Genomic DNA, 71,061 nt, shown 5'->3' on the forward strand with positions numbered 1-71,061 from the left:
AAACGCTGTTGTGCCTTATTGGAAATAGTTTTCCGCACCAAGCATGAAAAGACCTTTTTGCCTTGACCTGAAGGTAAGTAAGTTTAGAGTGCAAACACTGTTGTTCCGCTGTTTGCACTCTGAATTTGGACAGGGCTAACCCAATTCTAAGAACTGAGTTAAACTGTGTGTAGTTTTTCTTGATTTTTATCAAGCTACTCCTGTAGGCTGTACCTAGATGATAAACCTCCACAGAACAGTGTGGTAGCTTTTTAAGTATTAAGTATTTGCATAATACTTAACTAGGCAAATCTTGCCGTCAACTGGTTGTAAATGTAATAAAACAATACACACGAATATGTTTCTTTGTTTATATACTGTATCACTGCACATGTGGATCTATGTACAAATAGAGGTTGCAACACAACAAGGTGCACACGCACGCAGACGCTTACACACAGCCTAAAGACACGAAGAAGAACAAGTTTTACTGCTGACATGGGGGAGGATGAATCCTTTATTTAACTCTTCAAGGTGAGGTAAAAGCACTGCATGTGCGTGTTTGGATTGCGACATCACATATGGTTCAGTCCTGACCAATTGCCCCTGCAGTCATACAACAGGCGGTGGCTCATCGTTGCCCCAGGTTTCTTCTACTATCAGTGATCAGGACAGCTCTCATGTCCACTGGTACAGTTTAGTATTCTGCTGCCCGGCTGCACAGACTCCCTGGCTAGCTGGTTGTCCTCACTCTGCACAGAGAGGCTGGCTAATAATTTGTCAGCCCCTGTGGGGTATGAGGCCAACATGTCAACAACGGGCCCAGTGTTTCTCAAGCCAGCAATGAAGATTAGAGAGTGAGGCTGATCCGGCCACTCTGCAGGCAAAGAGGAGGGGGAACAGCGAGGGAAGGAGGGACAAAGGAAGCGAGGGAGAGCAAGTCATTTTCCTGACTTTCACTAAGAGAGGGAGTGCAGCTCAGACAGTGTTTTGCAACAGTCACAGTCACTTGGGACAGACACAATGGCACTATTGGCATATTATCACTGCCAGCCACAGTGCATTAATGCTGGCACAAGGGCAGAAAATGTGTTCAGAAGTATCTATTTCTTCACATCAGCATGTACATGGTGTTCCCCTGATGCAAAGAACACCTTATAGATTGTTTCTCAGAAGTGTTGTGCAAGAGTGTTCCCTTCTTTGTAGTGCACCCGTGGAAATGTACAGACAAACAGGAAATGTAGCATCAGACTTCCAGGACAAAACATTTTTCTGCTTAGATTCAACATTTAAACAGGTTGACTCCCATCTGTTATCAGTTGTTCAAACAGCAGCTTGCTACACAGTGTACCTGCTGCCCACACAGCTGCTGACACCTTCTAGACTTCATGGCCAACAAAGCGATGCATCTTAATCTGAATTTGATCAACTTAGACTTTTCTTTTTTCTTTTAATGCATAACTGTCCTCTGTTTATTAGACAGTGTCAGATCTCTGTCCACCTGACAAGGCAGACTTTGTGAGTGTGTGTGGTAAAGCCAGTAGAATACACACATCTGACATCTAGTGGCTGAGCTATGTAAATTCAGGTGTAGCATACACAAAACAAGATGCATACAAGAAGACACACTTTATAGTTTTTATATTTACATATATATATATTTGTATAGAGTGTTTAGCATCACGCAGATCTTTAGAGAGACAGTGCGGACCTCTAGTGGCATCTGGCCACAGAGAAAGTTTGTTCCTACTTTGTCACAAGAACATTGTTTCTTATAAACACAGAAGAACCATTAGCAAGTAAAAACAACTGAAAGTCATGAGATTGAGGCACTGCTTCTGAAGCCTTGTTGCTGTTAGACTTTTTATGTATTCTTTTTCCTCTTCCCCACTCACTTAGTACTGTGCTTGACATAAAACAGGGAACAGTTTGCATACGTGTGATGTTGGCCCACATCAACAGTAAAGGTTTTCCTTAGCTACAAAACACAACGAATTTATGCTTGAGGAAGAAAGCTGCTCAAACATAAACAAGATGTTAATCTGCATGCGCTTCTTGCAGAAACACTGAACCCGCCCTCACACAAGATCCAGTCAGAGACATGTAAGCATCTTTAAATGTTTCTGCAAATAAAGTGATCCTGACGATTTGCAGGAAGGATAAAAGTTTGAATGCCAGCTTGTGTTAAAAGAGTGAAGGTTAGCAGACAGGCGCAGACAGGCGCAGACAGGCTGCACTAAAGAAAACATTTCATCATTGCTCTTCTTACGTCAAGATGACAAACAAGATAGGCAGCAAAACTCCTCCTTTATGTTCTTGAACAATGACTTCCTGTAACTGAAACGTCTTTAAATCAGGCCTGTTCAGGTCAAAAGATAAGTGTACACAACAAAAAATGGTGACGTTTGATCTGCATATAATGCAAGAACCTAAGCAGTGGGCTGTAAATGTTTCAGTTTGTAATGCTGAAGAAATGCTTAATGTGTTATCCTGCAGAGCAAAATTACTACAGTTTTCTATAAGTGGCCAAAAACCAAATTTCACCTTATTCAATTTGAAATATTATTGCAGTGTCTCTATGTGGCTTTCTGCGCTGTTTAGTGACTAATCAAATGGGAATGTGATTTTGAAAAATGGTTTTAGTAGTAGGGCAAATTGGAAACCACTTCCTCCACTGCTTCTCTTGAGGATTTTTTCATAAAGTGAATATGCAGACATCAAAGAGAAAAAAACTAAACTCTTCCTTATAGTATTATACTACAAATCTGTTTCCCTTTCATTTTTGCCTTCTCTCACATTCTCAAATGCTTCCTTGTTTATAGTACAGACTTTACAGCAATGTAAAAAAGATAGTTGAGAATACACGAGGGGATTAACATTAAAATAAGATAAAAAGGATGTTGGAATATTTTCCTGTTAAAAATACTTCAGGACTTTTGTGACCAAACCCATAACAAACAGCAATTGAACAATTGGTTATTTTAAGATATTTGAAAGGGCAAATGATTACATGAGTAAATATTTGTTTGGTATATAGAAGAGAAAAAAAAAGGCTAACAGCAAACACACAGTCTACAGGCCTGAATCAGACAACCACAGGGTTAAATCTGACACAATGATCACTTCACAAGGTGTAAAAATAGAAGAGAAACTCAAAATTTCTATTAAGATTTTCAAAACAAATTGCTCAAATCAGATAGAATTCAAACTAACTATATGTGAAGGTTCACTCAAAAAAATGGAACGTTGACTTTAATTAAAATTATTTTGTCAACAGGTTCCACGAAATTGCATTGTGTTAGTTTAAAGCAAAAATCTTTAGTTCATCTAATTTTAAAAAACTACTTAAGATTAACAAGAGATATTTAAGACTACCTAAATCAAGTTATGTTGTATGAACATAGATGATATATTTACAGGTTAGATGGTTTAGATTAGTTACTTCAACACATTTCTTATTTGTGGCAGTAAAATGTTAAATTTAAGTTAGATTAATTCAAATATTATATTTTCAGCCACCTTGTGCTTTACTAATTAGTTTTACATAAATCTATTTTGTCAACAGGTTCCACACAAATGAATTAAGTACATCCAACTTATTTTTTTAAATTTCTTTTATTGCCAACACATTCAGTGAGCATTTGTGTAAAACCGGTCCGAAACAAAACACGACAGCTCATTAGGGTTAGTAACTAACAGTATGTAGACAGATGCAACATCACGACTTTAAATTAAATGTCTGTATCTGCCAGAAATAGAAGAAAAAAAACATTGAAGACCACATAACATGTTGATAAGATGACACTTGAGTTATGCACATGTGATGCTAGTAAGGTCTGTGGAGTGTTTTTTCTTTTAGTGTCTAAAATGGATAGCAAAGTTGCTATTTGCAATGATTGCTTAGGGTCAGTCCAGTAACACAACGCCAATGAAGTGCTTTTCTTTAACAATGCAAAGTGAAGTGTCCACCTCAACAGCCACAATTAAAAAAATTAATGTAATAATAATAATAATAATAATAATAATAATAATAATAATAATAATAATAATAATAAATAGTCCACTGATATTAGCAATCAAAGAAAATTATATCACCATCCCAAATAAAACTTTAATAAAACATGCCAACATTATGGTCTAACAATAAAACAGCTTGTCAGTGTTCAGTTTTTTTTGCAACAGCACAGCAGTAACCATTTAACACTTGCCACTGTCAACGTTTTTTTTACCAGTGTTTGGGCAAAAAGCTTGAGTTGTAAACATTTTAACATGGAAACAATTGTTCGTCTTTAAAAGTCCGCAAAATATACATTCATCCTGTATTCCTAACTTACCCTTATTCTTAGTATGTATTGCAATTACCTTTACAATGCACATAATGTAGCACAAACTGAATATGAACATATTTCCACCTCATAACAATATGCCTTGAACGCTAATATACACACCACCCTTCAACATTTCTGGTGCAGTATCATCTCTCAATTAAATCCTTTGAATCTCAATTAAATCCCCCCCCCCAAGAGTAAAATCTCTCAAATTGTAGTAGTTTACAAACTTTTCAAAATTTTCTAAATTTCTGTTAAATGTAATTTTCCCTTTATCTGTCATTTTCAACAAATTACCATTTTATTCCCATTCAGCCTCCGAAAAACTTCTGTCCATCTGACAGAACATTCATCATCCAAATTAAGGGTTGGCTTATTCATTCAGTTTATTCTTGAGCATCTGTACCTTGGTCAAGAGTCTGCTGACATACAGATGAAGGATGAAGGAAGAGCTTCTGAAGTACTTCAAACAAAGCTTTCAGTCTTGAGGTTAACTGAGATTCAGTGCATATATCCCACCCATTAAGAGTGCACATGCAGAGGCCAGGTCTTCCAGGTCATGCAGAACACCCGAGATGGTTATACCCACATCGGCTGGAGGAGTGCTGGCATCAACTCTTTCGATGGTGAAGATAGCAAGGGTAATTTGTTCCAGCTCCCTCTGAACAGCTGTAGCTGTAGCTTAGACACAAAAACATAGAAAAATGGCGTCCAGTTTAATGAAGTAAACACAATATTAGGAACATGCACCCCAGTGAGCCACTATTTTAGACTACAGATTCAACAATAAATATAAATAGTTTGGGTATACAAGAAGATTTCCCAAAACATTTAAACAGGTTCCATGCAAATTACAACAACAACAACAACATTACAACATGCAACAACATTAGTTATTCAAAATTTGGTTTAATACAGATAAAAAACTAAACTAAAATTACCAACCAATTATTCTTTGAAGAGGATGCTTGGGTCTTCATTCGGGTAAAAAGATAGTGCCCTGAGGACACACTCCCTCCCCTTTTCAATAGTTTCCTTCTGTAGAGAGTGGCAGAGATACAGGAAGAGAAAACAGAAATACTTTAGGATGACACAAACTCACATTATACGCAAAATGAATGACATATCCACTGCACAGATAGACATGTACACAAGACCAACTAATCATCACATGGACATGAATAGTTAACCTGTTGGGCAGGGTTTCCACCACATTATATATGTCTATAATGGAGGTAAAGACAAACTAATACATCATCTTTTTTGCATTCAAAAACTGATCTTTAACATAAAAACCATTCACTTATGGTTTAACCCGAAATTGAGGGATCAGATTTTACATATGTTTAGGTAATTTTAATTTTCCAAAGTTTTGAGTACCAAACTCTGTCTTGCTTAATATAAATGTAAGTGCAATGTGCAGCTACCATACACTAGCTGTTTAAATTTGAAAGTGATCTTATTAGCCATAATATTTTGCTGTATAACTGAATTTGCTGAATAACGCACCTTTGTGGCTGGGGCCAAAATTTGTCTAATTTTCTTCACTGCAGCGCCTCCTTTTTTCTTGAAGACTTTTATGAGCTGGTCAGTGTATTGGTCAAGTTGTGTAAAAATCCTTGGAACAAGTGGAGCAGTAGTAATCCTCACAAATTCTGCTTCCACCTGAAAACATGTCAACAAACACAACATACTGTACTGTAAATATACATACTATATGTACACATATACATACTTTATAACTAAAACTAATGTAGAAAGACCTCATTAAAGCTATAATTTTAACACAAACATTTACACAAAATGCTAATGGAGCCATTACAGCTTTTATTGTTATTTATCAAGTTCCAAAAATATTGATCACAGCTGATCTGAAAAGAATTTCATACCTCAGGCCCTTGAACTGCAACCTTTACAATGGTTCAGATCTGGAGAAGAAATAACACGGGCATGGGATGGGTCACTAAAGAAAACTTAACTTATAAAACAGTTTTGTTTTTAAAAGTATAACAGTTCACATACCACATACAAGCTCAGCAGTACCACATACACCACATCAGTATAGGAGGGAGCAGGTAAAGGCCCGGATCTGAAATTTATAAAGTAAAACAAGAAATTCATTACTTAATTTCAAGAAGCAAATTATTGATTGAATTACAACTAAATAAAATACTACTCAGAAGAAAAGCAAGAGATTGACACTGCCATGTGCTAATTTTCTATAGAAGCAATTATCACCAGGTCTGTCGACCTCCATTGTCTGTTCACTCATATGTCGTGAATAATTTTATTTAAAAAATTAAGTGTGTGATTTGACAAACTGTAATTTATAACTATGTTGATATGTATAACTCCGCTAGGAAACATGCTGTATTTACAGACCATTTTTACATAATACAGATTACTGATAGAGCATAACAATGGTGTCACAGTGGCTTTCGCCCTTGGCTTTTTGGATTTTAAATGTCACTTTATGCTATCCTTGCTATCCTATTCGATATTTATGACTCTCGGATTACAGTAAAGGAATCCCAAGAAAGCAAATGAAAAAATAACCCCTTGAAAAAATAACCCCATGAACCCCTGTAGCTAATCCCTTAATAAAACAAAAAACAATAAAAAATGTTTCTTACACAGTCCACAAAATAAGCATGTCCAGGACCCAGTAAAACTAATGTAGAACAAGCGCACGCAAACGATATAACATGTCTTGTAAGACAAACGCAAAATATAACCATGCTCGACATGTAGATACTACACAACATAGTCAAAGAAAAAAGTGGTCTTACCTCTCAAAGAAACAGCAGCTTGGCGCCAAAACAACGTTTCCAAGTTAAATTTGAAGTCTTGCGCATGAGCAGGCACAAGCCGTGAAACCTTGTTGTTCTTCGCGGTTTTATTACAACTGTTTTTGCATTACTGCCACCTTGTGGATATACAAAGTATATCGATCCTAATTGACTTAACTTAAATGTTATGCCATCAAGTAACACATTAGTATTATGTACGTTGAATAATAGACACAATTACGTAGACTTGATTAGAAAAACATATGTTAACTTAACAAAAACATATATTTTAAGTAAAATGAAAATAAATAATTAATATACACTGAACAATCCCCCTCATTCATTTTTTGAGTGTTTTGGGCTTTGATGTGTGCAATATAAAAGCACCCAGAACAACAGCAGATTTGTTGATTGTGGAATACTGCAGAAATATTAAAACAGACTTTTCATTATCAGCCAGTAAACTTAAATAGATGGTTCATTAAAAGTAATCATTTCACAAAATACAGAGCTGTCCAAAAGTCTCAAGCACAACTCACTGCTTTATATTTTGCTTCCAGGGAGCCAGAGTTTCTCATAATGTTTTAAATGGTCTTAAACAATAGTTCTCCAGGTTTTCTGAAGGCCTTTCAAAATTTTTCTTTGGAAATTTGCTGCCTCACTCGTTTTCAGTCCGGTCCTTGAACCTGACCATTTTCAGAGGGATCTTTTTTTTAACCAGTTTTGTGTCCACAAGTCAAAGATAAGCTAGAAAAGAGCCAATTTTAAATTGTATCTTCAGGTCCTTGGCTACTTCTGTTAATACGTGGCAAGAAAAAAAAGTTTCTATAGTAGATGAACAGTGTCTGTTCATTAGGAAAAAGAAAAAAAATTACAAAAACCTTCCACAGGATTAAAGAGGAGCATCTGCATCAGAAAAGCATTTTTAAGGGTGGAAAACAGGGAGAAAAGGCTGAACTATAAAATTTTATTTCAAATCGTCATCAGAGATTGTCCGGAGAGGTACAAGAGCTTGTCAAAATAGATGGAATTATAAACACAACAAAGCACAATCAGATTTTTAGCCCCCTCGTTCCATTGCCAACAGTTTCACTTTTCAGCATGACAATGATCCCAAACACTGGATGGAAAATGCACAATATCAGTTATGGATTGACCTCCCAATATCCTGGACCTCAACATTATTGAAGGAGTGTGGTATCTTTACAGAGGATGGAAAAAATGCAATGCCAATATTCAAAGAAGAGCTTTGAATAACTCATCCTCTATGAAGAATACAAACTGTGCTTTTGCCTTATATCCTGTATTTCTGTTTATGTTTGCAAATTTTTAATAAGTCACTGCACCTATTTCAACATAATGAAAAGAGGGATGGCTTTTTCATAGTACTGTACTTCTACTCGTTTACACTACAAGAAAGAGAAAGGACAGGAAATGCTTTCTTAAAGCCGATTATTATGGAAGGGTTTAACAGGTCTGGCTTACTTTAGCCTAACCTGAACTGTTTGTGGTCCATGAACACATTTGAGAACAATTCAAGGCCTTGTGTTAATAACTCCAGGAAAGAAAATAAACTTGAAGCAAGCCAAGTTTATTTATTTATTTATTTATTAATGTTGATTAGTTAATAATATAATTACCTAGTTGGGCTTGTTTTTAGCTCAGTGTCTTAATATTGATTCCAGTTTTACCAAATAACATGCACTCTAAAGAAAACAACACTTAGCCTGTCAGTTCACTTTGGCTTCATGTGAATCCACACCTCCTTTCTGTAGAAACTCAAGGATGCAAATCAAGTACACGGGCAGTTTTTATGCTGTTTGTTGGTACAAATACCAGTCAGCCAATTATCAACTGAAAATATGTCTGTGGTGTGTAAAACTTTTACTCAGGCTTGCAAGATGTCTCTTTACACATTTGCACCATTTCAGACTGTAGTTCATAGAAGTTACAGATCTTTTATGGGATACATGCACGTTAAAACAGGAATAGCCATATGTTTTTTTTTTTAAATATGTTACCAAATATTTTTAAAATACAGATAATTTGAACCTGTAATATTTTTTAAAGGCAACTGAATTATGAACAAAACCTTCAAAGTTTGTACAGGATATTTTTTAATGAACATTTAAAAGAGCTTACTTATATGTCTGCTGTAGGTTTATTCAAATATCTTTTGCATGAACCTGCTTTGTGCAACATTACATGCAAATACACATGCAAAGCCAACAGTGAGGTAAATTTAAAAAAAAAAAATGAACAAAAACAGATCATAATATAATGTTCAACATCACCACAACTTTAAACATGTGAGTAGTTTTTGTGGCCTCTTGGGTTTGTCACTATATATTTTCACGTAAATGACCAAAAGCAACCAACTTGCAAAACCATAACATTGGACATGCAAGGTGTTGCTGTGATAACATCTCAGTAAGTTGACACATAGGAGTTTACTGTGTGTGCTCATCTCATGAAAGACTGATACACCAAAAAAAAAAGGAAAAACCCACAAAGAAAAAAAGACAAATTCCAAACCACAAACAAATGTAATGAAAATGTCATGAAAGATGAACACCGCTGATGCAGCATACACGCTAACATAGAGTAATAACATAGTGTCTCTATGGTTTCATCTAGGAGCGTGACAATTAAATGCAATATCTTAACTGTGTGAAAATCATTAGAGTCTTTTTAACATCATCAAAAAAAATTCTAAAAAGATTGTACGAAAAGATTCATATCAGGTCATACTACACATGTATTTGTTTTTATTTGCGATTTGCTCTTCCTAAACTGTCAGGTTTGGTCAGACAGGCGAGGGAGGGCATATGGACTTATGGGTGAATTTGCATAAAACTATCTGTCATGATGCTCTGACAAGAAAATACACTAATGTCAGTACTGTGCCTTCAGTCTAACACTTATTGGGATCATGGCTTCACGTTTCACTCTGCTGGTTTTGTGCTGTTTCTTTACACTGAGCTGCAGTGAGAGTTTTCCTGAATGGGTCAGCAACATTTCTACCAACCTCTTCAGTTTGTCTGGGGACATTATGCTCGGAGGGCTCTTTCCCATTAACAATGTCACCAGCAGCCTCAGTGACATAACAGAGCCCAACCAGATAAGCTGTGAAAGGTAAGGATGGTTAAGAAAAATTCATCACATATATAAATGACAGTGTACACTAACCCTAACTTATCATGACTTCTACCGTTTTCTGCTTGTGGCTGAACAGTTTAAATGATCTTGTACTGGGACTTGCTATAGCCATGAAATACACAGTGGATGAAATCAACGGAAACCAGACTCTCCTCCCTGGCATCAAGTTAGGTTATGAAATCTATGACACATGCACACAAGCATCAGTCATTATAAAGCCCACTCTGTCTTTTCTTACTGCAAAATCCAACCAAGAACTACCTGTGCAGTGTAATTACACTGACTATGAGACCAGCGTAGCTGCAGTGATTGGTCCTTATGTCTCAGAAATGGTGTCAGTCATTGGAAAACTCCTGGGATTCTTTTTGATGCCACAGGTTTGAATACACATACATCTTAAGATTTAAAGCATAGTTTCTATTAATGCAAAGATCTGACAATAAATATTTCAAATGTAAAGGTAACTCTTACAGGTAGATCTAAGGATTTGTGCCAGGTTATATCACAGAAAATTAATTAATTTCCTGTTTAGTTAATTTAACATTTTTTACCATGATATATTAGGTATTATCCAATATGTCAACAGTGAGTACAGGTAAACAACGCTAATTTTTAGTTTTTTATACTTGCACCAGATTAGCTATGGAGCCACCAGTGACAAATTCAGTGATGATGTTTCCTACCCGTCATTCTTTCGTACGGTGCCCAGTGACAAATTGCAAGTGGATGTCATAATAAAGCTAATAGAGAAATTTGGCTGGAACTGGGTGGCAATTGTGGGCAGTGATGAGGAGTACGGGCAACAAGGTGTGCAGATGTTCACCAAACTGGCAGACAACACTTCTATCTGTGTGGCCTATCAGGGCCTGATTCCAGTGTACACTGACCCCAAACCAGCGATCGAAACCATTATAGGCAATATAAAAGAGACTAAAGTTGGAGTGGTGGTGGTGTTCACTCTTCCAGAGCAAAGTGAAATCTTTTTTAAAGAGGTTGGTGAAGCAGATATCTAAAGCAACTAAGAAATGTATTATTTTCTATTAGTGGTCAGAATTTGTTCAGTACCAGTCAATCATTTAATTTATTCCAGGTTATCAGGAGTAATTTAACAGCTGTATGGATTGCCAGCACAAGTTGGACCATCGATGCTCAAGTGACTTCTCTGCCCAACATTGAAACAATTGGAACAGTCGTCGGATTCCTTGACAAAATAGGCACGCTCAGCTTGTTCAGTCATTATGCAATGGAGCTCTTCAAGAAACTCAGTGCAGAGCGTGCAAAGACATCCACTCCAACTACAAATCTTAATCATCCAAACAATCGCTGCCCACACTGCTGGAAATTGTCACCAGACAACATTAGCATAGTGGAAGCACCTGCAGTGCAGACATCAGCTTTCAGTGTGTATGCTTCTGTTTACAGTGTAGCACAGGCACTGCATAACCTGCTGGAGTGCAATTCAACTGCCTGTAAGTGGGGATCTGGAAGCAAAATCTATCCCTGGAAGGTGATTTATTTTATTTTTTCTAGTATATGGGTGACTGCACAAAATTTGCAATCAAGTTTATCAATAACAACAATAATCAAATCATTAAAAAAAAAAATCATAATTTTGCAGCTGTTGGAGACTTTAAGGAACACTTCTGTTAACATAAATGGCATACGTATAGAGTTTGACGATAATGGCAACCCAAACATGGGTTACAATGTCATTCAGTGGGACTGGAAAGACCCATCGAAAGTGAATTTTAAAACTGTGGGAAATTATACCGAAGAGAAACTGTTCCTGAATGAGGCCCTCTTTAATTGGCCAGCTAACAAGGTAACTTTTTAAAAAAATAAATTGTGTAAAAGGTATTTCAACCAATTTAGTGAAATCATGACCCAGTTTGAATTCCTGAATTATTTACCACAACTTTTGCAGGTTCCTACATCAAACTGTTCAGCAAAATGTGACACAGGTCAGGTCCACAGAGTCAAAGGCTTCCATTCCTGCTGTTTTGACTGCATTGACTGTCTTGCTGGCACTTACCAGGCAAAAAATGGTAATGTATTTGTTCATTCTTGTCTCACATATCGGACCTTGCTTATTTGAATTCTTGTCGGAGATAGATACTCTCACGCATTTCTCATAAAATAAACCTGCAGGTTAATTTAGTATAACCTAAAAAATAACCATAATGAGAGTGCCTCTACCTGCCAGCACTGCTAAAGTTTTCAGAGTGATGCTATTATAATTGAATAATTGAATAGCCAGGAAAACAGGCAAAGGCAAAAACTTGGGACTCAGAATATTTAATCATAAATTAAACTCAGTATAAAATGCCACTGGGCACAATTTTCAGGCTGATGTTCAGGCCTGTCTCCCATCAAATGATAAATTGTGCTGTGTAATATTATCCAACACAAAGCTGTGTTGAGTGAGCAATTTTCTGTTATTTTTATATACATGTTATGTGAAATCATATAGATTGTGATACTTGGTCACTGAAGCTGTTGATTATTTTATTTACCTAAATATTACTGATAGATTCAATAACTGGCAGATCTTATAATGTATAATGTAATTTATCTGTAAAATAATAAGTTAAAATAAAATAAATGACCTAGTATGAAGTAGAAAGTGCAATATTTGTAAATAATAGTGGAGTAGAAGCAGAAGTAGCATAACATAAAAAGGCTTAAATAAAGTACAAGTACTTCAAATTAAGTACTTAAATGAAGTAATAATAAAGTATTCAACTAAACACATTAAGTTACATTCCTATGAGTCCTATCTATGCTCTTGATTAACAGAGGAGCTGTGTGTGTGTTTTTTGTGCTTTCTCACTCACAGACGACACCCAGTGTACTAAGTGTCCCAACCGTCAGTGGTCCCAGCATCGCAGCACAAACTGCACTGACCCCATCTTTAAGTTTTTTGAGTGGCACAGCCAGGATGCTGTGATAATGATGCTGGTTGGTACGCTGCTGGTGGTATGTCAGGGTGCAGTGGGTGTCATGTTCCTGATGCACCGAGGGACCCCCCTGGTAATGGCCTCGGGGGGTCCCTTGAGTTTTGTGGCTGTGCTTGGCCTGATGGGAGCATGCCTCAGTCTGCTGTTTTTCCTGGGGGCGCCAGGGGATGTGGTGTGTCGTCTTCAGCTGCCCTTCACCTCCTTTTTCCAGACTGTCAACCTCTCCATTATCCTTTTATTCTCACTACAGGTGAGTTAAGACTGGTGAAATGCCGCCTCCCGATGGCAGTATAGAGAAACTACAGAATCAGCTTTAGTGAGAGAAAAAAAATTGAAATTTCCCAGCTGGGATTGTAAAGCAGATTAACATCATTAAAAAAAATATAATTAACAACTTTGGTGTATTCAAAAATACTGCCAACAAATCACTTCAAATGCACTTAAGTAAAAACACGAAACGGCAGTTTCTGAGGTCTATAAAACTAGCCTTGTAATGACTGATATAGTTGCTTTCTTATTTAGTTTTGTAGAATATGAATTTCTAACCACCTAACTGTGACTTGATACAACCCCAAACGTTTGTGTAATTATTGCCTATGTGGGAGCGTGCATAATATACTGTGGAACCGATGTACACAGTACAAGACTAATGGTAACCTTTCTTTTCAAACAGATACTCTATGTGACAGAGTTCCCAGAGATGGCTGCCTCTCACCTGCATTTGTTAAGAGGCCCTGTGAGCTGGCTGTTTGTGCTGATCTGCTGCGCTGTGCAGGCTGGTCTCTGTGGCTGGTTTGTTCAAGAAGGACCTTTGTTGTCTGAATATGTGGCAAATATGACAATAGACTTTGTAGAATCATTCCTCTCGTGTCCTGTTTCACCTTTGATTGGATTTGCCTTAATGCAAGGTTTCAATGGTGCAATGGCCCTTGCATCGTTCATGTGCACCTTCATGGCAGTGAAGCCTGTTCATCAGTATAATCGAGCCAGAGACATCACCTTTTCCACCCTGATCTACTGTGTCATTTGGGTGATCTTTATTCCAATCTACACAGAAAACAACAGAGATAATAACAAGAACGGGTCAATTGTCCATGTTTATTTCAGCCTGGCAAGCAACTTTGGACTGTTGGCAGCCTACTACTTTCCAAAATGCTACTTGCTGTTAAGGAAGCCTGACTTAAACACACCAAAGTACTTCTGTACCTTCTTAGAGGGCGTCCCACCAACTCAAACAGAAGAGGAGCCACAGCCAAAAGCACAGGAAGGACAATAGACAATTAAACTGTTTATAAAGTAAATCAAATAATCGTATTCTAAAAACCAAACATTATATTATATTTATGGATGTGTAATATATAACAAAGGCTAGTAGACTATAAAATACACTAGATTAGGTTATAATAAGCATTTTATCCTAATACTCTGCAAGCATGTAATCCATACAGCAAATTACAAAGAGTGCATTGTGTTTGTTTAGTAACATGAAGTCTATGGGTTCACATTTGTCACTGATTATTTTCCAGGAACATTGTTTTGCTTGTATTAATGTCAGTCACAAAAGCATTAACTGAATAAAAATAATTGAGGAACTAAACTTAATGTACTGCAAAATGTTTTTGTTTTTTTTCAATATGCATGTTTGCAGTTTTGAAATACACTGTTAGAGATGCAAGTCATGCACGCAATAGAGTCGGCTTTCAAGTATTGTCTAGTTGAACAAAAATAAAATTGTCATGCAGACAGTTCTGCTTCTGAATAATACACTTTATGTTATTTGAATCACCGAGTTTGAGTTTAATCTTTTAGCTGCTAACACAGTGTTAGAACTTTGTTGTTGAATAACTGATAGTCTCTTTTTTCTCTTTATTGTATTACTGTAATGAAATGTAATGATGAAACAGGTAGCAAACTCAAATGTCATATGTGCCATGAGCTACAGGATTAGTTTCCATCATCTTGTATAGATGTTTCACACCACGAGAACACATGTGCTCCCACCACCACGGTCACGCAAATCAAAGGAACCTGAACACTAACACACGGAGGATGACGAGAACCCACACAAACCCAGAAACCCCAAGTGGCCCCAACCAACAGTGAATACCAGGACAGAGTGGATAATAAGGTGCTGAGCCAAAAACATGCAGGGAAGCCTCCACCAGTGCCCAAGGCCACACAACACATCCTGGTCTCACCCAAGCAGTATGGACTGCAAAGAAAAGGAACCATAGCACAGTAAGAGCTAAGGGAACCCTAACAGACCCAAAGCTCAGGAAATATACCAGCTGGCACAACCCCAGCAGCACAGGGTGCCCACATGACCCCCCCAACCTCTCTGCTACCTGAACACAGGTGCCCACCATGTCCCAGAGGGTCGAACACAGTGGTGGTCAAGGTCCAGGATTGCAGCAAGAACCTCATATCAAATGCACTGGCCAGCACAGTTCAGGGGGAAAGGGAAGAGAAGAGGTACTCACATATCCACGCCCCACACTGAAGCACACCAGTTAAGGCAGGGAGAGGCATGGTGCCCACATGAGGAGCTGAAAAGAAATGTCTTTCCATATTACAAAATTTAAGGAACACAGCCCAAATTCCCAAAAAGGTAATTTTTACGTGGTAGCTGATGGAGATAAGGTTCCATCAGCCCCCACCTCAAAATTATTAAGTGAAAAGTGTAGATTTGATTTAAAACAAACAAACAAACAAACAAACACGTTTCTTTGGTACAAAGAAACGTGTTTGTTGTATCCTGTTATTCTATTTATATTATTAATTTAGGTTTTACCTAATATTTATTGATTTTATTCTTATTCATTTTTTTATCTTCTTACTCTATTTATATTTATATTGTATCCCATTCTTATTTATTTTATTTTTTTATTCTGTATATACTCTTATTAGGTCATAGCTCCAGTGTTTCCTGATTGATTGACGTGTATTGGTCACATGATCAAAGTTTAGCCATGGCATTATGGATAAGAAAAATCATGGATGCAGAGGAAAGACACACAATGTACCTGCTGCCTACACAACTGCTTAGATCTTCTAGACTTCAAGCAAAGCAATGCATGTCATATCATGTTTTTGCAAATCAGGCTACTACTGTATTTATGGCAGATAGCATATCTCTACTGGTAGGTTTCTACTGAAAGTCCAACTGACAAAAAACAGACTGTGCGAGTGTTTCTGAGGTGACGTCAATAATATATACAAATCTGACATCTAGTGGCTGAGATATATAAATTCATATCCAGCATACAGTTGTAAAGAAAGCAGAAAAAAGACAACATATCCATGGTTAGTGAGCTTTTTTGAGTAAAAGCTATCCTTTCCTATTCCATTCAGGGAGTGCAAAAAACCTGCACTTCCTGAAGTGGCCACTTGGTTGGATTCAAAATAAATCAAAGTCCATAAACTGTAGGTGCTTTCAGCTGCTCCCTTACTTCCCAAGGGGTCACCACAACAGACAGATGTTACCTTTGCCACCAATTTTACACCAGATGCCTTTCGTAATTTGTGTCTTCTCCTGGTCTTGAAACCTTTAAAATTTCTTGTGTCAAGAACATTTTTGAACCACTACAGTGGATCCACTCCTTTTTCATTGTTGCACAGTGTGTGAAACAATTCCCATCCTAACCTCTAATGGCATCCAGCCAAGCAGAAAGATTTTGTGCTACTTTGTCAAGAAAAAACTGTTTACAGCATTCATAGGAATCATTATGAGAAGACAACTAACAGCTGTGGTTATAGGTTTTGCAGTCGTGTTAATATATGTATTTTACTTTTTCCTTTGTCTTAGTACCGCACTGATTTATCACTGTGTATGAAACAAAACAGGCAACTCTTTGCATGTGTGTGATGTAGGGCCACATTATCAATAAATGGTCTCCTTAGCTACAAAACACAAAAAAGTAGGAGGTGATTTCATGCTTGAGGAAGAAAGCTGCTCTGACATAAACAAGATGTTAATCTTGCATGCACTGTATGCACAAATACTGAACCCGCCCGCACACAAGATCCAGTCAGAGACATGTAAGCATCTTTAAATGTTTCTGCAAATAAAGAGATCCTGACCATTCACAGAGAGGATAAAACCTTGCATGCCAGCTTGTGTTCAAAGGGTGAGGGTAAGTAGACAGGAGCAGACAAGCTGTATTAAAGCAAACTAACACCGACCTTCAAGACAAGATAGCAGACTTCCTTTATTCCCACGGCAAACCCTTTGTCCTAAAGTCAAGCTTACTTATGTCAAAAGATACATTGAAAAAAATGATTGATGAAGTTTTATTCCCAAATAATGCAAGAACTTGCAGAAGTGTGCTCAACATGTTTTAATGCTAAACAAAAGTGAATTTTGCAAATTTCTATACTGTAGTTTCCGATCAGTCACAGGTAAACATCTTTTCAGAGGATTCTTACCTGAGAAGTATTTCCAACAGGCAGTGTATGTTTTTGTGGTTGAGCAAAAGCAGACTGGATCAGTGGGGGGCATATCTGAGCATTCAAAGTCTCTTACCGCTTTGATAGCTATAACGATCTGGTGATGAATCGAGAAGGAATGAGAAGCAGTTCTTTCATGTGCAGGAAATGATCTGATAAAATGCAGGTGTGCCAACATGTGATTCAGCAGGAAGAGGTGAGGGTACACTCCTGTGGGTTGTCCCTACAGGAAGGAAAGAGAGCAGCCAGAGGCAAGATGCTCTCAAAATATATATTGTAATATAAAGCACCCCTGAGGTGATTGTTGGGATTTGGTGCTGTATAAATAAAATTGAATTCAATTGAAATAAATTGAGATGACTGTTAAAACTACACATTTTCATAATCTGTTTGTAGCAGCTGCTTTGCACCTTGACTTTCTCTGCTGTTGCTGTGAGTATTTCTCAGTGAAATGTGATTCGTAAGAATGCCTTTAGTTATGTGGAGCAAACTGGAAACCACTTCCTGCTTGCATGCTCCAAATGCAATGCTAGAGAATCAGGACTAAAAAATGCAGCTCTTCTTTATAGTAACATTACTATGAATCGCTCCCCATTTCATTTCTGTCTTTAGGATCTTCCTCTATAGTATGTCGGTTAATGTGTTTTACAGTGATGCATATTGAATGTTTCCAACTTAAACCCTAGAAATGATTAATATAGTTTTCTTTTACTTGTGTTTCTCCTCTTATGTTTGTAGGCCATCACATTTTAGTGGTTTTAATTTACAATTTGTATACAAAAAATTGGACATGATGGTGAGTCTGTACCTGTGATCTGTTACAGATTTGGTACACAAAAAGTGGAGCTGCACACTGGGCTTTTTATGGATGTAAAATGTTTAACCATACTACAGTAACTTGATATTGTTTTAGTTGTATAATCAAAGTACCTAAAGTAAACACATTATGTAGAATCCCACTTTTCAGAATACTATGGAGAACTGGATTTGCTGGAATTACTGGATCATAATTATTGACCCAATGATGTGTATCTAAAGCTATTTGTTGGTGGGTGGTGGTATTTAAAAAAAAAAAAAAAGTTCATGAATGTAAAAATATTTGAAAGGGCAAATACAAGGCTTACAGGATCCAGATACACTACAGGCCAGATTCATTCAACCATAAGGTCAAATGCTATACAATGATTAACTTTGCAAATATAAAACTTAGTAGAATCACTGGCAATTCTAATTTTAAATAAGAAAACGATTTAACCACTTGCTCAGATCATAAAAAAAACTTCTTGTGTTTTTTTTTAATTACCAAGACAAACTTATCACCATGTGAAGATTTTGTGATTCTGAACTGCAAGAACAAATACAGATAACAGACTTATTAAATATGGAAAGACCCTGGCATATTGTGGAAAACAGGCTGTTCATCATCATGAGTGTTTTACAATATGCATGCACTTCTTGACACCAAAAGAAAGAGAAAAAACTGCTTTCTATAACATTTCAGATGAAACTGAGTACATGAAATAAAATCAGACACTCCTGGCTTAACATTTGAGAATAGTTCAAGAAAAGATAAACCTGTAGCAAGCCAAGTGTTTTTGCTCTCTTTTGATTCATTTTTTGTTTTGTTTTTTTGTTTGTTTGGCAATACATGATGACGCTGTTGTATCTCCCTGGATATTTGACCACTCTCCTTGGCAGAATTAGTTGAGTTCGTTTAAAATGCTTGGTTTCCTGGCATGGGCTTTATATTTTCCAAAACCAATTTTGATGTGTGCTTGGGATCATTTTCCTGTTGGAACATTAAACTGTGTCCAAGTTTCAGCCATTTAGCTATTGATTTGAGGAGGTCCTCCTTCTTCATTGTCCCATACATGTTCTGCAATGTACCAATACAAATGTCAGCAAAGCAGCCCAAGAGTATGATGCTACCACCAGCAGCTGTCAGAGTATTCTTAGGTTAGAGAGTATCACCTTTACTCCTCCAAGAATACAACTTCACATTGTGACTAAATAACTTAATCTTTGTCTCGTCTGACCAAAAACCTTTTCTCCAGAAGGCATTTGGCTTCTATGTGTATACACTTCATTTGAGAATGAAGATGTGAGTTTTGGAGCAGAGGTTTCCTTCTTGGTTGGCACCCTTACCATCCATGGTGTTGTAAAACCCATTTCACTGTGGACAGTTAAGCTGCTGTTCCAACAATTTCTAGTTCATGGCAGGCTTGAGTCTTGGTGGTTCCTGGGTTGTTCCTTAATACCCTAACCAATTTCCTCCCATCTGTGGCTGACAGTTTGAGCCTTCTTTCTGACGTTGGCAAAGTGGAACTGATAAATTTTGAAATCTGCATTTGTTTAGAAATGGCTCCAAGAGACCTTCCTAATTTGTGGAAATGTATAATTCTCCTTCTTAGATCCTTACTGAGTTCCTTTGTCATTAACATGTATGCTGTGCAATTATTCCACAAGAACAATTTAAAGAACACATTAAATTACCATGACATTACATATACTAATCATGGGTATTAAACTTTTCACCCAACTGTAGATAATACATATGCACTTCAGAATTATGTAGATGTCATGACAGCTAATATTTCAGTTGGTTTTAGCAACATTGGATGCAAAAACATGCAAAGCCAATAGTGTGGTGAGTACAAAGCTCCATGAAAACACATCTCAATATAAAGGTTATTATCAACCAATTTCAGGACAAACACCTATTAATGCTCTTCAGTGGCTCAGAATTGAAACAATAATAGGGTAAAATAAGTATAATTTATCACAAAAGTTATGTTATAAAGTCAGTGAAGTGAAAACCTTCCAAAAACTAACATTTGATATGCAAGGATTTCTCTGGGTAAGTAGGCGGAAAGGAATTGCTCGTCTCATGGCAGACACCAGAGAGAAGCAAATTTCAAGCCACAAACAAATGTTAGGAAAATTCTCCGGAAAGATGAACACAACTGACACAGCATACACACAAACATGCATAACATGTGCAAAGTATTTACCTCTAGGTACATGTTAATTAAATGCAGTGTCCTAATTATGTGAAAACCATTAAGGTCATTAAATGAGACTGTGCCATTCAATCTTCATACACCAGAGTTTGCATTTTTTTGTCTTTTCATTATGATGGAAAAGGTTTTATTCAATAATTTTAAAAAGTTCATATCTGTTCATACCACACATGTAAATTTTCTGTTTTGTTTACCATTTGCTCTAAAGTGTCAGGTTGGGTGGTCAGGAGAAGGTGGACATGAGGACTGAATTTGCATGAAACCATCTGGATAAAAACATGATGCACTGACATAAAAGCGCACTGAAACTTTCTGGGTTCAGTCTCCTGCTTATTGGCATCATGGCTTTATGTTTACCTCTACTGGCTTTGTGCTGTTTCTTTAGAGTGAGCTTTAGTGAGAGTTTTCCTGAATGGTTCAGCAACATTTCTGCCAACCTCTTCAGTTTATCTGGGGACATTATGCTTGGCGGGCTCTTTCCCATTAACGACCTCAACAGCAACGTCGGTGACATAACAGAGCCAAACCAGATAACCTGTGACAGGTAAGGATGGTTATGAAGGACTCTTTAAAAAACTGAGATTCTATCTTTATTTTTTAACAGGAGGGGAAAAGTAGAAGTATTTTCAAAGGAATCCATTTCAGTGAAGATCTTCCAACATCTTACCAGTCCTGTTTTAGCTAAAGAATTAAAGTATCAGAAGACAATATCTAAGATATCTGGTTATAAATCCGGGTGGAATTGCTTCTTTATTCATTATGTTATAAAATGTACAAATCCTTCTTCATGTTTTAAGTCAGCAAATGTTTTTCACTTAAATGGAATTTTCTTCTCAGCTTTATTTATGTATTGCTTTTGAGTGCATTTCCATTGAAATATATTTTCTCTTCTTAAATTGTCATGGTTATAAATTAATTATTTAAAAAACAGTAGCAAAGTGCTATGTTTTTCAATTTATTCATTAATACTGGTGAAGTTTTGTCTTTATGTATGCTCATAGCTGGACTGGCCATTGGGCATACCGGGCATTTGCCCAGTGGGCCGATGGTGATTTTTCGTTTTTATGGGCCGATGGGGTTTTTTTTCTTCGTTTCTTACCGGAACTGAACTTCCGGTAAGAAGTTATGACCTGCAGTCTATCTGGGTCAGATATAAACCAAGTTTAGGTGGAGTTTATTTTCGTTATGCTGACTTTTTACAGTCAGTTACAATAATTCGTTTCTATACTGCTGGGTGGGTGCTATGATATTATTGATGTTGAACTTGTTTTACCTTATTTATAAGGTTAGTTATTAGAGTTTCCAACTGTCCCGTAAAAAACGGAATCGTCTCGTATACAGAGAAAATATTGTTTTGTATTGAGGTGAAAAGGAACACAGTTTTTCCTGTATTTCAGCTACAATGAAAAAGACACAAAGCTGGAGTTATTCTGTGTCTTTGTCGCACAGCTGCCTCTTCTTCTCTCATTCTCTCCCCCTCCCTCTCCTGTTTCTACTTCAATCATGAAACTGATCAGTGATCAGCTGATCGGCTTTTCTCTCTTGTTTGTTTATCGCTCTGAATCTTACAACAAACGTTTTCATCTGATGTAAAATGTATAGAAATCATCATAGTACATAGCATTTTTTTAGGGTCCCATCATAATTTCTTCAGAAGTAGCTAAGTACTGTATGATGCCAGCATTTTCCCACATTTTTTAGATACTGTACCTGTACTGTGTGTAAAATGCCATCAAAAAGTCAATTAAGTTTTTCTTTCTCATCTGTCTTTCTATCTCCTTTCACTTTTTAAAGGTTGCCATGTTAGAAAAAATATTTTGCCCTGCCATGCTGTTTATTGATGTGGCAAATGAATGGTTTATGAAAATATATCTAAATCTGTCATCAGTAATCAGTAATGATCATGTCTCACCTCTAGTCTTCTCTGTCTTAATTTCAGGTTTTCACCATGTGTTGTAGATAGTTCAGGAGGTTAACTCGACCAAGCAGTCTACTTTTGGGTACTGTTTAGAATACCAGAATAGGGAGGATGGTGTAGGTTTAAGTGTATTAGACTGATACATATATACCAACAAGACAGTGTACATCACTGTGACAACAGCGTTTGTTTTCATTCAAAGGCTTTATGGTTTTTCCTATAATACCTGGTGGGCCAGTCTCTAGTCAAAATGCCCGGGCCGATTTTTTGTCCCAGTCCAGCCCTGTGTATGCTCAATAATCCAAGTAAGGAAATACCTGGATGCATTACATTGGGTGATGATACATTAGGATTCAGTTCAAAATGTTTTGCATGGGAGAAATGTTTCATTATCTGACTGCAGGTTTCCCCAGACTTATAAACAGCACAGGTACTTAATGATCACAACTAGTATCACGGTATATAATTTTATAAATGTGGGGTTATTTTTTTTAAATGTCTGCTATGATTGCTGTTCATTATTTGTGTTAAGTATATAAGAAATAGAAATAAGTACTGTACTCAATATGGTCCTTGTCTTGCTTTGGTATGACAAACATAATAATAATTTCATGTCAAGCATTCTTCTTTCCGAAAAATCAACTTAAAACTCTGGACATAAATTAACTTAAGATATCCTTAAAGGTGTTGTAAAAACATTCATTGCCGTATCCATCATTTCCCACAATCCTTGTTACTCTTTTGTATATCTAATTTAATTGCTTCCTCAGTTATGAGTTTTGTTAGTTGTGCATTATATGCAATAGATTAATTGTATTTATATACTTTTTAAATCCAAATTATTTTCTTTTCATTCAAGTATTTGATATTATCTCCAACGTATGTTTTTTCAGTGTAATAATTTCCCCTCGTACGTTACAGATAACAGCACACTCTTTTTGACTATGTTTTAACCAATGTAAAAATTGTTGTATTGTATAACTAATATTTTGCATTTATTTCCTTCTGTACTTTATTTAGTTACTTCCGACTGGATATAATATTACGTCTCATCAATGCATTTGCTGCCTCCTATAATAGATATTTTTTCTTCATTTTAATTGTTCCAAAGATCACAATTCTACTGTTATTGTTCTTATAACATGATCTCCCACCTCTATTACATTAATTTCACATTTCCTTATACTCATTATATCAAGTTTTTTTTTAAATCTAATATATATATTTTATATCTAACATTTCACATTCTAAATCACTGTGTATACTGACCCTGACTAAATTTTTTTATTATTTTTTTCTATTTGGGACTCAACAGAGTAAATGATCTTGGACTGGGACTTGCAATAGCCATGAAATATGCAGTGGATGAAATCAACGGAAACCAGACTCTCCTCCCTGGCATCAAGTTAGGTTATGAAATCTATGACACATGCAGCCAGTCGGCCATTATTGTAAAGCCCACTCTGTCCTTCCTCACTGAGAAATCCAGCAAAGAACTATCTGTGCAGTGTAATTACACCACCTATGAGACCAGCGTAGCTGCAGTGATTGGTCCTTATACGTCAAAAATGGTGTCAGTCATTGGAAAACTCCTGGGATTCTTTCTGATGCCACAGGTTTGAATGCACATATTTCTTACAATTTGCAGGATATTTTCTCTTGCTGCACATATTTGAGAATGCATGCAATGCATGCATTAAATAATGTGCAGTAATCGAAATCTTGATCCGTATGGTTATGTCACATGTGTCATAAAAAACAAAATCAGTCTTTAATTAATATTATTGTCATTTTTTTAATTGATAAAAACATATCAAGTCTTATATGTCAACAATAAGCAAAGGTAACTAACACTTATTTTCTGTTTTTAATTGTCACACCAGATTAGCTATGGGGCCACCAGTGACAAATTCAGTGATGATGTTTCCTACCCGTCATTCTTTCGTACGGTGCCAAGTGATAAATTGCAAGTGGATGTCATAATAAAGCTAATAGAGGAATTTGGCTGGAACTGGGTGGCAATTGTGGGCAGCGATGAGGAGTACGGGCAACAAGGTGTGCAGATGTTCACCAAATTGGCAGACAACACTTCTATCTGTGTGGCCTATCAGGGCCTGATTCCAGTGTACACTGACCCTGTGCCAACAGTCAAAACCATCATTCACAATATCCAAATGACCAATGTCAGAGTGGTAGTGGTGTTTACTCTCCCAGAGCAAAGTGAAATCTTTTTTAAAGAGGTTGGTGAAACAGAGATTTAAAGTAACTCAGAAATGTATTCATTTCTATTCATTTCTATTAGTGTTTGTTCAGTACTGGTAAACAAATCCAATTTATTCCAGATTATCAGGAGTAATTTGACAGCTGTATGGATTGGCACCACAAGCTGGGCCATCGATGCTCAAGTGACTTCTCTGCCTGACATTGAAACAGTTGGCACAATCATTGGATTCGTTGACAAAACAGACACCCTCGGCCTGTTCACCGATTATGCAATGGAGCTTTTCAAGAAACTCAGTGAAGAGCGGATAAAGACATCCACTCCAGCCACAAATCTTTACAATACTAACAATCCCTGCCCACAATGCTGGAACTTGTCACCAGATAATATTACCCTGGTAGAAGCACCTGCAGTGCAGACATCAGCTTTCAGTGTGTATGCCGCTGTCTATAGTGTAGCACAGGCACTGCATAACCTGCTGGAGTGCAATTTAACTGCCTGTCAGAGGGGATCTAGAAGCAAAATCTATCCCTGGAAGGTGATTTCATTTTTTTCTATTATAAAGACCACTGTACACAATTTAGAATCAAACGTATCAATAATACCAACAATCATTACATTTTGCAGCTGTTGGAAGCTTTAAGGAAGACTTCTATTAACATAAATAGCACACATCTGGAGTTCGACCAATATGGCAACCCGAACATAGGATACGATGTCATTCAGTGGGTCTGGACAAACTCATCTCAAGTGGATATCAGAACTGTGGGAGAATATTCTGAGCAAGAACTGCACATCTCCAAGAACCACTTTGAATGGCATACAGCAGAGGTAACATTTGTAATTAGGTAAAATATTGGTTGCACATTATACCACAGCTCAGTAATATTGCGGTGGAAACAGAAGGGAACAATCTGGAAATAGCAAGTTATTACCCATTAATTTTCAATGTGGTGAGTTTGATCAGGTGGCAAGGGAGGATGCTGGGCAGACCTGGTGGACGAGTTTTGCCCTAAGTTCCTCTGCGCTCTGGATGTTGTAGGTCTGTCTCGGTTTTCACACCTCTACAATGTTGCATAGAGATCAGGGGCGGTACCTTTGGATTGGCAGACTGGGGTGGTGGTTCCCATTTTTGATAAAGGGGACCGGGGGGGCTGTGCTTCAACTATAGGGGGATCACACTCCTCAGCCTCCCTGGCCAAATCTATGCCAGGGTGCTGCCATCTGTTAGTTCAAGCTCGGATACAGGAGGAACAATGTGGTTTTCGTCCCGGTTGTGGAACACTCGACTGGCTCTTTAGTCTTTTGAAGATACTCATGGGATCATGTGAGTTTGCCCAACCAGTATGTTTTGTGGACTTGGAATAGGCATTCAACCCTGTCCCTCACAGTGTCCTGTGGGAGGTGGTTCAGGAGTAAGGGGTGTCTGGCCCACTGCTACGAGTGCTTTAATCTTTATACAACCATTGCAAGAACTTGGTCCACATAGCTGGGAATAAGTTGGACTCATTTCCAGGGGGCAGCCCTGGCGGAATTCAGGGCTGCCCTTTATTACCAATTCTGTTCATAATTTTTATGGATAGAATTTCCAGGCGTAGCCAAGTGGCGGAAGACTTCCACTTGGATGGTGTTAGAATCTCATGTCTGCTTTTTGCAGGTGTTCTGACTCTGTTGGCTTCATCAGGTGACTGCCTCTAGCTCACTCTGGAGCAGTTTGCAGTGGAGTGTGAAGCCAGAAAAAGGTGGCATACCCACTCCGGCTCAGGAAAGAGTTCATACCCCAAGTGGAAGACTTTAAGTATCTTGGGGCCTTGTTTAAGAGTTAGGGGAGAATGAAGTGGGAGATCAACAGGCGAATTGGTGCTGTGCCTGCAGTGATGCGGACTTGCTGAATCAACACAGCTCTGAATTTTTGTCAGCCTGGCTACAGGGCTGAAGAGTAAGATGTTCTAGTTTTATGGATTTTATCTTGTAAATATTTTGAGAGAAGCCAGTTGAGTCCAATAACAGATCAAATGCCATGTTTAGGCTGTCATTTTTTGCATCAACATGGATGTTAAAATCATCCACAATAATGAAGAAGTCTTCAAGGTAATTATCATGGTGAAGTTTGCTTTAATAGATTATAAAGACAGAATTATAAAGAAAGAAGCCATTTTTATTTTGCAGCCCTGAGTTTTCATTATTACACACATATAAAAAAACAAAACAAAAACAAAAACAAATTCTAATGCACAAGTGTTAGTATTTTATTGCTACCAGGTTGTAGTATTTTTTTTAATCCATGTATTATTCCATATATTTCAGTGTAATATTACTCTACATGTCATTGTAATAGTGATAATCCATATTATTTGGTAATTGTATATTATGCTAATTAAATAACTTCCTATTTCTATATTATTACCTTCCTTTTCCCATCTTATTATTATCTCTGTTATTTATTATTACATCCTTATTAGCAAGCTATAGTAGAATGGGTACTTAAATATTTACATCTGCGTCCACTCAATTTCCTCTGATATTTAATTCAGGGTTCTGGGGTTTAGCTGACCCAGTCTGTCAAAGTCTTTTATAGTAAGTTATATTATGTAAAAGATTTGTCATCCAGTTTATCCCAATCTTCGTGGAATTTGAGATACTGTGTTTTTTTGTTCTCTCTTTTTCCTTTCCCTTTTTTTTAAAACAACTTTTGCAGGTTCCTACATCCACTTGTTCAGCAAATTGTGGTAAAGGCCAGGTCCACAGAGTCAAAGGCTTCCATTCCTGCTGCTTTGACTGTATTGACTGTTTGGCAGGCACCTACCAGGCAAATAAGGGTAAAGTGTTCGTCCACTCTTATCTGAGATATGTGACCTTATTTGCTTATTTGCATCCTTGTCAATAGATTAAAAAAGGATTTATGTGTTATATATATGTGTGTGTGTGTGTGTGTGTGTGTGTATTCTACCAGTGGCTTGACAAAGCTGGACTGAAAGACAGCACAGAGGCACTAATCATGTAATCATGGCAGCCCAGGAGCAATCTTTAAGTACAAGATCCATAAAAGCTGACTTATCGTGATATGGGCTGCCCAGGTGAAGGCTGTGTAAAGATGCCCTTGAGACAAACCAGCAAATAACAGCAAGGTGCAAGATGCTAGTAGGCAGGGCATACATGAAACACCATAACCAAGTGGCTGGCATAGTATACAGAAACATCTGTGCCAAGTATGGTCTGGAAGTCTCAAGGTCAAAATGGGAGACGCCTCCTAGGGTGGTGGAGAATGACCGAGCTAAGATGCTGTAGGACTTCCAGATACAGACGGACAAAATGGTGGTGGCTAACCAACCAGATATAGTGGTGGTAGACAAGCGGAAGAAGATGGCCCTAGTGATCAATGTAGCGATACCGAATGACAGCAACATCAGGAAGAAGGAACACAAGAAGCTGGAGAAGTACCAAGGGCTCAGAGAAGAGCTGAAGAAAATGTGGAGGGTTAAGGTAACAGTGGTCCCAGTGGTAATTGGACTACTTGGTGCAGTGACCCACAAGCTAGGCGAGTGGCTCCAGCAGATCCCAGGAACAACATCCAAGATCTCTGCCTAGAAGAGCACAGTCCTAGAGACAGCTAACATACTGCACAGGACCCTCAAGCTCCCAGGCCTCTGGTAGATGAGCTTGAAGAATACAGACCGCTCGTAAGGGCGAGAGGGGAATTTTCTATATGTATATATTTTTTTATTTTTTTAAGCTAGCAGGTAATTTTATATGACATAAAACCAGGCAATGTAAAAAGAGCCTTTCCCTGCCTTAATAAAATTCTATAGTTTAGCTTGTCTAGTTCATAGAATAACATACAGCTAGTTTTAATATATTGTGGTAGTTGTAGCTTCAAAGAGTCACAATATGCAACCAAGAGATAATCCCACACAAAGCCCCTGTAAAAACCTAATCTAAAACATTAACTAATGATAACTATAGATTTAAAACACAGATGATATTGATCTTTTTAACTGCTTCTTTGCAATACACCATACATTTGAGGTTTACAGATTCAGTAAATCATACATAAAATACAGTATTGAGTTAATCTGATTATTATGAAATAGCATATTTTTTAATCAAGCCATATTTTTGTGCTTTCTCACTCACAGACGACAACCAGTGTACTAAGTGTCCCAACCGTCAGTGGTCCCAGCATCGCAGCACAAACTGCACTGACCCCATCTTTAAGTTTTTTGAGTGGCACAGCCAGGATGCTGTGATAATGATGCTAGTTGGTACGCTCCTGCTGATATGTCAGGGGTCAGTGGGTGTCATGTTCCTGATGCACCGAGGGACCCCCCTGGTAACGGCCTCGGGGGGTCCCTTCAGTTTTGTGGCTGTGTTCGGCCTGATGGGAGCATGTCTCAGTCTGCTGCTTTTCCTGGGTGAGCCCAGGGATGTGGTGTGTCATCTTCAGCTGCCCTTCACCTCCATTTTCCAGACGCTCACCCTCTCCATTATCCTTTTATTCTCACTACAGGTGAGTTAAGACTGGTGAAATGCCGCCTCCCGATGGCAGTGTAGAGAAACTACAGAATCAGCTTTAGTGAGAGAAAAAAAAATTTAATTTCCCAGCTGGGATTGTAAAGCAGATTAAAAGTGTGTAATGTTTCTGTTTGTATTAAGAAATTGTGTTATTCTAATAATTACTTAGAACCTACACAAATATCACTTATAGACATTATACAATGATCAGGCATAACAATATGGACACCTGCCCACTATCATGTTGGTCCTCCTTTTACAGTGGTCCCTCATTTATTGTGGGAGTTACATTCTACAAATAATCCGCGATAGGTGAAATGAAAATAGCCAGCTTTATTTTTACAATTATTATAGTTGTTTTAAGGCCGTTAAACCCCTCACTACACACCTAATACACTTTTCTCAGACAGGCATTACCATTTTCACACTTTGCTTAAGGAAGTTGTGGGACATCCATTATTTAATATATTGGATACAGTCATAGAGTGTGTTGAGCATGTGAATGTCATTAGGTTTGTTTAGGATTAAGCTTTTCTAAAAAAAAAAAAAAAAGAAAGAAAAAAAAAAGAAAAGAAAGCTTGGAGATTGATCTAAAATTATCCATGGAGTCCAGATAGCTTTTTTTGTTTGTTTGTCTACAAGAGGTTTTACAATGTTTTTTAAGTAAATGTCTACAGAAACAATCAGAATATATGTGTGTGAATTAGATGCAGGTGGGTAAAAAAGTGAAGATGCAAGACTTAGAGGTAGTGAAGGTGGTGAAAATATGAGGCCTCATAAACTCTTACTTGATGGGTCAGATTGGTATTACAGCAAAATTATACTTGAGCTGAGTTTGTGTCTGTCCAGCTACTATTAATATTTATAATACACTGACATTAATAAAAAAAAACATGAATTGTCTTTTCTATATATACAATTTCAAGAAATTTACCCCAAAATCACTTCAAATTTTCTCTTTGTTTCTAAATGAAGGATCCACACTTAAAAAATTGTACATATTTGCAACATTTGATTTTGGATGCTGGCCCAGGACCTCTGTTATAATATATTCAGCTTTTTTGTGTAATATGTCTGTATTTCAGATTTCAATTTGTTTTGTCATAGTCTCTCTATCAGATCACATTTCAGAAGCTTTTTAAATGGGAATTATATGTATTGATGCCAAACTTAAGAATTTTAGGACAGAATAAATCATTTATTGTAGGATAAAATAAAAAGTATTCATTATAATCAAGATGGTAACCTTACCTTTTAAACAGATACTCTATGTGACAGAGTTCCCAGAGATGGCTGCCTCTCATCTGCATATGTTAAGAGGCCCTGTGAGCTGGCTGTTTGTGCTGATCTGCTGCGCTGTGCAGGCTGGTCTCTGTGGCTGGTTTGTTCAAGAAGGACCTTCATTGTCTGGATATGTGGCAAATATGACAATAGACTTTGTAGAATCATTCCTCTCGTGTCCTGTTTCACCTTTGATTGGATTTGCCTTAATGCAGGGTTTCAATGGTGCAATGGCCCTTGCATCGTTCATGTGCACCTTCATGGCAGTGAAACCTCTTCATCAGTATAATCTAGCCAGGGACATCACCTTTTCCACCCTGATCTACTGTGTCATTTGGGTGATATTTATTCCAATCTACATAGGAAACAATAGTTCAGCTAACAAGAACAGGTCAGTTGTCCATGTTTATTTCAGCCTGGCAAGCAACTTTGGACTGTTGGCAGCCTACTATTTTCCAAAATGCTATTTGTTGTTAAGGAAGCCTGACTTAAACACACCAAAGTACTTCTGTACCTTCTTAGAGGGCGTCCCACCAACTCAAACAGAAGAGGAGCCACAGCCAAAAGCACAGGAAGGACAATAGACAGTTAAACTGTTTATAAAGTAAATCAAAGAATGTGAAAAACTTACATTTATTTTCTTTCATCACAGACAATGGTTGTTATATATACCATATCTTAGCATATTATAAATTGTACCATCACATTAGATTATATGATGCATTGTTTCTGAGTTACTCGAAAATGTGAGGTATATGCATAACACAGAAAGAGTGCTTTGTGCTTATTTATGAACATACAGTCTTGTAGTTGAAATTTTATTCTTTTTCAGGATTATTGTTTTGCTTGGATTAATGTTAGTCACAAAACTGTAGCTAAAAGTAGGTAACTGTGAGCTGTGTTATTTTAATATACCGTATTTTCCGCACTATAAGGCACATTCATCATTAATCAAACAATGGTACGGAAGTGGAGGAAGCAAGAAGAATGAGTTGAGTAAAGTTTGACTTATCTGACTGTTTTGTTTCGCTTAATGTGCCTTATAATCCCGTGCGCCTTATGTATGAAAACAGACCCGTTCATCGACAGTGCGCCTTATAATCCGGTCCGCCTTATTGGAGCCTTATTGAGTCACTGACTATAATTTGCTTTTAATCTTTTAACAGCAGATTTCATGTTGTATAACTGACAGTTTTTTTTCTTTGTTGTATTTGTACTTGCAAGTTGTGAAATTAAATATTGGAGTATGAACTACATTGTGCGATATTTGACTTTGAAATATAGCAGAAAAAAACTTGCAGTCTACATTCAGCACAAATGTAAGTACAGCACAATGTGTCATTTAAACGAGAACACACTAGTGGTTCGCATTAATTTGTACTGAGGTAGTCTGGGAAATCATGGCATGTCAAAAATGAAATCATAGCGTGAGTTTATAATTCAAATATATTATATACATTTTTTTCTAAACCTAAAAAAATGAGCTAAAACTTCTTAAACTGAAGGCTGAGTTGTATGTCCACTGCAGGATTCTGCAGCTATAGTGGGGGCTATTATGTCGGTTGCCTTTTGTGGATGAGCAACATTGCATGCAAAACAAAAAACAAAACAAAACAACATCTGAAGCCAATAGGGAGGTAAAGTGATATGTATGAAAAAAGATCTTAATATAATGGTTATTATCAACATCACCCATATTAGCGCGACCAGTTATTAATGCATTTATTTGGTTAAAAATGGCATCAACAACAGAAAAAAAATAAGTATAAATTTCCACAAAAATGGCTAAAGTTAGCAAAAGCAAAAACAACATCAACAGGTAAGGTTTTGATCTCAGTAAACAGGTGGGAAGGCATAAGTGCTTATGTGATGATGGATGCCGAAGAGAAACAAATTTTAAACCACAAACAAATGTCTGGAAAATTCTCCGGAAAGATGAATACCACCAACACGGCACGCACACACACACAAACACAAACACACACACACACACACACACTCACACACGAAATATGCAAAGTCCACCTTTACTTCTAGCTACATGTTGATAAAATGCAATAGTTTAACTATATGAAAACTGTTGAGGTCATTAAATAAAAGTGTGTTATGGAATTTTCACATATAATAGTCTGAATTTTAAAATGTTCCAAGATGATTGAAAATGTTTCATTTAATAATTTTAAAACTTTCATATCCGTATCTATATGTACATTTTTGGTTTTGTTTATGACTTGCTCTTCCTAATGTGTCAGGGTGGGCGGTCAGGAGAAGGAGGACATATGATTTTCAGGTGAATTTTCATAAAACCATCGCCCATGATGCGCTGACATATAAGCACATTGATGCGTTCTGGGTTCTGTCTCCTGCTTATCGGCATCATGGCTTCACATTTTATTCTGCTGGCTTTGTGGTGTTTCTTTAAACCTGCTGGAATGCAGTTCAACTGCCTTTAAGTGGGGATCTGGAAGCAAAATCTATCCCTGGAAGGTGATTTATTTTTTCTAATTTATAGACCATAGTACACAATTCAGAATCAAGGTTATAAATAATAATAAAAATAATTTACATATTTACAGCTGTCTGAGGCTTTAAGGAACACTTCTGTTAACATCAATGGCACATGTATAGAGTTTGATTAACAAAGCAACCCAAACATAGGATATGATGTGATTCAGTGGGTCTGGACAAACTCATCTCAAGTGGACTTCAGAACTGTGGGAGAATATTCTGACCAAGAACTGCACATCTGCATGAATGTCTTTGTATGGCATACCGCAGAGGTAACTTTTGTAATGAAGTAAAATATTGGTTGCATTACAGCTTGACAATGATTAGATAATAATAGAGAGGATAAAGAAGATAAAAATAATGAAAAAGTAAGTATTTAGAGTAAAAGTAATAGCTGAGTAAGGCCGAGTTCATATTGCTACTTTGGGGTGCACTTGGTTGGGCCCAGTGGACGAAGAAAAAGAAACTGGAGTAGAAGAAATGAATAAAAAAAACAAGGTGAAAAAGATACTTATAGATTGTTTAGATGTTATTACAAATTCAGTCTGTTTATAATTATATAGTTACATATAAACTGTTTACTTCATGGTGGTGTAATATAAAATAGATGTAACACTCATACTTGATAAATGAATTCAACAAATACAAATATTTTCTTCTGGTCCTAGAATTGTAAATGTAGGAAATAGCAATAGCAAGGAAATCAGTATACCGTATTTTTCGGACCATAAGGCAAACCGGATTATAAGTCAGAACCAGAATCTTAAAATGGACTCTAAATTCAGTTAGGAGCCCATGCGTATTAGCAACGCTATCACATGTGAGTACTTTGAGGATTTGGTCAGAAGCCTTGCTGCAGCGTTTTGAACAGCCTCCAGAAGTCCCAAGGAGTATTTGTTTAGACATGTAAAACAGTGAATTACAATCATCCAAACGTGATGAAATGAATGCATGTATAACAATCTCCAGTTCAGTGCGAGATACAATAGGGCTTGATTTAGCAATGTTTCTTAAGTAATAAAAGCAAGACCAAACCAGAGATTTGACACGAGCATCCAATGTGAGAGCCGAGTCAAAAGTTACCCCCCCCCCCCCGGTTCCTGATAGGCGATTTCACAAATGTCGAAAGGAGACCAAGAGCATTCATTATCTTAGGTACAAATCTGTCAGGAGCGCATACAAGGACTTCAGTTTTTCCTTCATCAAGTTGGAGGAAGTTGTCAGCCATCCAACTTTTAACGGATTCTAAGCACTCATTCAGAATTTGCAGCTTAGAAATATCTTGGGGCTTAAAAAATGTATAACTAGATGTCATCTACATAGCAGTGATAACAAATGTCCTCAAAGGGGCTCAAAATATGCGGGAGAGGAAGTAGATATATTAAAAACAATAATGACCCCAATACAGAGCCTTGTTCTTAGAAACTGTCACAAAAACATCGTTCATACAAATATGAGGAGAACTACTCCAAGGCAGATCCAGATACACCAACCCAATATTTCAGCCTTTCAAGCAGAATGTGGTCAACTGTATCAAAGGCTGACGCGAGGTCCAACACTAGCAGAACAGAACATTTTCCTGCATTGTTGTGCATCAGAATGTCACTGGATACTCTGAGAAGGGCTGTTTCAGTAGAATGAGCTCTACGAAAGCCAGTCTGAAAATTGCCACGAATGCTGTGTTTGTCCAAAACTGCTGTAAGGGGGTTAAAGGGGGGTGTATAGCAGCATTTTCAAAATAAGCAGGGACTTTACCAGACACCAGTGAAGTGTTAGTTATGGTGAGCACACAGGGACCAATAGACTGGAAGACATTTTTGAGTAACGATGCAGGTAAAAAGTCAAGTCAGCAGGAGGATGATTTCATTGAATTAACTAATTTTACCAGCTCGGGTAGTGAAACTGGTGAAAATCTATCTAAAATAACAGGCTGAGCTGAAGTAGGAACTGACAATGCAGATGCAATTTTTTTCTTACATTACTAATTTTTTCTAGAAAGAAAGAAATTTTTTTTTCACAATCTTCATTTGAAGAATTAGGGGCTGCAGGCAGAGCAGGAGTAATAATATCAGTAGTGTAACAATATCAGTAACTTAGCAACTTGTCCGTGACCTGGAGTGGGCACTCCACCCTTTTCTGGCTGAGAACCATGGCCTCAGACTTGGAGGTGCTAATTTTCATCCCCATCTTTCATTCTTGGCTGTGAACCACTACGGTATGGTTTCATATAAACCTGGCACAAAAAGTACATTTGTTTTTGGTTGATTATTTTTTTGTTGTAACAATGATCTGTGCCAATAAATGTTATACTCTTGGAAAGCTTGTTTATTTCTCCTTAACTGCTGCCACAAGGAAATGCTTTTGTGGGTTGAGCAGCAGAACTGAGTGTATGGGTTGTGGCCATGGCTGTTGATTCTTATTTTGCTGTGATTTATTATATGATTGAAGAGTGTTTGAAAACTTTTGATCTTCTGACTTGCTATTTGTCCATCAATCAGAGGTCCACTGGATGAAATGAGAAAGACCTGGGAGGACAGGGTTAAGGACAAAAAAAGACAACAATAAAGAAATATAGTAAATTATCTATATATAGAGCAATAGAGCATATTATCCCTTGATAAACTCCCCAATGTGTGTAGCTTTGGTCTCGGGTCCAGGATGTACTGAATTTCACTTACCTTGGAGACTTCGGCAAAGCGCCCTCGCAACACTGGCAGCAGGCTCAGTGCCACCATCTGGGCCTTCCCCCTGTAGCAACACTGCCCACTCCTGAGTGTGCTGTGGCATTCCTTTGCTTTCACTTTGAACATCTCTATGATGGCCTGAGGATGGTCTCCACCCCATCCAGTCCAGCCTCAGCATCAGTCACGGAGAGTGTAGCAGAGGCACCAGTGAGGAACCAGTCTCTACATAACCTGCCTCAGGCGCTCAGCCTGGTACTACAGCTTCTCCAGTTGCACTTGCCATATTGCCGCCTGTTCTTGCTGACAGTGCTACAACTTTCACCACCATATGCACCAGCAAAAAGTCAGGCTATGTCTCCAACATTCCTTGGCTGGATTTCTGCCCAACTGTGAAACACACCAGTTCTGGGACCCCACCAAGACACACAGACGGCATTGCAGGCAAATGATCTTTTATTTACAGTGATTTCCACTCTTGAGCTTTTGAACCTATTGCACCACCCTTCCTCAGCAGAAGAGCCGTAGACCAAACTCCACCACAGTATGATCTGTCCTCAATTTAGTAGAATAAAAGTGAGAATAAACAGAAAACACATAATGAGAACCCACATACTCCAACACAACTCAAACACGAGAAACCACGAATCATGACACTTATGAGATATAGTTAGACAAAAGAGAAATAAATTTCACACCACAAACAAATATCAACAAATTTCAGGAAATTACCCTGGTTTGATAACACCACTGGAACAGCATAAGCAAACATATCTCTGCACATTGTGCAAAGCGAGTCGTTGCTCGAGCAAAATGTTATAAATACATTATCCTAACCATGTGAAAAACATTAAGGTATAGGAGACTGCATCATTTCTTGCTCCCACGATATTCCAAATTTAAAAATTGTTTTGGTATGATTGGAAAAAATAGATTAATCATGTCAAAAGGTTCACTTGTATTCAAATTTGATTTGTTATGTGTATGATTTGCATTTGCTTTTGCTAATGTGTCAGGTTTGGTTGGCTAAGTGAGGGAAGGCATGATGAGGACTTCCAGGTGAATTTGTATAAAACAATAATTTCCGAAACACTGACATAAGCACTCTGCTCTTATTGCTGTGGCTTCAGTCTCCCTCTTATTGGCGTTATGGCTTCACGTTTCGCTCTGCTGGTTTTGTGCTGTTTCTTTACACTGAGCTGCAGTGAGAGTTTGCCTGAATGGGTCAGCAACATTTCTACCAACCTCTTCAGTTTGTCTGGAGACATTATGCTCGGAGGGCTCTTTCCCATTAACGATGTCACCAGCAGCCTCAGTGACATAACGAAGCCCAACCAGATAAGATGTGAACGGTAAGGATGGTTATGAACAATGCTTTCTTAACAACATGAGATTCAAAATAACTAACCCTGACTTACAATGACTTCTACTGTTTTCTGCTTGCTGCTGAACAGTGCAAACAATCGTGTACTGGGACTTGCTATAGCAATGAAATACACAGTGGATGAAATCAACGGAAATCAGACTCTCCTCCCTGGCATCAAGTTAGGTTATGAAATCTATGACACATGCAGACAATCTTCAGTAATTATAAACCCTACTCTGTCTCTCCTAACTGAAAAATCCAGCCAAGAACTACCTGTGCAGTGTAATTACACTGACCATGAGCCCAGTATAGTTGCAGTTATTGGTCCCTTTGAATCAGAAATGGTGTCAGTTATTGGAAAACTCTTGGGATTTTTTATGCTACCACAGGTTTGAATACACATACATTTTGTAGTTATCAGATTTTTTTCTCTTGATTTACAAATTTGAGACTTGCAAAAATATTTTAAATGTAAAAGTAAATTGTTTCTGTTTTTAATTTTCACACCAGATTAGCTATGGGGCCACCAGCGACAAATTCAGTGATAAACTTCTCTACCCGTCATTCTTTCGTACTGTGCCAAGTGATAAATGGCAAGTGGATGTCATGATAAAGCTAATACAGGAGTTTGGCTGGAACTGGGTTGCAATTGTGGGCAGCGACGAGGAGTACGGGCAACGAGGTGTGCAGCTGTTCACTAAAATGACAGTAAACACATCTGTCTGTGTGGCCTATCAGGGCCTGATTCCAGTGTACACTGACCCCAAACCAGCAATCGAAACCATCATAAACGATATCCAAACGACCAATGTCAGAGTGGTAGTGGTGTTTTCTCTCGCAGAGAAAGCTGAATACTTTTTTAGAGAGGTTAGTGAAACAGAGATTTAAAGTGATTCACAAATGTATTATTTTCTGCTAATGGACAGTTTGTTCAGTACCAGTCAACCAATGCAATTTATTCCAGGTTATCAGGAGTAATTTAACAGCTGTGTGGATTGCCAGCACAAGTTGGGCAATACATACTCGAGTGACTTCCCTGCCCAACATTGAAACAGTTGGTACAATCATTGGATTTGTTGACAAAACAGACACCCTCGGCCTGTTCAAAGATTATGCAATGGAGCTTTTCAAGAAAGTCAGTGAAGAGCGGACAAAGACATCCACTCCAACCACAAATCCTGACAGTCAAAACAATCCAAACAATCGCTGCCCACAATGCTGGAATTTGTCACCAGACAACATTAGCATAGTGGAAGCACCTGCAGTCCAGAAATCAGCTTTCAGTGTGTATGCTGCTGTTTACAGTGTAGCACAGGCACTGCATAACCTGCTGGAGTGCAATTCAACTGCCTGTAAGTGGGGATCTGGAAGCAAAATCTATCCCTGGAAGGTGATTTCTTTTATTTTTCTACTATATGCTACACTATACAAAGTTTGGAATCGAGCTTATCAGTAACAACAATAATTGCGTTTTGCAGCTCTTGCAGGTTTTAAAGAACACTTCTGTTAACATAAATGGCACACATCTAGACTTTGACAATGATGGCAATCCGAACATAGGATACGATATGATTCAGTGGATCTGGACAAACTCATCTCAAGTGGACTTTAGAAATGTGGGAGAATATACTGAACAAAAGCTGTTCCTCAACAAGTCCCTCTTTCAGTGGCACACTAAACAGGTAACGCTTGTAACTCAGAAAAATCTTTACAACTTATAGCATGCAAAAGCTTTCATGTCCAGTTCATGATCTATTTTGTACCGCAACCTTCACAGATTCCTGTCTCCACCTGTTCAGCAAAATGTGACAAAGGCCAGGTCCTCAGAGTCAAAGGTTTCTATTCCTGCTGTTTTGACTGCATCGACTGTTTGGCAGGCACCTACCAGGCAAATGAAGGTGATGTTGTCTCAGATGAGATTCATGCTCATACATAGCAACCAGTAAGAATCCACAGTGTTATGTGACAGCCTTATTCCAGAATGGATTAAATTCATTTTCACCTCAAGATTTTACACATAATACTTCATGTTGGCAAAGTGAAAAAAAATCTATGTCTTAATTCTACAAAATAAATATAAGTTTTTCTAAAAATAAAACATATAAAATGTACATAAGTGTTCACAGCCTTTGCTCAATACTTTATTAAAGCACCTTTGGTAGCAATTACAGCCTCTAGTCTTTTTGAGTATGATGCTACATTCTTGGCATTCCTGGTTTTGGGCAGTTTCTCCCATTCTTCCTTGCAGAACCTCTGAAACTCCATTGGGTTTGATGGAGAGTGTAAGTGCACAGCCATTTTCAGACCTCTCCAGAAATATTCAATTGGATTCAAGTGTGGGCTTTGGCTAGGCCAATTAAGGATATTCAGAGTGGTCCCGAACCCACTCCTTTGTTATGATGCCTGTGTGCTTAGGGTTGTTATTCTTTTGGAAGATGAACTTGAACCTGATGAATCAGAGGTCCAGAGCACTGGTTGCAGACATGACACTTGGAATTAATGTAAAACAGTTCAATCTTTGTTTTATCAGAATTTTGTTTCTTGTGGGCTGAGAGTCCTTCAAGTACTTTTTTAAGAAACTCCAGGCAGGCTGCTATGTGCCTATTCTTGTGGAGTGGCTTCTCTCTTGCGAGTCTACCCTTCAGGCCTGATCAGTGAAGTGTTGTAGGCATGGTTGTTGCTCTCACATACACTGCAACTATGGAACCTTATATAGGCAGATGTGTGCCTTTCCAAATCATGTCCAATCAACTGAATTTACCACAGGTAGACTCCAATCAAGCTGTAGAAACATCTGACAGGTGATCAGTTGAAACAGGATGTACCTGAGCTCAAATTTGAGTGCTATGGCAAAAAGTGTTGTGTATTATATTTTTATTTTATTTTTCGTTTTATAATTGGAAAAACTTGAGCTGCATTAAGTTTTGTTAATTAGGGCAATAAATTTCTCCTCTTCAAATCAGGGGAATGATTTTCTTATCTCTTTCTGTGTAAGAAGGCATAAAAATGAAGTAAGTCACACATGTAGCCCGTGCAAGATAGGATCTCTAAATGTTGTGTGTGTGTACTGTTGTGATGTTTTATTTTGCTTTTTAATTGAGCCATATTTTTGTGCTTTCCCAATCATAGACGACACCCAGTGTACTAAATGTCCCGACCGTCAGTGGTCCCAGCATCGCAGCACGAACTGCACTGACCCCATCTTTAAGTTTTTCACCTGGGACAGCCAGGATGCTGTGATAATGATGCTGGTTGGTGTGCTGCTGCTGATATGTCAGGGGTCGGTGGGTGTCATGTTCCTGATGCACCGAGAAACCCCCCTGGTAAAGGCTTCTGGGGGACCCTTGAGTTTTGTGGCTGTGCTCGGCCTGATGGGAGCATGTCTCAGTCTGCTGCTCTTCCTGGGGGAGCCCAGGGATGTGGTCTGCCGTCTTCAGCTGCCCTTCACCTCCATTTTCCAGACGCTCACCCTCTCCATTATCCTGTCCATGTCACTACAGGTGAGTTAATACTGGTGAAATACTGCCCCACAATGGCATTGTGCAGAAACGGCAGAATCAGTTAAAGAACAGGCTCGAGCTTTCCCACCTAGGAGGCTCGATAAAATACAGATAGAAGGTATGCAGTGTGTTAATTTTTCTGTCTTCCCAAAGTTTTCCAGTCTTCAATAAGTTTTTTTTTTAACTTTAATTTGATAATTGCTACTGACACATACTTACACAAATTAGAGATAGCACATGTATTTATTGGTCAGTTTTCAAGGAACGTTTACTTTTGCAAGACAGACCAGATATTTAGCATGACGCAGAAACAAAACCGTTCAAGAGCTATTAATATGTATATACTCCCATCAATAAAAGAAAATCTACATTTTCAATTTAATACATGCAGTTTAAATAAAACCCCACCAAATTGTGTAAAACATAGTAAAAACATCAATCATGATCACTGTGGTGTCAAGAAAAGGGATTTCAGTAAGAACTTTACAAATAATACACCAACAGCAAAAAATGATCATAAATTGTAAAAAGGTGGCATTTTACATATAAAAGGTCAAAGGTCAACTTACTGAGCTACGGTAAGTTGACTGAGCTACTGAGCTACGGCTCTGTATTTTGCAAAAACATTTTTCTGTCTAATGTCTATGAGGCAGTTGTAACCATTTGGCTCGATGCTCAGCTTCATCTTCGTTGCGGTGTTTCCACATTTTAGAATTTTTACCTTATTTTCAGCGTAAACTGTAACTTGGCAGGTTTGTGGAGGCATACAAGTGTAATCTACTTTAGATTTCTCAAAAAAATTCAGAAGTTGTTTTTAGTGAAAACGCATAAAAGCACAAGCGCTTTTGGACAAAACACATAATGTAACACAAGAAAAATAAAAAATAAACATATAATCAGGATGATAACTCTTTTTTTTTTAACAGATAATTTGCGTGACAGAGTTCCCAGAGATGGCTGCCTCTCACCTGCATATGTTAAGAGGCCCTGTGAGCTGGCTGTTTGTGCTGATCTGCTGCGCTGTGCAGGCTGGTCTCTGTGGCTGGTTTGTTCAAGAAGGACCTTCATTGTCTGGATATGTGGCAAATATGACAATAGACTTTGTAGAATTCTTCCTCTCGTGTCCTGTTTCACCTTTGACTGGATTTGCTTTAATGCAAGTTTTCAATGGTGCAATGGCCCTTGCATCATTCATATGCACCTTCATGGCAGTGGAGCCTCTTCATCAGTATAACTTAGCCAGGGACATCACCTTTTCCACCCTGATCTACTGTGTCATTTGGGTGATCTTTATTCCAATCTACGTAGGCAACAACAGTGATAATAACAAGATCCGGTCAATTGTCCATGTTTATTTCAGCCTGGCAAGCAACTTTGGACTGCTGGCAGGCTACTACTTTCCAAAATGCTACTTCTTGTTAAAAAAACCTGAATTAAACACAGCAAAGCACTTCTGTACCTTCTTAGAGGGCGTCCCACCAACTCAAACTCAGGAAGAGCAACAGCCAAAAGCACAGGAAGGGCAATAAAACAACTGAGCTTCTTATTAAGAAAATCAAAAAATCTCAAAATTCCATAGCTTTTGCTTTCTACGAGGATAGGAATGATTGAGTAATTTGCAGCATAGTTCAGTACAACACAAAAGAAACTAGATAATATTATAAAAATCGTTGTTTCTGAATTACTCTACAATCACGTAATACATACAGCAAATAACACAGAAAGTGCATTGCATTTATATAATAACGTGTAGTCTGCAAAAGAGTTTAAAATAGATTTGTACCTGTAAACTATTTTATTCAAGAATTTTTTTTAATATTTCTTTTGTTTGTGTTACTGCAGTTTCATGAACTGGATGAAAATAATGAAGCAATTAGACATACATACAGACATTTTTATCTCTAACACTGGATTTTTAACCTACAATGTTTGTCATTTAAAAATATAATAATTGCTTTTCTCTTTAAAATACTCTCAAGTTATCTAAAAGTAAAATTGTTATGCACACAATTCTGCCTCAGAGTAATACACATTAAATTATCAAAATCTTGATACACTGACTAAGTTTGGATTTAATCTTTTCACTGGTAAAGACAGATTGTAAATTTATTGTTGTGAAACTGGTTCCATCTTTTTTTTCCTCTTTTTTGCATTAATACTTGTGGTGTGAACTTCATAAATAATATAGAATGTGTTGTACACTATTGTACTTGCAGTGTATTTTCATCTTAAATACATTAAAATACTAGTCAAAAGTACAGGGAGTGCAGAATTATTAGGCAAGTTGTATTTTTGAGGAATAATTTTATTATTGAACAACAACCATGTTCTCAATGAACCCAAAAAACTCATTAATAGCAAAGCTGAATGTTTTTGGAAGTAGTTTTTAGTTTGTTTTTAGTTTTAGCTATTTTAGGGGGATATCTGTGTGTGCAGGTGACTATTATTGTGCATAATTATTAGGCAACTTAACAAAAAACAAATATATACCCATTTCAATTATTTATTTTTACCAGTGAAACCAATATAACATCTCCACATTCACAAATATACATTTCTGACATTCAAAAACAAAACAAAAACAAATCAGCGACCAATATAGCCACCTTTCTTTGCAAGGACACTCAAAAGCCTGCCATCCATGGATTCTGTCAGTGTTTTGATCTGTTCACCATCAACATTGCGTGCAGCAGCAACCACAGCCTCCCAGACACTGTTCAGAGAGGTGTACTGTTTTCCCTCCTTGTAAATCTCACATTTGATGATGGACCACAGGTTCTCAATGGGGTTCAGATCAGGTGAACAAGGAGGCCATGTCATTAGTTTTTCTTCTTTTATACCCTTTCTTGCCAGCCACGCTGTGGAGTACTTGGACGCGTGTGATGGAGCATTGTCCTGCATGAAAATCATGTTTTTCTTGAAGGATGCAGACTTCTTCCTGTACCACTGCTTGAAGAAGGTGTCTTCCAGAAACTGGCAGTAGGACTGGGAGTTGAGCTTGACTCCATCCTCAACCCGAAAAGGCCCCACAAGCTCATCTTTGATGATACCAGTCCAAACCAGTACTCCACCTCCACCTTGCTGGCGTCTGAGTCGGACTGGAGCTCTCTGCCCTTTACCAATCCAGCCACGGGCCCATCCATCTGGCCCATCAAGACTCACTCTCATTTCATCAGTCCATAAAACCTTAGAAAAATCAGTCTTGAGATATTTCTTGGCCCAGTCTTGACGTTTCAGCTTGTGTGTCTTGTTCAGTGGTGGTCGTCTTTCAGCCTTTCTTACCTTGGCCATGTCTCTGAGTATTGCACACCTTGTGCTTTTGGGCACTCCAGTGATGTTGCAGCTCTGAAATATGGCCAAACTGGTGGCAAGTGGCATCTTGGCAGCTGCACGCTTGACTTTTCTCAGTTCATGGGCAGTTATTTTGCGCCTTGGTTTTTCCACACGCTTCTTGCGACCCTGTTGACTATTTTGAATGAAACACTTGATTGTTCGATGATCACGCTTCAGAAGCTTTGCAATTTTGAGACTGCTGCATCCCTCTGCAAGATATCTCACTATTTTTGACTTTTCTGAGCCCGTCAAGTCCTTCTTTTGACCCATTTTGCCAAAGGAAAGGACGTTGCCTAATAATTATGCACACCTGATATAGGGTGTTGATGTCATTAGACCACACCCCTTCTCATTACAGCGATGCACATCACCTAATATGCTTAATTGGTAGTAGGCTTTCGAGCCTATACAGCTTGGAGTAAGACAACATGCATGAAGAGGATGAAGTGGACAAAATACTCATTTGCCTAATAATTCTGCACTCCCTGTATTTGACATGTTCAGTACAACAAAACCTGAGAGCTATTTATGACTAAATGTAGCTGCCATATTGTGTGTGTGTGTGTGTGTGTGTGTGTGTGTGTGTGTGTGTGTGTGTGTGTGTGCGTGTGCGTGTGTGTGTGTGTGTGCATGAGAAGCAAATCTTTAAGACCACAGAGGGAGAAACTGAGGAACTCTGCAGTGTCATATCATGGCTGAATAGACATCAGAGTGCACACAGGTGAGTAAGTGTGTATCCAACCGCTTCCAGGTGCCACAGGCAAGAAAAGCTTTGAGGCCATAACTTTAAAACATGTATCCACAAGATTTGCAATGCTGAGTTGTACTTAGCCTAAACACTTCTCACACTCAAGCTTCCATCTGTATCACTGACCAAGGAAAACTAATTGTCATTATCTATATTAATATTCTCAATATATTTATTAGAAACATATATTTGTGTATTATACTACATTTTGTAATCCCTTCAATGTGTGATATCATGTGACTGCTCATCCATGGCAGTGCTATGGCTGTAGACTGAGGAGTCAACATCACGTAAAGGTGGTACACATCTGCATTACTTCAGCCGCAGCGCCAATCTGTCTGTCAGTCTCCCGCTCCTGTCACTCATGAACAAGACCCCAAGATACTTAAACTCTTCCACTTGGGGCAGGAACTCGTTCCTGACCTGGAGTGGGTACTCCACTCTTTTCCAACTGAGGACCATGGCCTCAGACTAGAAGGTTCTGATTCTCATTTCCACCGCTTCACACTTGCCTGCAAACCGTTTCAGTGCAAGCTGGAGGGCATCCCCCAATGAAGCCAACAGAACCACATCATATGTGAAAATCAGAGATGAAACTGTGAGACCATCCAAGTGAAAGCCCTCCGCCACTTGGCTATGCCTAGAAATTCTGTCCATAAAAATTACAAACAGAATGGGTGATGAAGGGCAGCCCAGGGGGAGTCCATCACCCACCAGAAACAAGTCCAACTTATTGCCGGCTATATAGACCAAGCTCTTGCAACAGTTGTATAAGGATCAAATGGCCTTAGCAATGGTCCAGACACCCCATACTCCACAAGCACCTCCCACAGGACACTCCAAAGGACACAGTCAATACCTTCTCCAAGTCCACAAAGCACATGTAGACTGCTTGGGAAAACTCCCACTCCCACTCTCAAGTATTCCCAAGAGGATAGAGAGCTGGTCCAGTGTTTCTCAACCAGGTCGAAAACCGCATTGTTCCTCCTGTATCTGAGGTTAAACTAACTGACCGGCTCTGCTTTCCAGCACCCTGGTATAGACTTTCCCACGGAGACTGAGGAGTGTAATCCCCCTATAGTTAGAACACATGCTTCAGTCCACCACCCCGGTCTGCCAATCCAGAGGTACTGCCCCTGATCTCTACACAACATTGTAGAGGCGTGTCAACCAAGAAAGCCTCCTTAAGGAACTCGGGGCGAACCGCATCCACCCAAGGGGCCCTACCATCAAGGAGTACCACAGGCTAACCAAGCCTGATAGGACTCCTTCTTCACCCTGGTGGCTCCCTTCACCCCTGGTGTCCACCATTTGGTTCGGGGGTTACCACCAGGACAGGTACCATTCGGACTCAGTGTTCCCAGTCTCCCTTGGAATGCTCTTGAAGCTCTGCCGGAGGTGTGAGTTGAAGATCTCTCAGACCAGGGCCTCTGCCAGGTGTTCCCAGAGCACCCTCAACCACCCCGTCTATGGACTCCAAGAAGGCTGGGTACTCTGAACGTTGTTCAGTGCATAAGTGCAGATGACAGACAGGGCACGTTCCCTGATCCAAAGGTGCTGGGAACAAACCCTCTGGTTCCAGTGCCCAAGCTGTGCTTTGAGGTGAGCCCGACTATATCTAGCAGGTAACTCTCAACCTTAAGTAATAACTCCACAAGAATAAGCACATAGCAGCCTGCCTGGAGTTTCTCAACGCCTCCTTCCCCACAAGAGAGGTAACATTCCATTTCCTAATTGCTAGTTTTGGTAGTCACGCAATGCCCATCTTTCTGTAGGCCCATAGTGTAATTTGAATTCTTGAATGATGTTGTAATAGATATCAGCTTAACAACTAAAATTACGGCTGTGGTGTTCAATGCGTTTAATTACAGAATATTGCTTTTCTGATTTATACCTTTTAATTTCGTACTTGTAAGTAGTTATACGTTTTTATGAGATACCTTATGATAAAAAACAATGGCTTGTGTTTTTTCAAACCCCTGTTACCAAAGATTTCCTGTAATAGTAAAAGAAGGCAAAAAAGAAAAAAGAAACTTCAAAGCTGATTTAAAATGTGTTTAAATGGACATTTAAAACGAGCTTACTTTGTAAGTCTGCTGAAGGTTTATGCAAATATCTTGGGAGGAAATATTTAATTTGCTTTGTGGATGAGCAACATTGCATGCAAATAAACATCCCAAGCCAACAGTGAGGGAAATATATGACATGATATTTCAAAACAATGTGCTTACTGGACCCAACTCTGGATAGTCACGTTTTCAGGGGTTGAAAAAACTGAAAAGTTAATCAAAAACACTCAAGATACAAGGTTTTGGTTTAATAGCGTCTTAGCAAGGAGGCATAATGGAATTTAATGTGTGAGATTGTTTAAGTGTCATTGTTTGTATGTGGATTGAAGAGGGGAAAACTAAAATTCTGAACACTGCAGGCAGAATACTTAACAAAAAGTCCCAGACCTTTTCAAATGAAAGGGGAGCATAACAGACAACATGGCATTGGACACAAGGATGACTGCAGTATGTACACAAACAAGACCGATTAAGGATACAGGATAGCTGGGAGAATGAACCACAGGTGCAGACAAAGAGGAAACTGAAAGGAAGATAAACTCAACATAAAAGCAACCACCTACCAACTACCTACCATTAAACTAAAACAGGAAATATGACTGTGAGAAGTCTTACATGAAAACGAAGACGGAGATAAGGAAGACGTAAACACTGAAAGAGGAAAGAAGAGGCAGTCAAACACTGTGGGAAATACACATGTGAATTTGCATAATTATGATGAAGGAACTGACCTCCCAGCCCACTGTTCCTTCGGTGGGCTGGTTTCAGTCATTATGCAAATGTATAAGATTGGGGAAACCTGCAGTCAGCTGAGACTGAGGAAGTCACTTGGACGAGTGACGAAATGTTTCTCCCACTGAAAACGCTACATCCAGATGAACAGAATCAAACTTTTGGAGGTTTACTTACCTGGATGATTGAGCATGCATCAAGAGATCCATAAAAACCAGAACTCACACAATACAACAGTAAAAAAGTGTAACAGAAAAGCTTGAAATAAAAACAGAGTTCAGCAATAGCACAAGAAATAAGTCTCACTTTTAGAATATTACAGAAATTCAAATAAGAATCCTAAATTTAATAAATACTACCCAAACTCAAATACCACAAGAACTCTAGAATACCAGAATGATTATGAAATCTAAAAAAAAAAAAGCAAAAATTAAAAAGCACTAGAACAGCAGAGAGAATAGAAATCTCTTAATGGGAGCCCTAAAAGTCCAAAGCAACTCAAAACTCAAAGATCCAAACCAGGAATCATGATACTCATGATAGATAGTTATGCCAAAGACAAACAAATTTCAAACCACAAACAAATTCTATGAAAATACTCCGGAAAGATGAACACTGCAGACACAGCATACACACAAACACACAAAAGTGCAAAGTGAATCTTTTTTCTCAGAAAACCATCAAGGTTTTAAATATGTCTGTGTGATGGCCAGAAGTGGGAGAACACAGGTGAATTTGCATAAAACCACCTACATGATGCACTAACATAAAAATACACTGCTGTCATTGCTGTGGCTTCATTCGCTTGCTTATCAGTGTCATGGCTTCACGTTTCACTCTGCTGGTTTTGTGCTGTTTCTTTACACTGAGCTGCAGTGAGAGTTTGCCTGAATGGGTCAGCAACATTTCTACCAACCTCTTCAGTTTGTCTGGGGACATTATGCTCGGAGGGCTCTTTCCCATTAACGATGTCACCAGCAGCCTCAGTGACATAACAGAGCCCAACCAGATAAGATGTGAACGGTAAGGATGGTTGTGAACAACCCTTAATAATAACATGAGACTCTAGATAATCGTGTATGCTAACCCTGACTTACCACAATATTTACTGTTTTCTGCTTGCTGCTGAACAGTTTAAATAATCTTGGACTGGGACTTGCTATAGCCATGAAATACACAGTGGATGAAATCAATGGAAACCAGACTCTCCTCCCAGGCATCAAGTTAGGTTATGAAATCTATGACACTTGCACAAAATCTTTAATTATTATAAACCCTACTCTGTCTTTCCTCAATGAAAAATCCAACCAAGAACTACCTGTGCAGTGTAATTACACTGACTATGAGACCAGTACAGTTGCAGTGATTGGTCCTCTTACCTCAGAAATGGTGTCAGTCATTGGAAAACTCCTGGGATTCTTTTTGATGCCACAGGTTTGAATACACATACATCTTAAGATTTGCAACATAGTTTCTATTAATGCAAAGATCTGACAATAAATATTTCAAATGTAAAAGTAACTCTTACAAGTCGATCAAAGGATTTGTGCCAGGTTATATCACAGAAAAATTAACTTGTTCTTTTATTGCCTGATCTTTAGATAATTGTTTTTTTGTTTTGTTTTTACCTTGAAAATGATATATTAGGTCTTACATGTCAATAGTGATTAGAGTTATCTCTGATTTTCTGTTTTTAATTTTCACACCAGATTAGCTATGGGGCCACCAGTGACAGGTTCAGTGATAAACTTCTCTACCCGTCATTCTTTCGTACTGTGGCCAGTGACAAATGGCAAGTGGATGTCATAATAAAGCTAATAGAGGAATTTGGCTGGAACTGGGTGGCAATCGTGGGCAGTGATGAGGCATATGGGCAACGAGGTGTGCAGATGTTCACCAAATTGGTAGAAAAAACATCTGTCTGTGTGGCCTATCAGGGCCTGATTCCATTGTACACTGACCCCGAACCAACAATCAAAACCATCATAAACAATATCCAAATGACCAATGTTGGAGTGGTAGTGGTGTTTACTCTTCCAGAGCAAAGCAAAATCTTTTTTAAAGAGGTTGGTGAATCAGAGATTTAAAGCAGCTAAGAACTGTATTAATTTCTATTAGTGCATGAAGTTTGTTCAGTACCAGTCAATCGTTTAATTTTTTCCAGGTTATCAGGAGTAATTTAACAGCTGTATGGATTGGCACCACAAGCTGGGCCATCGATGCTCGAGTGACTTCTCTGCCTGACATTGAAACAGTTGGTACAATCATTGGATTTGTTGACAAAACAGACACCCTCGGCCTGTTCACCAATTATGCAATGGAGCTCTTCAAGAAAGTCAGTGAAGAGCAGGCAAAGACATCCACTCCAACTATAAATCCTGAGAATCCAAATGATCGCTGCCCACACTGCTGGAATTTGTCACTAGACAACATTAGCATAGTGGAAGCACCAGACGTGCAGACATTAGGTTTTAGTGTGTATGCTGCTGTTTACAGTGTAGCACAGGCACTGCATAACCTGTTAGAATGCAATTCAACTGCCTGTAAGTGGGGATCTGGAAGCAAAATCTATCCCTGGAAGGTGATTTATTTTTTCTAATTTATAGACCATTGTATTTAAAATCAAGCTTATCAACAATAACAAAATGAGTTAAATTACATTTTTTACAGCTGTCTGAGGCTTTAAGGAACACTTCTGTTAACATAAATGGCACACGTATAGAGTTTGACCAATATGGTGACCCGAACATAGGATATGGTGTGATTCAGTGGATCTGGACAAACTCATCTCAAGTGGACTTTAGAAATGTGGGAGAATTTACTGAACAAAAGCTGTTCTTCAATAAGTCCCTCTTTCAGTGGGACACTAATCAGGTAACTTTTGTAACTCAGAAAAATATGTACAACTTATGTAAAAACTTTAATATCCAGGTCACGATCCAGTTTGAGATCTTGGATTTTTTTTTTACCACAAACTTTGCAGGTTCCCGACTCCACCTGTTCAGCAATGTGTGGCAAAGGCCAGGTCCACAGAGTCAAAGGCGTCTACTCCTGCTGTTTTGACTGTATTGACTGTTTGGCAGGCACCTACCAGGCAAATAAGGGTAATGTGGTAGTCTCAGATATCTGATGTTGCTTATTTGCTTCCTTGTCAAGATATTCAGTGCATCTAGTAACAATCCACAACGGTACGCTTCTTTAATATGTTGCTATGTGACAGCCTTATTCCAGAATGGATTAAATTCATTTTCATTTCAAAATTCAAGATTCTTGCTCATATCTAAGCATATAAATGTCAACAGATTCATTTAAAATAGAATAAAAACAGGTAAACATAAAGAGCCTGTCACTGTCCTAATAAATACAAAATCTACCTGTCACACCTGTAAAAATTCACAATTAAAATGCGGTAACTAGTTTTAATCTGTGATAATCACAGAGTTAAAATAGTATTTAGTAGATGTGCAGGCATTATATTTGAACCTTTTTTGTGCTGAAAGGAGACTTTCAAGACTCACTGTATTCAGGCAATTAATGCATCTTCTTTGCAGTATTTAGCTAAATCAATGACCTGTAATACTAGATTAAAAACACAAATGAGAAAGATGTATCATTTTCTTGTCTTTATCTGCAAATCAGCATAATCCATAACATGTCACTGATGTGTGATAGGATCCCTAAATGGTGTGTGTATGGTGTTTGTTTGGTTGGTTGATTTTTCGTTTTTAATGGAACCAAATTTTTTGTGCTTTCTCGGTCATAGACGACACCCAGTGTACTAACTGTCCTTACCGCCAGTGGTCCCACAATCACAGCACGAACTGCACTGACCCCATCTTTAAGTTTTTTACCTGGGACAGCCAGGATGCTGTGATAATGATGCTGGTTGGTACCGTGCTTTTGGTATGTCAGGGGTCAGTGGGTATCGTGTTCCTGATGCACCGAGGAACCCCCCTGGTAACAGCCTCAGGGGGACCCTTGAGTTTTGTGGCTGTGCTCGGCCTGATGGGAGCCAATCTTAGTCTAATGTTTTTCCTGGGGGAGCCAGGGGATGTGGTGTGTCGTCTTCAGCTGCCCTTCACTTCCATTTTCCAGACTGTCATCCTCTCCGTTATCCTGTCCATTTCACTACAGGTGAGTTAGGAATGGTGAAACACTGCCCCACAATGGCATTGTGCAGAAACTGCAGAATCAGTTAGAGAAAATGCAGATAGAAAGCATGCAGTGCTTTAATTCTTCTCTCAGCTTTCCCGCCTTTTTTAAGTTTGTTTAAAAAAATATTTTGATTATTGCTTATGGCACATCCAATTAGAGACATCTAGAGACAGTTTCTATTGTACTTTAAATTTTTTACCTTAATTGCAGCAGTATTCAACTTTGAAACAAACAGCTGACATGAATGAACTATTGATCTATAAGAATCTCATTTGTTGGTTAAATATGTCTAACTTTATTACATTATTTTAGGCCTTTCCATAAGATCTTACACATGCTTAGAACCCAACCTTTCTTTTCGAACAGATACTCTATGTGACAGAATTCCCAGAGATGGCTGCCTCTCACCTGCATTTGTTAAGAGGCCCTGTGAGCTGGCTGTTTGTGCTGATCTGCTGCGCTGTGCAGGCTGGTCTCTGTGGCTGGTTTGTTCAAGAAGGACCTTCATTGTCTGGATATGTGGCAAATATGACAATAGACTTTGTAGAATTCTTCCTCTCGTGTCCTGTTTCACCTTTGATTGTATTTGCCTTAATGCAGGGTTTCAATTATGCAATGGCCCTTGCATCGTTCATGTGCACCTTCATGGCAGTGAAGCCTCTTCATCAGTATAATCTAGCCAGGGACATCACCTTTTCCACCCTGATCTACTGTGTCATTTGGGTGATCTTTATTCCAATCTACGTAGGCAACAACAGAGATAATAACAAGAACAGGTCAATTGTCCATGTTTATTTCAGCCTAGCAAGCAACTTTGGACTGCTGGCAGCCTACTACTTTCCAAAATGCTACTTGCTGTTAAGGAAACCTGACTTAAACACACCAAAGTACTTCTGTACCTTCTTAGAGGGCGTCCCACCAACTCAAACAGAAGAGGAGCCACAGCCAAAAGCACAGGAAGGAAAATAAACAAACTGTTCATAAAGTAAATCAAAGAATGTGAAAAAATTATTTCCTTTCTATAAGGACAGCAATAGTTGTGTAATGTATACCATGAGACTGTACTCTACAAAATACACTAGATTAGATATAATAATGATATAATAATCATTGTTTCTCAATCACGCCACAATTATGTAAATTATACACCAAATAGTGTAGAATGAATATATTGCAGGTGCCAGTTTAGCTCAGTGGGATGAGAAGGCAACCATATGCCGAGTGGCTGCCGGCCCAGGTTTGAATCCAACCTCCCCTTTGCTGCATGTCTTCCCCTCTCTCCCTCAACTTTCCTGTCAATCTTTACTGTCCCTATCAAATAAAAATGCCAAAAAAGAAAAGAAAAGAAGAAGAAGTTATTTTTATTTAGTAACATGCAATCTATAAGAGATTATTTGTCTAAGAAATTATTATTTTTCAGGTTCATATTTTGTTTGTGTTGATGTTGGTGACAAAAGTATTTACTGAATTAAAGTAATGCTGTAATTAAACAATGTAGTGTGAAATCTTTACTCTAACATTATTGGTTGTAGTTTAGAAACCTACTATTAGAGATTTAATGGCATTTTGCTTTAGAATAATCTCACTCTCAGTGCTCACGTCATGCAGACAGTTTTGCTTCAGAATAATAAACATTAAATTATTTAAATTTTATTATTGTGTCACTGACTAATTTTGGGTTTGACCTTTTATCTGGTAAATATTGTATTGCAAATTACTGCTGTATAACTCTTTTAGTACTAGAATGTATTGTACACTACTGTACTTGAATTGTATATGGATTCCAAATACATTAAAATAGGAGTCCAAAGTTTTTGACATGCTTAGCACAATAAAACCTGAAGGCTATTTTTGACTAAATGTACTACTTAGCACACAAATTTACCAATAATTGTAGCATGAATTGTGTGTGTGGGGGTGTGTGGGTGGGTGGGTGGGGGAGTAATTGACTGCTTCCAGGTGCCACAGGCAGGAGAAACAAGCAGGAACCAGAACGAGACTCCGCCTTTGAAATGCTCAAGTAGAATTATGCACTCACACGCCCTCATGCACACAAACAGAGAAGAGAAAGAGAGCGCAGAGAGTGGAGAGACAGGAAGACTGATAGTTCATTATGAAATGGCTTTAATGATCTGACCCACTTGAGATCAAATTGGGCTGTATGAGTCCTTGAAGTAACATGACTCCGACACTCCAGCTTAACATTTAAGAACAGTTCAAGGTCCTATGATCCTGATCACAGAGAAATAAATAAACCTGCAGCCAGTTAAGTTAAAAGAAAGAATTAAAGAATGTATCAATTCAACAAATTTATTTTTGTTGTTGTTGCTGCTTTTTCATTTTTAACTCAACGCGTTACTGCTTGTCATAATTTTAATAATTCAAATAAACAGTAAGCAGAACAGTAATCACCCTATCACCTCATTTTAGTTTCATTTGAATTCACACTGGCTTTACATGGAAATTAAAGGAGGCTTATCGAGTGGCCAGAAAGTTTTTATTGGTATAGATATCAGCTTAACAACTGGAAATATGTCTGTGTTTTTAATGCATTTAATCAGGCACACCAAATATCAATTTTCTCTTTTCAACCATTTCATACAGTAGTTGTAAGTAGTTATAAGATATTTAAGCGATACATATAGATTTTTTTTAAATGGCTACATGTTTTTCAAACTCCTGTTACTAAAGATTTCCCCAAAAAGATTTTCATATTTATATGAACATGAAAATATTCATATTGTTTGAAAATATGAATCCAAAATATGCAAATATGGACAAAAATTTCAAAGCTGATATAAAATGTGTTTAAATTAATATTTAAAAAGAGCTTACTTGCATGCCTGCTGTAGTTTTATGCAAATATCTTGGGAGGAAATATCTAAATTTGCTTTTGTCCATGAGCAACATTACATGCAAATAAACATTCAAAACCATCAGTGAGGTGAATACAAAACATAAAAGTTAAAATGGATAAACATAGATCTTAATACAAATGTATATAATGTATATACGTTTCCCATATATATGTTATCTGCTGAGTTATCTACTAAACAGCTTTAAAGTCATCTCCTTGCATTGCTGACAATTCACAGCTGTACTTTTCAGGTAAGTCTAACAAACCTCAAAAGTCTCTTACCTCAGCGAATGCTTCATTATTTTTAGTAATTTCCTTTTGACTCAAATTTTCTTCGAGACAAAGAATTTTTAGATGTAATGTCCTAAAAATTCTATAAACTATTCTATAAAAATTCTATAAATTTTATATTCTATAAAATTCTATATAGAACTTTGTCTCATCTCAATTATTGTAACTCGCTTTTCACACATATCTCTCAGTCTTCTGTAACTTATCTTCAGCTGAACCAGAATGCACAAAAACTAGCGAAATTCATTTAAAGATTGTGTTAATTCATCAATTACTTTAAACCTATACATGGCCAAGCCCTTGTTTACATATCACACCTGAATCCGCTTCTCCAGTCATCTAATGGGGGTCTTTTAACTGTTCCACATTCTTACTTTAACCTCCTAGGTCCTGGCGTCCAAATATGTGGACATCACATTTTGGGTTATTTAGACCAAAATACTAAATTTTGCTCTACAAGGGCCTGATATCCACTTACGAGGACATTATACTGCTACTGTTCTATCAAAATTTTAAATGAATATCCTCATATGTGGCTCTCATTCTTCTTAGAAACAAAAATTAGGTAAAAAAAAAAATCTGGTAATTCTTTGTTTTTACATTCATCAGGTCCCAATCAGCCCAAATATCAAAGAGAAATTAAAAATGCATGCATTGGAAGAGTTCGGGTCTTAGGAGGTTAAATTCAAAAGGGACCACTCTTTTTAGGTTGTTGCACTGAAACTCAGGAAATCTTCTTCAGTCTCTCACGTTGACTGAATCTGTGTTTTGTTTTAAACAGCTGCTGAAAGCTAATTTTTAAAGATTAGCTATTCCTTAATATTTCACCCAATATTTCAGGTTATAGTTTACATATAATGTAATATGAGTTATGTATTAGCAAATGGATGACTGTATGTTTGACTGTGTGTTTGTAAAATTCATTAATGTATGTTTTATTCAAAGCATTGTACCAGTGCTTTAAAGTGTGCATTAAAATGATTACCATTAATATTGTTATCAATATGATCATTGTCAGGCTGTTAATACTTCTTATGGGTTAACAGATAACAAGGTTTTGGTTTCATATCATCTCAGCAAACAGACACAGCAATTTACTGTACGGGTTCAGCATGGTTAGTGTGTGGATTTTACAGTGGAGGAATCAAATGTGGAACACTGCAGGCAGAATACTAAACAAAAAGTGACCCATTATTGTGGCTGATTGAAGACCTAAACTAAACATAAAACAACAAAACTATCATCCAAAAGCAAAGCGTAATCAGGAAACACATGCGAGGGAGCTCAGAGGACTCATGATACAGACAAACAATAGACACAAGGATGACTGAAGTATGTACACACAGAAGGCTGATTAGGGATAAAGGACAGCTGGTTGAATGGGACACAAGTGCAGAAAAAGAGGAAACTGAATGGAAGCAAAACTCAACCAAAAAGCAACCAATTGTCAAAATAAAACAAAAGATCCCAAAGACAAAAAACAAAACATGGGTATAACAAGTCTTACACTAAATGTAAAGACAGAGATAAGAGATAAGGGTGAAAGAAGAGACTGCTGAAAGAATTGGCAGTGAAACACTGAGGAAAATACACCTTTGCAACAAACAAGCTCAAAAGCTAACCTGAAGCTGAATACAGACCAAAGAATCTAAACCAAACACGAGAACAATAAGTCTTTTTCAAAGGCATTAAAACGTCATAAATACTGAACAGGAATTCAAAGACTCGAAGTAACGCTTAAGACAGAGAAAATATCATGAAAACTAAACAGGAATCCAGACCTCCGTGACGACGAGAGCTTCCATAATACAACAATACTCAAGCTCAACAACAAAAACCTTGAAGTAAAAGAACAACCCCAGATTTCTCAACCCCAGCACTGTAGCTAGGCTAACAAACAGTCAGAGGTCTGTTGAGCTGACTATTCTTTTGTATCCATGTTGTACTTCTGAGTCCACTTTACCAATCACTTCCTCCAAACCATCAACGCGTCTTTAAAACGCCATTCCTATCAGACTCTTCAAAGAAGTCCTAACATTAATTAATGCTTCAATCCTAAATGAAACGAATCTATCTATGGTAATGGGTTACGTACCACAGGCCTTTAAGCTGTATTATATAGCTGTATTTAAGCTATATATTTTTTTACAGAGATTAGAACATGCCATGGTATTAAAGGTACTGTGTTTCACTGGTTTGAATGATATCTATCTAACTGTCTCCAATTTGTTTATGTAAATGGAGAGTCTTCTTCACACATTAAGATTAATCGTGGAGTTCCACAGGGTTCCATGCTAGGACCAGTTCTATTTAGATTATAGATGCTTCCCTTAGGCAGTATTATTAGAAGGCATTGCAAACATTTTCATTGCTATGCAAATGATACCCAGCTTTATCTATCCATGAAGCCAGATGACTCACATCAATTAGTTAAACTGCAAGAATGTCTTAAAAACATAAAGATCTTGATAAAATTCAGATAAAACCAAGGTTATTGTACTTCGCCTGACTAACCATATTCTTACTCGGGATAGTATTACCTTGTGATTTTGTGCTATATAAATAAAATGTAACTAATCTGAATAAAAGAGAGCGAGAAATCAACCTGACTTTTAGATTAATGAACAAATCAAAACATGAATCCTAAACTTCATAAATACTACTCGAACTCAAATACCACAAGAACCCTAGGGTATCAGAATGATTATGAAATCTAAACAGGAATAAAAAACTTAACCAAAGAATAATCAAAAATACTAGAACAACAGAGAGAATAGAAAACTCTTAACAGGAGTCCAAAGCAACTCAAAACTCAGTGACCAAACCAGGAATCACTACACTCATCATTTTTTTCTCTGGTCCCCTACCCAATCAGACCAGGAGTGACATGTTTAGCCACATGTTATCTTAAATTGCTGGCTGTCTGAGTGGTGTCCCAGAAACGAGGCTTCATAGATAATTGGCAAACCTTCTGGAGGAAACCTGGTCTTGTTAGGAGAGACGGCATCCATCCCACTTTGGATGGAGCAGCTCTCATTTCTAGGAATATGGACAAATTTATTAAACCCCCCAAAATATGACTATCCAGAGTTGGGACCAGGAAGCAGAGTTGCAGTCTTACACGCCTCTCTGCAGCTTCTCTCCTCCTGCTATCCCCCCAAAAACCCATCTCCATAGAGACTGTGTCAGCTCCCAAAAAGACAAAAAACAAACTAAAAACCAGCAATAAACAACTTAAACATAAAAAATCACAAAGAAAGAACAATACAGTATCCACATCTGAACCAAAGAGTAAAAAAGTGAAATGTGGATTATTAAATATTAGGTCTCTCTCCTCCAAGTCTCTGTTAGTACATGACTTAATAATTGATCAACAAATCAATTTAGTCTGCCTTACAGAAACCTGGTTGCAGCAGGATGATTATGTTAGTTTAAATGAATCAACACCCCTGAGTCATTCTAACTACCAGAAACCTCGAAGCCCAGGCCGAGGGGGCGGTGTGGCAGCAATTTTTCACACCAGCCTATTAATTAACGGAAGACCAAGACAGACTTTTAATTCATTTGAAAGCCTGATGCTTAACCTTGTTCACCCCAGCTGTAAAACTCAGAAACCAGTCTTACTTGTTATCATCTATCGTCCACCTGGGCCTTACACAGAGTTTCTGTCTGATTTCTCAGACTTTTTATCTGATTTAGTGCTCAGCTCAGATAAAATAATTATTGTGGGTGATTTTAACATCCATGTAGATGCTAAAAATGACAGCCTCAACATGGCATTTAGTCTGTTATTAGACTCAATTGGCTTCTCTCAAAATGTAAAAGAACCCACCCACCACTTTAATCACACTCTAGATCTTGTTTTAACATATGGCATAGAAACTGAACATTTAACAGTGTTTCCTGAAAACCCTCTCCTGTCTGATCATTTCCTGATAACATTTACATTTACAATAATTGATTACACAGCAGTGGAGAGTAGACTTTATCAAAGTAGATGTCTTTCTGAAAGCGCTGTAACTAAGTTTAAGAATGTAATCCACCCACTGTTATCATCTTCAATGTCCTGTACCAACATAGAGCAGAGCAGCTATCTGAACACTACCCCAACAGAGGTCGATTATCTTGTTAATAATTTTACCTCCTCACTACGTACAACTCTGGATACTGTAGCTCCAGTGAAAACTAAGGTCTCAAATCAGAAGTACCTGACTCCGTGGTCTAATTCTCAAACACGTACCCTAAAGCAGATGACTCGTAAGCTGGAGAGAAAATGGCGTGTCACAAATTTAGAGGATCATCATTTAGCCTGGAGAAATAGTTTGTTGCTTTATAAGAAAGCCCTCCGCAAAGCCAGAACATCTTACTATTCGTCACTGATTGAAGAAAATAAGAACAACCTCAGGTTTCTCTTCAGCACTGTAGCCAGGCTGACAAAAAGTCATACCTCTTTTGAGCCAACCATCCCTTTAACGTTAACTAGTATTGACTTCATGAATTTCTTCACAAATAAAATTCTTATCATTGGAGAAAAAATTATCAATAATCATCCCACAGATGTAATATTATCTACAGTTACTTTTAGTACCATTGATGTTAAGTTAGACTCTTTTTCTCCAATTGATCTTTCTGAGTTAACTTCAATAATTACTTCCTCTAAACCATCAACGCGTCTTTTAGACCCCATTCCTACAAAACTGCTCAAAGAAGTCCTGCCATTAATTAATTCTTTGATCTTAAATATGATCAACCTATCTCTAATAATCGGCTATGTACCACAGGCCTTCAAGCTGGCTGTAGTTAAACCTTTACTCAAAAAGCATCTCTAGACCCAGCAGTCTTAGCTAGATCATCTGCAGAGGAATGGCTTATTTGAAGAGTTTCAGTCAGGTTTCAGAGCTCATCACAGCACAGAAACAGCTTTAGTGAAGGTTACAAATGATCTTCTTATGGCCTCTGACAGTGGACTCATCTCTGTGTTTGTCCTGCTAGACCTCAGTGCAGCGTTCGATACTGTTGACCATAATATCCTATTAGAACGATTAGAACATGCTGTAGGTATTACAGGTACTGCGCTGCAGTGGTTTGTATCATATCTATCCAATAGACTCCAATTTGTACATGTAAATGGAGAGTCCTCTTCGCACACTGAGGTTAATTATGGAGTTCCACAGGGTTCAGTGCTAGGACCAATTCTGTTTACATTATACATGCTTCCCCTAGGCAGCATCATTAGAAGACATAGCATAAATTTTCACTGCTATGTAGATGACACGCAGCTCTATCTATCCATGAAGCCAGGTAACACACACCAATTAGTTAAACTGCAGGAATGTCTTGAAGACATAAAGACCTGGATGGCCACTAACTTTTTGAATTGAATTGAATCATTGATAGTTACACCAAAGGAAAACAAATTTCAAACCACAAACAAATTCTATGAAAATACTCCGGAAATATGAACACCACCAACACAGCATAGACCCAAACATACACACAAGGTGTAAAGAGAATGTTTTTTCTCAGAAAACCATCAAGAACATTAAATGAGACTGTGTCAATAAATCCTCACAAACAGTAGTCAAAATTTGTTTAATGTGATTTTAAAAACTTTATACTACACATGTATTTTTGTTTATTTGTTTTCTTTATGATATGCTCTTACTGAAGTGTCAGGTTTGGGTGGCCAGAAGAGGGAGGGCATGACAACTTACAGGTGAATTTGCATAAAACAACCTATCATTATGCACTGGTATATAATTATACTCCAGTTATTGCTTTGGCTTACTGGCAATATGGCTTCATGTTTCACTCTGCTGGTTTTGTGCTGTTTCTTTACGCTGAGCTGCAGTGAGAGTTTGCCTGAATGGGTCAGCGACATTTCTCCCAACCTCTTCAGTTTGTCTGGGGACATTATGCTTGGAGGGCTCTTTCCCATTAACGACGTCACCAGTAATCTCAGTGACATAACAGAGACCAACCAGATAAGCTGTAAAAGGTAAGGATGGTTATGAACAACCATTTCTTAATAATATGAGAATCAGAATAACTGTGTATGCTAACCCTGATTTACAACGACTTCTACTGTTTTCTGCTTGTGGCTGAACAGTTTAAATTTACGCACACTGGGACTTGCTTTAGCCATGAAATATGCAGTGGATGAAATCAACGGAAATCAGACTCTCCTCCCAGGCATCAAGTTAGGTTATGAAATCTATGACACATGCAGACAATCTTCAATTATTATAAAGCCCACTCTGTCCTTCCTCACTGAAAAATCCGACCAAGAACTACCTGTGCAGTGTAATTACACTGACTATGAGACCAGTATAGTTGCAATGATTGGTTCTCTTGGCTCAGAAATGGTGTCAGCCATTGGAAAACTTGGAAAAGATTTGACACATTATGCAATAAATATTTCAAATGTAAAAATAAATCTTTAAAAACTCCATGTATTGGTGCCAGGTTATATCACAGAAAAATTAACTTGTTCTTTTGGTTTTGGTTTTGTTCAGCAGTTAATTTAACCTTTTTTAACCCTGATAAACATAAATTAGAGGTAAGTAACTCTGATTTTCTGTTTTTAATTTTCACACCAGATTAGCTATGGGGCCACCAGTGACAAGTTCAGTGATAAACTTCTCTACCCGTCATTCATTCGTACGGTGCCAAGTGATAAATGGCAAGTGGATGTCATTATAAAGATAATAGAGGAGTTTGGGTGGAACTGGGTGGCAATTGTGGGCAGTGATGAGGAGTACGGGCAACGAGGTGTGCAGATGTTCACTAAAATTGGCAGAAAGCACATCTGTCTGTGTGGCCTATCAGAGTCTGATTCCAGTGTACACTGACCCCGAACCAGCGATCAAAACCATCATTCATAACATTCGAGTGACCAGTGTCAGAGTGGTAGTGGTGTTTACTCTTCCAGAGCCAATTGTGGCCTTTTTTAAAGAGGTTGGTGAAGCAGAAGTTTAAAGCAACTAAGAAATTTATTATAATCTATTAGTGGATGGAGTTTGTTCAGTACCGGTAAACCATTTCATTTTTTCCAGGTTATCAGGAGTAATTTAACGCTTGTGTGGATTGGCAGCACAAGTTGGGCAATACATACTCGAGTGATTTCTCTGCCCAACATTGAAACAGTTGGCACAATCATTGCATTTGTTGACAAAACAGGCACCCTCGGCCTGTTCGCCGATTATGCAATGGAGCTCTTCAAGAAAGTCACAATCAATCAGTCACACAATCCCTGACCACAATGCTGGAATTTGTCACCTGCCGGTAAGTGGGGATCTGGAAGCAAAATCTATCCCTGGAAGGTGATTTATTTATTTTTTTCACCCAGTACATATAGTTAGGTCTTTAATTTGCAGGCCAAAAACACAATTCTTAATAGGTATATAATTTTGCCTTTGTGCATCACTGCATTTTGTATTTTAAATCAAACAATTAAGATGTGAGTGAGATGCAGATTGTCAGCTTTTTCTCATCATTAGGACAATTCATTAATTCTAATACAAATTCCTAAAGCTCCTTTTCAAATATAGTTAGCCATTTTAAGAGGTTCAAGTAATTAACAAGTAATTAAACTAACAATTTAAAATTTCATACTTATATTAAACTATCATAATTATACTTGGATGAAAATCCAATAACCACTTCTTTACCCCTTGTTCTAAGCCCCTCTGTATTTCCTTTCATGAAAATTACAGTGAAACACTATAAAATTCAAATTTAACACAGAATGAATATCAAATATTATGCTTCATTTCTTATGGCTTAAGAAGGGAACAGGATTTATCTTTTTATGGTACTGGGATCGTGACCCAGTGTTCTGTGCTTTGCACTTTTGAATCTCATTAAATTAATTTTGAATTTGAGAAGCGAACCTAGTTTCTAGATTTTATTATGTTGGGTTTTCTTGTTTAATTCAGAGGACTAGAAATGGTTTTGTTTGGTAATCCTTGGTCATTTTCCTTCTATATTATTTAGAAGTCTCTAGGTTAGTTTTAAGTTAATCTAGGGTTATCAGTTTATGTTCCCGCTCCTTTGGTCTGGTCTCTGTGTTTTGTTCCTTGGCATTCCTTCCTCTCTGTCATATCTCTTGCCCTCTCTCTCTCGTCCCTGTGCTCTGTCTCCATGTTCTTCTTCCTGTGTTTCATCCTTTGTCTCCCCCAGTCTGTCGTGTGTTTCCATGTTTGTTTATCTCCGTCTTTGTCAGGGCTGGGTGTCCTTGTCTTTCTATTTTATTTTCACAGTCCCTCGTGTCATGTGCATTGTGTTCAGTTTCGCTTCCCCTGTCTCATTATGCCTGATTTGTTCCTTTTGTGTTCCCATATGTCTCCACTTTTCTTAATCGCCTTCATGTGTATATATCGTGTCTGTTCCCATTTGTCCCTCGTTGGAACCCCAGTTTAGCATTTAGTTTTGGCCAGTTTAGTTTTTTGTTAGTAAAGTCTTATTCTTCTTTTGGCCTTTTTTGTATTTCATGCAGCCTTAAATAGTTGGCTTGCCTTTTCTTAAGATTAGTTTTGTCTGCTTTTGGGTCCTCTCTTCAAATACACCATCTGCGCACACAGATCATGACAAATACAGCCATGAAACTGCTGGTTAGACAAATTTCCAATTAATTTTGAGCCTCTAAATGTGGGGGAACATGAATAATTAATGTCTTTAATTCATAAGCAGTTAATACAATTTTTCTAAAGGCAGTTTTTTCTCTCCTGGAATTAAACCTGAAAGTTTACACATCGATCATATATTGATCAACTGATTGGTCGTCAGTGGTTTGTGTACACGGGCAACACTACAACAAATTAATGACCTAACTGTAGATGATTGCACACAATTTCCAAACAACGGTGTCAATAATAACGTTAAAGAATTTTGCAGCTGTTGCAGGTTTTAAAGAACACTTCTGTTGACATAAATGGCACAGATCTAGACTTTGACAAAGACAGCAACCCAAACATAGGATACAATGTGATTCAGTGGGTTTGGACAAACTCATCTCAAGTGGACTTGTGAGAGAATATACTGAACAAAAACTGTTCCTCAATAAGTCTCTCCTTCAATGGCACACTAAACAGGTAACTTTTGAAACTATGTACATCAACTTATATTGTATAAAAGCTTTAATGTCCAGTGTATTTGACTTCTTAGATTTTTTACAGCAAATGTTACAAGTTCCTGAGTCTGCCTGTTCAGCAATGTGTGGCAAAGGCCAAGACCACAGAGTCAAAGGTGTCCATTCCTGCTGTTTTGACTGTATCGACTGTTTGGCAGGCACCAAATAAGGGTAATGTGGTTTTCCACCATTGTCTCCAATATGTGACCTTGCTTATTTGCATCTTTGTCAAGAAATAGAGAAGAATCCAGCAGGTAAGCTTAACATAACATGAGAACAAGTCAATCTCGTGGGCATTCCTCTACCTGCCAGCACTTTTAAAATTCACTGATTAGCATGCTCCAGCCAGTTTTAATTAATTAAAATATTAGAGAATGTTTCATAGTTGTACAGCGTGAACCTTTCTTGGGCAGAAATGTGACTTCCAACAGTCACTGCATGCAGGGAAGAAATATTCTGACAAAATAACCCTTTAAAAACCCAAAATTGAAGTTTGAGGATGTTTAAGATTCAGTAAATCATACATAACACACAGCCATCAGTTAAACTGATTTTTAAATGTTTTCATTTTTAATTTTTTCTTTTGTTTTTAACCAAACTAAACTTTTGTGCTTTCTCACTCATAGATGACATCGAGTGCACTAAGTGTCCCAACCACCAGTGGTCCCACAATCACAGCACGAACTGCACTGACCCCATCTTTAAGTTTTTCACCTGGAACAGCCAGGATGCTGTGATAATGATGCTGGTGGGGATGCTGCTGCTGGTATGTCAGGGTGCAGTGGGTGTCATGTTTCTGATGCATCGAGGAACCCCCTGTTAAAGGCTTCTGGGGGAACCTTGAGTTGTGTGGCTGTGCTCGGCACAATGGGAGCATGCCTCAGTCTGCTGCTCTTCCTGGGGGAGCCAGGGGATGTGGTGTGTCGTCTTCAGCTGCCCTGCACTTCCATTTTCCAAACTGTCACCCTCTCCATTATCCTGTCCATCTCACTACAGGTGAGTTAAGACTGGTGAAACACTGCCACACAATGGCAGTGTGCAGATAGAAAGTATGCAGTGTTTAAATTATATTCTTCTCTCAGCTGTTCTGTATTTAATGTGATTAAAATAAACTTGTATTTTGATTGTAACTTGTTATCCATACTTACAGGAATTACAGACCGACATGTATTTATTAGACAGTTTGTGAAAGTGAAGGAATATATATATATATATATGTGTGTGTGTGTGTGTGTGTGTGTTGAAAGTTTCATTTGATTTGATTTGATTTGATTTTACTAAAATCGTAGTTCATGTTCATGAGTGCTGTAGCTGCCACATTATTAAATTATATGAAAGTGATACAGTTTAGTTTTCTTTAGTTGTGTAGTTGTTTTAATATTATGCCTTTGCAGCAACAGCCATGTGAAGTTGCATTATGTTTTTGAGTTGCCTCCCTTTCATCAATATGAAAAGAACACAAATGTCTTATAAAATTAGAAAGGGATGACAATTTCCATACAAAAGGTCAAAGGTCAGCTTAACTGTAACATCATAATTTCTGCAATAATTTTTTTCTGGCTAATATTCAACACATTATCTGTAACTGTAACTTGACAGGTTTGCAGTGGCATAGAGGTGCAAGATAATAATTCTAGTTTAGATTTTTCAAGAAGTTGTTTAGCAGATATAGGGCAATGCTAACCTTTCTTTTCAAACAGATACTCTATGTGACAGAGATCCCAGAAATGGCTGCCTCTCACCTGCATTTGTTGAGAGGCCCTGTGAGCTGGCTGTTTGTGCTGATTTGATCACCTTTTCCACCCTGATCTACTGTGTCATTTGGGTGATCTTTATTCCTATCTATATTGACAACAATAGTTCAGCTAACAAGAACAGGTCAATTGTCCATGTTTATTTCAGTCTGGCAAGCAACTTTGGACTGCTGGCAGCCTACTACTTTCCAAAATGCTACTTGTTGTTAAGGAAACCTGACTTAAACACAGCAAAGTGCTTCTGTACCTTCTTAGAGGACGTCCCACCAACTCAAACAGAAGAGGAGCCACAGCCAAAAGCACAGGAAAGACAATAAACAATTAAACTGGTTAATAAGAAAATCAAAGAATCATTCATTCTGAAAAATGTACTTTTTTTTACTTCCTACAAGAATAGGAACAACTGTGTAATATATACCGTAGTTCAGTAGACTATAAAATACACTAGATTAGATTGGGATAAGTATAAGCATATAAGCATTTTTTCTCAATGTAGCAAATACATCATATAACACAAGAGTACAGTGTGCATAGATACAGTAGTAGCATGTAATATTTTACTAGTTGTTACAAAAATATATTCATACTTGATTTAAAACGCGATTTTTAAAAAAAAAGAATTATCTTTCAGGATTGTTGTTTCACTTATCCTTTTGAGAGTCACAGCATTAAGTGAATAAAAATGCAATGAAACAATGTTCTGTGTAATGTTTTGTTAATTTAAGGTATGACTTGTGTTTTATGTTATAAGGTTATGCCTCAGAGTAATACACGCGACATTAGTGGAATCTTATTATTGTTTTTATGAGTTTAATTTTTTAAACTGGTAAACATGGAGTTATAACCTTGCTTTTTTGTATTCTGTTTTTCTTGTTTGTACCAGAACCTGCAAGCTGTCAGATTAATGACTAGAGTGTGAACTACAATATTCAACTTTTAAATAATACTTATGTTGGGGTCAAGAATAGAACTGAAAATGCAGTACAAGATCATAAAACTTAAGTATTGTATATTACTAAATATACTACAGAAATCAGAGGGGTAAATCTATGCAAAATGCAAATTCTAGGAGTTTTTCTGTGTACTTGGTGATCAGAGCAATAGTTGTTATAGGGAAGTTCTTGGCTGGGGGACAGAGTAAGCACCATAATACACAAATACAAAGTATGTTAATAATTTTAAAAACGTATATACTTTTGTGTGTGTGTGTGTGTGTGTGTGTGTGTGTGTGTGTGTGTGTGTGTGTGTGTGTGTGTGAAGAAAATCCACAATTATATATTGTTTAAATAATTTAATCACAGCTGCTTTCAAGAGTGTTTCTTTTATACACAAGATGGAAAAACAAAATATATGAATACATTTCTCTAAATTTGTAGATTTCATAAAACCCACAACCACTATTGAATAAGAATGAAAGAATTGTTTAATCGTGTGTTTAATTTTTTAATTTTTTAATAAATGATAAACTCGTTATATACAACTCATTGGTGAGAGCCTGCTGTCTGAAAGACTAAGCCCAGGGACTGTTTGTCCCATAACACCTAGCAACGGTTGCTAACAACTCAGGCCTCTGTTACGGAAGGTGGTGAAGGGCTCGGTGGCCCTCATCGTTACAACAGGTAAGATAAGATGGTATTTGTCATTAATAACATAACACTCTTCTCGCGTAGCATTCGGGGGCAAGCTAACAATATCTAAACTCAACATATTATATATATTACACAACAGCTGGCATGAAACACGCAGGTGTTTTTGGTAACCTGTTAACTTAGCCTGCGGTTACAGAAAACTACAGCAAGAGTTATGAAGATATATTTATTGTTTATTGTAAACGCACTGTAACTGTGTCATTCAAAGTGCGCAAACCACATGATATAAAAACAGTAAATAAATAATTGGGGAGAAAATATGACTGATATGTCTCTAAGATTTAGGCTAAAGCTGCTTAAAGTTTTGACTTATTTGAACAAATATTCAGCGTCTAAGTTTAAAAGCAGAATATGAAACTAAACAGCAAGGGGAGAAGATGTAATATAATAATAAATGTAATGCTTTTTCCTCAAATAATTAGTCAGGGATGTTCATGTTCATTGTAGCCATGCCTCGAGGAAGATCAGCCGCAAGCGCACGCTCAGATAACAGTGAGGTTGATGTTGATGGAGCAGGTAAGGTTTTCTGTGTTGGTATTATTAACTGTTCTTATATCGATTGAAACAGCTGTAACATCATATGCACATGATATTGTTCTTAAGTAGAAGAGATCGCCAAATTGCAGAGACAGTTCAGGATCATGGAAGGAGATCTGCAGGCCTACAACATGCAGACCCGGAAACAGATTCGCAAACAACAGTGAGTAAAAGCTACACCTATACAACATAGTTAGGAGTCTGTGTATTTTTTTCTCTTCAGTCTCTTGTGTTATGTGGATAAAGGCAGGAGATAGAGGTGCTGCAGAAGGAGCAGGAGGAACTGCAACAAAACCTCGGTGCCTGTAACAGCTTGGCCCGTCAACAGCAGGAAAACAAGGACATCCAGACTATTCAGGTCCTGCTTGAGCAGAGAGAAATGCTGGAAGAGGAGCTGCAGAAAGGCAAAAAATGCCAGCAAGGGCTGCAGAAGGAGGTTAATTATGAGCTTTCATATTATTTGATACTTCCTCGTATTGTTTCATGCTTACCACGATTTTTATGTGCTGTTTTTAGATCTCCAGCATGGAGTTGAAGCTAGCAGAGTTGAGAAATGGAGCCGTTAGTAATAGTAGCGCTCAAAGTTCCCCAGAACAGCGAATCCAAAAGTCCATACGCACTATGGAATACAAACTGAACAGAGTGAGTCACGAAGCACGTTACAGCCAAATACCCAGAAAAATGAACTAAATGTTAAATATCATGGTGTGTGTTATACAAAATTTTATTAATGTTTGAATGTGTTCTTTGTCAAGGCCTTGACTCGCTTAAATGAGCAGTTGAGCAAAAACAGCCAAGTGAGAGAGGAGCTGCATACTCTTTATATTGAGCGTATTCGTTTTCAGCAACTACACAACAGGCTAAGCAAGGTCAGAGGTCACATCACATTTAATATGATCTGGAGGCAAATATTTTTGTTATTTGGCATTTATTTACTCGGGTTTCTTTACACTTAAATAGCAGGTGCAAACTGAAAACATGTCTCCACATGAACATTTGTGTTATAGGAACTGCAGGAAGTACGCAAGAAAATTGGAGAAGTAATCAACCAGTCCTCTGCTGCTTATGACACAAGGTGAGATTTGAGATTCAGTTTCTATGAAGGGCAAAAAAATGTCTGCATGTTATTCAGTTCAAACACTAATTGTTATCTGCACCTTAGGGTGGAGGCTCACTCCAAGGCGACAATGATAAAAGAGAAGGCACTGAAGGACCGTGACCAGTACAGCACTGAGTTGAAGGAGCTGGAGAGGGTTATTGCGCATGAGTCCACCCTGAAAACGTTCATGATCGTCAAGTGCAGTGATGCAGGCAGGCAGGACGACGAGCATGAAATGGGACCTGGACAATGTAAGAGGCAACCAGTGTGTTGTAGCTGCTATGTCTGTTTATATTAATGATATTAATCAAGTTATTCAATGAAATTCAGTTTTATTTATATATTGCCAAACCACAATAGCAGTTGCCTCAAGGCTCTTATTATTGTAAGGTAAAGAACTATCAATAATACATGTTATGTATGTTGTGACAGAGTTGATGATAATAATAGAACTAGACCACTTTAAACTTATGCTTAACAAGTTTTCAGACAAAGATTAGAAATGTACAGTACAGCGCTGTATGTAACCCAGTCTACATGTAGCTAAAATGTAAGCGTAACACAGCGTCATTCTCACAAAGGATGCAAGAAAGCTTTATGGTAGTTTGTACTGAAGTAATCTGGAAAACAGAAGAGGAACAACACAACACAGGAATTGGCTTGAACCATAAACACACCAAAAAAAAAAAAACCATGAGAAGCCAACTGAGATATACATTTAGGCTGCCTTTTTTTTACTATTAAGTTGGAAACTGTGCTCTAGCAACATTACAGATGGTACTTAAATATGAATATTAAGAATGTTTCAAATGATAAAGTACACTATACAGGCTTAAGTACTGGGACACCTACACATTACATCTATAGGAGCTGCTTAGCAATGGAAACCCATGCCATGAAACTCCCGGTGCACAGTTTTTGTGCTGATGTTAAGAGAAGGGTTGAAGCTTCCTGAGCATTACTGAGGATTAATGACTTTTATACAGTAATTTCCACAGGTATATTTTATATAGAACACCTAAATTCAAAGATGAATCAGTGTGGCCTATTGCTTTTGTCCAAATGGTGTATGTTTATGTGGTCTTCTCCATCTCTATGGCTATATTAAATTGGCAAATCCTTTTCAGTGTTTCTTTTGGTCCCACAAACACTGGGAAGGATGCCAATTTCATTTTTCCTGCATCTATATTAACAAATTGTTAAATGTTAATATAGATGCAGCAACAAAGCAGAAAATTCAGTAAAACAAGTTTGCTGTTGGCTTAGAAACCAGTAAAAATGGGAAGGCACAGTCAGTCTTGCCAGTGTGTCCCTGGCTGCTTTAATATAGATCTCAAAAGGATCGCTGTTGCATTTCTGGTTAGTGACTTAACTGTTCAAAAGGAAAAGAAAACTGTGTGTAAATTTCTTGGGGACATTTATGGTGTAAGTGTTAAGTACAGATTGTCACTGTTGATTAATTTTTGTTAAATAAATGAGGAACAAGTTTGGTCCAGACTGACAAGGTGGGGGATGGGCTTTGTGTTTCATAGCTTTGGAGCCGAAAGAGCAGTCCAGGATGGACTCTGGAGAAGAGTCACTGGATGCTCTAGAGGAGGCGTTTGAAAGGATTCGGATTGCTACAGGGGAGGAGAACCTGGACCAGCTGGTCACCAGGTACATTCAGGGTAAGTCTAACAAACCAGCTTTTTAGCTCTGTGTTTTTTGTTTTTACTTTAGCTTACATTGTCTACATACAGTAAAATTCAATATATGTAAGATCCCACTTGGAAAACAGGGATAATTGGACTTGGTGTCTCACTGCTGTGTTGCTGTTTTGCTCTTCAGTTGAAGACCGGAACTTTGCACTTTTCAATTTTGTTAATGAGCAAACCAATGAGGCTGAGGCACTGAAGGAACAAATTAGCAAGGTAAGTGTGTTTTTCCCCCTTTAAATCACAAAAATGACATATTGTTTCCCAGTGCAGTTATGCAGTGTGCACACACTTTTGTTATACAATTTACAAATAAGCCAAAAATAACAACAACAACAAAAAACTCTG

The 71,061-nt window shown here is 37.9% G+C and overlaps 5 protein-coding genes, 1 long non-coding RNA gene and 1 pseudogene across 8 annotated transcripts in view; 6 read left to right on the top strand and 1 right to left on the bottom strand.

Annotated features, from left to right (window-relative positions):
• Positions 1–4,014: 4,014 nt before the first annotated feature.
• LOC146387247 (uncharacterized) lies at positions 4,015–6,524 on the bottom strand. Of its 2 annotated transcripts, none has more exons than XR_014800178.1 (4): positions 6,330–6,524; positions 6,197–6,235; positions 5,817–5,972; positions 4,015–4,982 (listed from the first exon to the last, which is right to left on the bottom strand). It is a non-coding gene; the product is annotated as an uncharacterized LOC146387247 (long non-coding RNA). The 2 variants fall into 2 exon arrangements; XR_014800177.1 differs by having other exon boundaries at positions 4,015–4,988.
• A 3,504-nt stretch (positions 6,525–10,028) lies between these two features.
• LOC146387248 (taste receptor type 1 member 3-like) lies at positions 10,029–14,488 on the top strand. Its single transcript, XM_084928723.1, has 8 exons — positions 10,029–10,231; positions 10,332–10,632; positions 10,891–11,247; positions 11,346–11,762; positions 11,874–12,077; positions 12,180–12,300; positions 13,092–13,462; positions 13,886–14,488. Exons 1-8 carry the CDS (start codon positions 10,029–10,031, stop codon positions 14,486–14,488), a joined length of 2,577 nt encoding a protein of 858 aa, XP_084784849.1.
• Positions 14,489–21,019: 6,531 nt separating this feature from the next.
• On the top strand, positions 21,020–31,194 carry LOC146387249 (taste receptor type 1 member 3-like). Its single transcript, XM_084928724.1, has 8 exons — positions 21,020–21,222; positions 23,912–24,212; positions 24,480–24,836; positions 24,939–25,355; positions 25,445–25,648; positions 27,516–27,636; positions 28,954–29,324; positions 30,592–31,194. Exons 1-8 carry the CDS (start codon positions 21,020–21,022, stop codon positions 31,192–31,194), a joined length of 2,577 nt encoding a protein of 858 aa, XP_084784850.1.
• Positions 31,195–36,948: 5,754 nt separating this feature from the next.
• Positions 36,949–42,194, top strand: LOC146387250 (taste receptor type 1 member 3-like). The gene is made up of 8 exons (XM_084928722.1): positions 36,949–37,151; positions 37,254–37,554; positions 37,676–38,032; positions 38,130–38,555; positions 38,644–38,847; positions 38,943–39,063; positions 40,295–40,665; positions 41,592–42,194. The coding sequence occupies exons 1-8, from the start codon at positions 36,949–36,951 to the stop codon at positions 42,192–42,194; spliced, it is 2,586 nt and encodes an 861-aa protein (XP_084784848.1).
• Positions 42,195–48,354: 6,160 nt separating this feature from the next.
• On the top strand, positions 48,355–52,820 carry LOC146387251 (taste receptor type 1 member 3-like). The gene is made up of 8 exons (XM_084928719.1): positions 48,355–48,570; positions 48,681–48,981; positions 49,257–49,613; positions 49,712–50,128; positions 50,218–50,416; positions 50,520–50,651; positions 51,311–51,681; positions 52,069–52,820. The coding sequence occupies exons 1-8, from the start codon at positions 48,368–48,370 to the stop codon at positions 52,669–52,671; spliced, it is 2,583 nt and encodes an 860-aa protein (XP_084784845.1). The 5' UTR covers positions 48,355–48,367; the 3' UTR covers positions 52,672–52,820.
• Positions 52,821–60,645: 7,825 nt separating this feature from the next.
• Positions 60,646–65,770, top strand: LOC146387252 (taste receptor type 1 member 3-like; annotated as a pseudogene).
• Positions 65,771–67,273: 1,503 nt separating this feature from the next.
• Positions 67,274–71,061, top strand: part of odad1 (outer dynein arm docking complex subunit 1) — a 6,543-nt gene continuing 2,755 nt past the window's right edge. Inside the window, exons 1-10 of one of the 2 annotated variants that reach the window (XM_084928716.1) lie at positions 67,274–67,353; positions 67,831–67,899; positions 67,987–68,083; positions 68,167–68,356; positions 68,437–68,562; positions 68,676–68,789; positions 68,928–68,995; positions 69,083–69,270; positions 70,552–70,686; positions 70,847–70,929. In XM_084928716.1, coding sequence (XP_084784842.1) covers positions 67,833–67,899; positions 67,987–68,083; positions 68,167–68,356; positions 68,437–68,562; positions 68,676–68,789; positions 68,928–68,995; positions 69,083–69,270; positions 70,552–70,686; positions 70,847–70,929 — 1,068 coding nt within the window. In that variant the 5' untranslated portion in view covers positions 67,274–67,353; positions 67,831–67,832. The remainder of the gene's footprint in view (positions 67,354–67,830; positions 67,900–67,986; positions 68,084–68,166; positions 68,357–68,436; positions 68,563–68,675; positions 68,790–68,927; positions 68,996–69,082; positions 69,271–70,551; positions 70,687–70,846; positions 70,930–71,061) is intronic. The other variant, XM_084928717.1, reaches the window with a different exon arrangement.

Source organism: Perissodus microlepis, chromosome 5 (assembly GCF_051167445.1).
Source record: "Perissodus microlepis isolate ML-2025 ecotype Zambia chromosome 5, ASM5116744v1, whole genome shotgun sequence".
NCBI lineage: Eukaryota > Metazoa > Chordata > Actinopteri > Cichliformes > Cichlidae > Perissodus > Perissodus microlepis.

What these genes read in the sequence shown, in the direction of transcription:
- LOC146387250 (XM_084928722.1), top strand. Translation starts at nt 36,949, where the DNA reads ATGGCTTCACGTTTCGCTCTGCTGGTTTTGTGCTGTTTCTTTACACTG. An exon ending in CTGAATACTTTTTTAGAGAG is followed by an intron (nt 38,033 to 38,129) that starts GTTAGTGAAACA and finishes AATTTATTCCAG; the next exon opens with GTTATCAGGAGTAATTTAAC. An exon ending in CACCTACCAGGCAAATGAAG is followed by an intron (nt 39,064 to 40,294) that starts GTGATGTTGTCT and finishes TCCCAATCATAG; the next exon opens with ACGACACCCAGTGTACTAAA.
- LOC146387249 (XM_084928724.1), top strand. Translation starts at nt 21,020, where the DNA reads ATGGCTTTATGTTTACCTCTACTGGCTTTGTGCTGTTTCTTTAGAGTG. An exon ending in GATTCTTTCTGATGCCACAG is followed by an intron (nt 24,213 to 24,479) that starts GTTTGAATGCAC and finishes TTGTCACACCAG; the next exon opens with ATTAGCTATGGGGCCACCAG. An exon ending in GCAAAATCTATCCCTGGAAG is followed by an intron (nt 25,356 to 25,444) that starts GTGATTTCATTT and finishes TACATTTTGCAG; the next exon opens with CTGTTGGAAGCTTTAAGGAA.
- LOC146387248 (XM_084928723.1), top strand. Translation starts at nt 10,029, where the DNA reads ATGGCTTCACGTTTCACTCTGCTGGTTTTGTGCTGTTTCTTTACACTG. An exon ending in TTAATTGGCCAGCTAACAAG is followed by an intron (nt 12,078 to 12,179) that starts GTAACTTTTTAA and finishes CAACTTTTGCAG; the next exon opens with GTTCCTACATCAAACTGTTC. An exon ending in CACTTACCAGGCAAAAAATG is followed by an intron (nt 12,301 to 13,091) that starts GTAATGTATTTG and finishes TCTCACTCACAG; the next exon opens with ACGACACCCAGTGTACTAAG.
- LOC146387251 (XM_084928719.1), top strand. Translation starts at nt 48,368, where the DNA reads ATGGCTTCACGTTTCACTCTGCTGGTTTTGTGCTGTTTCTTTACACTG. An exon ending in GATTCTTTTTGATGCCACAG is followed by an intron (nt 48,982 to 49,256) that starts GTTTGAATACAC and finishes TTTTCACACCAG; the next exon opens with ATTAGCTATGGGGCCACCAG. An exon ending in GCAAAATCTTTTTTAAAGAG is followed by an intron (nt 49,614 to 49,711) that starts GTTGGTGAATCA and finishes AATTTTTTCCAG; the next exon opens with GTTATCAGGAGTAATTTAAC.